The 72,089-nt window shown below is 38.1% G+C and overlaps 1 long non-coding RNA gene across 1 annotated transcript; it reads right to left on the bottom strand.

Moving 5' to 3' along the window:
- Positions 1–34,272: 34,272 nt before the first annotated feature.
- On the bottom strand, positions 34,273–71,869 carry LOC124159837. Its single transcript, XR_006865024.1, has 2 exons — positions 71,774–71,869; positions 34,273–34,646 (listed from the first exon to the last, which is right to left on the bottom strand). It is a non-coding gene; the product is annotated as an uncharacterized LOC124159837 (long non-coding RNA).
- Between the last annotated feature and the right edge of the window lie 220 nt (positions 71,870–72,089).

The raw sequence follows: 72,089 nt of genomic DNA, 5'->3' as shown, positions 1-72,089 counted from the left end.
TATGTTACTTGAAATTTCTTTCTATCACAATAAATTATGAGTGGCAAGTTTCAAGGAGGAGATGTATTAATACCACTAATCCCTATAATTCCGACAGATGTGCCAATTTAATTCAAACAGGTTCAATTTTCAACTAGATTGGCATTTGCAATGACAATAAATAAGTCACAACACCATACGATGTCTTTTTGTGGCTTGGATATGGACACACCGTGATTTTCACTTTGACAATTATACGTGGCATGTTCACGCGAGGTTAAACCATCCAGTTTGTTTTTGATGGCTAAAGATAGACTTACTAAAAATATCGTACACTCCATTGCACTAAGAGACAGGTAACTTTTCTTTTTTTTAACTGTCATAATTTGTGATAGAGATGTAATTAGAAATTTATCGATTACCAGCAGGCCACCCGGTGTTGCTCGGGAAGGATAGTACCCAGAGAAGTGGGAACTTGGAATTCATGGTCACATGGCAGGAGTTTTAGGTAAAAAACAAAGCAGGTGATGATGGTATACATATGTAACAGCAAACAATGGAAAAAATTATTTCCGTACATCGCGCACGGGATCAACTTATAGCCCGCTCCACAACATTGATCGTTATGTGTGTCCGTACGGGCGTAGACCAAAAACGTCGAGTGAACGTATACCCCAGCAAAAATGCTTGCACCAAGAGTATTAATAGGTAAGAGTAGAATCCTTTAAGTTATGTTTTACCTGTGCGTGTCAAGTGCTGTGTCTACCCAGCAGGATTACCAACCGCAGAAGTTGTATGACCTGACGTAACTAATGGTAATGAAATTAGGACGCAAAGGACGCCTCGGACACAACCATAAGTAGCACTATTGGCTTTGGGAGCATAACATGAACCTACGCACAAACCTTTGTTGACAAACAGACATTTCTTTTATATGTATAGAAGATTATTAAAGTACAATGAATCAAAAAATAAATGTTTAGAGTTTTATTATTTGTATAAGTCATCCTCGTTCACAGAGTGCCATTCTTCTTTCAGCCATATACCACATTCCCACTCACTTACAATAAGTTAGTTATTTTTTATTTTACTGCCAAAATATTCACAATAAATAATTTATATCGCTAAACAACGTTACCCAGGACAGATGGTAAAAATAGATAATTTAGGACGCCTAAAATAAATGGATATTTACATCGAGGGATTTCAGGACGACGCCAAATAATAAAAAAGTAACAATAAACATTGACGGGGAAAGTCAGGAGATATAAGTGGAGGAGTTAAAATGAAAAAGGGGCGAGAAGAGCAAAGAAGGACAAAAGTCGAGAAAGAAAGACGGCAGGAAGCGATGACTCGGCAGTATCAAGGTGACGAAAGAGGAATCAGTAATTTATGGAGAGGCCAAGAAGGAATCGGGCAGGAGACCCAAGAGACAAACCATACGGCCCAGAAAGCTGAAAATAAAGTAGGAGAGAGACCCAGGGATGTGATCCGACACGAAAAAACACTTTGAAGTGCGAAATTTCAATATTTTCGGACCGCTGTCAATTTAAGGCACTAAATCGAAAAGGCAAGAAACCGAAAAGGCATTAAACCGAATTGGTACGAAATGGGATGGAACAAAACCACCTCAAATCCGAAATGGCACTTTAAGAGAAAAAACTGCCGATACAGAACGCGAGTTCACACTTCCAGCCGTAGGAGTGAAGGCAGTGATCGAAAATTGTAGCCTTTATGAAAGGAATAAGTACAATAACCTCCACAGCTGAAATTTTTGCTGTTTGAAAAATAATGTAAATGCATTGAGACAGGAGAATAGAGTGGATAAATTCTTACAAGGGGAGACCACGACCCTTGCTCCGCCTATTTCAATGAAGTATTTTTTATCGCCTTCGGAATGGTGAACACATCCCTGAACTAGTAGTGGTTCCGTTGAATGGGCCTTAGTTTGGCTGTATTTAATTAATTTACATGCGGTACTTTTCACAAGCCTTAAACGCTACCACTACCCCACCTGACCCGTCTGCTGAGTGGTGAGATATTATGAAACTATACGCGGCTTGTGAAAAGTACCTCATGTAAATTAATTATTACAGCCAAACTAAGGCCCATTCAACGGAACCACTACTAGTTCAGGGATGTGTTCACAATTCCGAAGGCCATAAAAAATACGGCATCGAAAAAGGCGGAGCAAGTTTCGTGGTCTCCCCTTGTCAGTGTTAAACGTTTCAAGCCCTGAAGATGAGCTCCGAGTTGGAACTTGGAACGTTGGCCATTATGGAAAAATCAACCCGGTGGGAATCCCGAGAAGAATGTATTCACATCATTCGCCGGGAAACCATGAAATCATATTTCAAGAGAATAGAGAATAATATGGTAAATTGAACCCAACAAAGCTCTAAATATTGGTTTTGCTAATACAAAAGTTAATTTCTCATTAAAAGAAAGTTTCAAACTATTTCAATGATTGTACAAAGTATTCTCATTTATGTGTTGTATTAATACAACCATTAATCCCTTCATTGAAGAGGTAATCCTTTTAAGTTTTTGTGTTTTAGCGAAGGTTAAGTGAGTTTGTTTTAAATAAGAAAAAAGTAACCGGGAGTATTCTTGAGTACCGATACACTTTCTCATTAGTGTGAAACATGGATGAAAAAGGCATATTAGCTCCCTTACTAATTATCATTCGAATTTCAATTAAAACAGCGATTATTCTATGTAACTCCCTCCAAAGATTCTCCGTGTCATCAGCTTGTGTTTCAATTGAAGTTGCATCACAAATTTTAATAAGAAATTTTCCCATATCAGTTAATTTACAAAAATAAGCGTTACTGTCATATTACATAACCAGTACTCTTCCTCCAACTCTTTGTTTACAATGAGGAAGTTTGCGAGCTTTTGAAAAATGACGGCGATATACAATGGTAAACATAACAACGCTGATAACCCAAGATTAAGTTTTGAATTGGAGATAAAATCACTCAGATTCATTGCGTGAAATTCGAGCGGTTCGAAACACGGCCTTATGGCGTGATATCGTCCGTCGTAAAAATTGATATTGACGTGCAGAAAAGCTTCCCCTGACATTTTTCAAGGAATACTGGTGACGCCTATGTCCCAGAAAGAAATGGCTGAAAAACTGTTGCAAGGTCTGCGTGCCTGCTTTCCAGAAAGGAGAATTAACCAAATCGATGGAAATGTCTTCGTCTAAGAGGTAATACAAATGTACGTTTTTATGAAAATGCGTATGAGATAATAAACATACAATTAAATCTCATTTTTTGCCGGTATAATTGGAAGAGCTCACACAATTTCGAAAAAAATCCCACAATTCAACCATTCGTGGCTAGTATAACCAAAACGGGAGTGTTGGCAAAATAAAGTCATATAATCAAATTCGAAATTTCTCAAGATAAACAAAAGTTGCTACCAGTGGAAACTGGTAGCTGCTGCAAATTCCACCATTGCAATAACATCTGTGAGACACTATCATCGATAGTTTCCATAGATTATATTCTCACCATAATACAATGCGTGCGAAATTCGTTCATCGTATAAAGTCTATGGAATTTTGGGAAAGATATGTTAGGCATTAGCATTTATCATGTGTATATGATAAGCTCAACCTATCGATTAAATACGTAGTTAAAAAGTAAAATCGATACGGAAGGGCACCTGAATGGCACCGAGAATGAATGAATGCACGGGAATGAATGGCACCTGATGATCATTTCAAATGGAAAGAAAATGATTCCTCTCCTATATGATCCAAAGATTTACAAAAATATGACTAAAAATAGATACATTCTCTCTCCACCCATAAATCTGAAATAAATCTTCACATTACTAATTTCGATTAAAGAAACACTTCGAGGGCAGAATCAAAACCTGAGCTTGGGGTTAACTTGTACACCTACGATATTCGCTGCGTTACATACCTATGCTTGTATGCATACAAGCCACATTACTTTATCTTCCCACCCTCCTTTCGAAACATACACCTACCTTATGTACCTGATAAATACTAAGAGACAGAGATGGCATCACCGTATAGAAGGAAATAATATTATATTTCGCCACGTACTTCATTTAGGTATACGATAAAGGCAACCTATTAGTGGGAGATGGCTGGAGGATGGTTACGGTGAATTAATACGGTTATAAATAATATTAGACACATAAGCGGCAACTCACTTAATGAAATACAATTTTTTAAACACATGGTTGCTTATTTCGACAGCAAAAGACGGGAAAGCTTGAGGCTCTTGAGAGGAATTTTCTAAGCTATTAAGTGCATTATTGGTTTAAATGCTGTGATATCGTATGCTTAATGATTCTTATACATTAAAACGTTTCCGGTAGTTCAGATAAAAATAAGATATGAACATCGGCTCTTATCTTCTTGCAAGATTTAAGTCATATTTTGTCTTGATAAGTACTTATCACTATCAAATATTGCAAAAATAATCGCTTTACCATGGACTTCAATGGGCCGTGGTTCTGAAGATTATTACACAATCCTAGAATCGCAGGTGATACATCCAATATAAGCGACGCTGCATGAGAAACGCCCGAAGATCCGAGCGGACGAATGGAAGATCAGAGTAAATTTTTATTGAAACTTACCTGTACTCTTATTGCCACTGGAACCTTTCATGTAGCGAAATGAGTTTTGGAGCTATGGTAAATGGCAGGGATAATCGGCGTTTTTAAGAGATGTACACCCCAATGAAAAAGCTTGAGATATTTTTGCAGTATTTAAAATAAAAAATTCTTCATCTTAAAGAGCCCTCTTTCCACTATTACAGTTGACTTAAGATATTTTCAGGATATTATTTAACGATGGTATCAAAACTCAATTCACAGTTATTCAAATTTCATCACAGAAATTCCTTCAATTCGAACCATATTTTCAATTCTAAGCTTTCCATTCTCGGTGACCTTCTCCACCCCTTCCCAACTGCAGGTATTCATTACAAGCGTGGCTTTCAAGAGATATGGCGAGGTGGGCTCTATCAAATATACCTGTTTATTTTTGTACTTAGCGAGCGAAACCAACTTCCGCATATTGCTTTGCCTCCAGGGAATATCCATTCTCGATATATCCCGTTCTTTTCCTCTCAGCAATTCTACATTTCAACATTTCGGCTGGCTCACGACCGATCATCCTGAGTAGAATACTACCGCAGAACAAAATGCACCAAAAATACGTTCAGGTAAAATTTTTTCTTGCTCTCAGGGACATATCAAGAGAAGAGCTTTCTCTAATGGTAATAAATCCCTTAACCTCGCCAGGTCGTTCCTCCATATTCTTGTTTATTGCTTCCCCCTGTCAGGGAAAGATAATAGATTTTCCTGCAGCACTGTGATCTCCACTTAAGTGCCATGTTGGGAGGATTTTAAGAAAGAGACATTTGAACGAGTGAGATAAAATAACCTTTAGTGCTCCTAACGTACAACAGGCTCTGTTTGTTGGACAGGATTACGCCCCAAACTCCAAATTCCATTCCAATCGGACTTAACTTTGACTTAGGTCTTAACTTTGACAGTGTAATTGAGTCTCGTGATATGAGTTATGCGGAAATGGCCAAACTTTGTCTTTGTTATGTGCACAATGTTTTGAAATCAATATTTTTGGTGATGACTGCCGCCATCTTTCGGCATAATAAGATGGTGAAATAATTCAAAAGCCTCTGCCACCAAATGATGGCAATAATATTTAAACGTTTGGTTTGAATGGCACTATCTGTGCTTCATCTAATTATATTCGCGATAATATGAAACGAGCGTACTGCGCCCACTCCCAGCGGGCTTCCCCCGCTCTTGTCAATGCAGGTCCAAAGAGGGATAGGCGCGTTTCTAATTTTAAAATGTAGAAAAAAAGGTAGGGTCTTATGTACAAATATAATTGGAATGTTCATGTACAAATTGAGGTCAGAGGACCTCTTTAAACACAACATTGGAAGTAATTACACTATCCTCTGTTAAACGCACACGATGACTCATACTTACGTATCAACAGGAGACTTGAATGTGGAATCAGCCGCATTTTGATAAAAGTTATTTAAAGGATGCGAGATATTGTTGCAAATGAACAAATTTGTCAGTTTGTGCGCCGTTAACGTCAGGAATATTTACCGGTTTTTCGTTTTTTTTTATTATTTAAAAACCAATTTTAGGAAATAATAGCAATATTTAGGAAGTAACATATGCCGTCGCATGTTCTCTGATAAATTCTGTGCATTTTGGTACCTTATTTGTAGAGTTTGGTTGCGTATAAGTTGAGAAAAAGGTATCTATACAGTAGAAATAATATAGAAGGTGAAGTCAAAACAAAGCCACAATTTTATTTTTCTAATTAAGTCTCTAATAGAAAAATAGAAAATTTACCTAGTTTCTTAATGCTCTATTGGCCAAAATATTCTACACTCGTCAATGGTACAGACTGAATCATAAATTACTTTGCGGGAGCAGGAGTAATTCAGGGTTGTGAATAGCCGCAGCCTCTTAACCAGGAGCCCATCGCACAAAGTCGCTCAACCGTGAAGTATCCTTTGAAAGAAGTGATGTTAGCTTACAAAGAATCCTCGCACCTCGACTTACGCAGACGTTGAAGAAATACACACCAATGCCCGGTCAACCTTGGGAGAAACTTTCCGAATCAGAGTGAAGTCAAGGTATTAAATTAGAAGATGAGGTTGGGCGTGTGGACGAATTTTGACCTCCGAGTAATCCTGTACCACAGAAAACAGCAACATTGGCCTTTTAAATCGAGGTTTTTAAATTAACAATGAAACATACACGAACAACCATGCCCTGGATAGGAGAAACCTGTCCAGGCGGGACTGGATCCCGCGACCTCTTGTATGCCAGGCGAGTCCGGCGAGGGAAAGGGTTGGGCGGATAGCCACTCTCTACTCAATGACGATTGCGCAATTGTCAATTTTGAATACCACCTCCGTATTCAGAAAGAAAATAAAAAAATAAAGATGAATCCTTTAATTTAAGAAAAATATGAAATAAATCTAAATTTTATCTAGGTCATCAGGGATTTGGCATACTTATTCTGGTTTTAAAACATGTAAGTGGTAGCCACCACTTACCTCACTAAACCACCTCCACCACGGCAAAACGAAAAAAATGAAACCAACGAGCGATTACTGCAATATAGGACGGTCATTTCCAATACCTAGAGTTCAACTATTCATCTCGCTTCAACACACACCCGTGTTTTCCGGATTTTACACTTTCAACTCCTGATAGCTCATTCCTCTTCCCCGCCCTAACATGCCAGATCTACTTTTTATTCACGCAAAAAAAGCCCAGAGTGCCGCGGGCAGCAATTAGGAGTGCGTAACTCTATATCTGTCACCTCTCCCAAGGAGTAGTACCAGCTAGTTGGCAATCTTAATCAAACTCGTAAAAATCTTGAGCTCGTCTTTGCGACACCTGAAGATCGAATTATAAAATCTCATTTCTATTAAATCACTAAATGAATGATGAAAATGGTTAAATAGTTATTTCCTCATCAGATAAGCAACGCTTCACCTAAGTTGACACTTCAGAACACCTACTACCGATGCGAGAGTCATTACCGTTTAAGTTAGAATTTTTACAGTATCCGATGATTTCTAAATGGGTAAAACCTAATCAGTACCACGATATGAATATTCTTTTAAATCTTTACGAAGTATGTTTATTTTTAAGCCATAGATCGTAGGTAAATGCTGTATTTCAAGAAATGCTCGACTTAAGCTCAGATGTAAGTATTGACGTCATTATTTAAAAAAAAATCACCGACCTCGAGAAATATAATTTTTTTTAATCGAATGCCACTCTCGACAGCACGCATCGTTAAAATTAACGCCCATGGCGAACCAGCTTCATTTTTTAAGGATTTGCTCGTTTCAAAGCCGCGCTCAATTCATTCAGACAAGTAAAAGGTCTGGTTTCCCTTGAGCATTCATGTCCACCTGCACCGTCTGCTCACCACCGATTCCCCTCACGAATTTTTTAGTGGTTATCCTCGAACATTTCGGACGTACCTGCGGACAACATAAAATACTGCGGTTTCATTGGTGTGCTCTCCTATCACGAGTGCCTAACAATGCTCACCCGTCATGGGGCCTCACTTTCATTTTATTTTAAAAATAAATCCATTTCTGAGAAGTTAGTAGCCATTTTATGGATAAATCACCAGGTTTTTCAGCATGGCCCTACCTTCACCGACAGAGAGAGGATTAAATTGGTATTGAAGAATCGAAAAATGTCCATAAGGCACATGAGATTCAAATAAAATAGAGAATGCATACACACACGGTCTCATGGGTAACTGTGAAGCAGAAATAGGGTAGTTTCCTTCATCAAAGAAAACGAAAGGCATTGATTGCGATTCGTTACCTACCATTAGTGTATCCATAATATAAAAATTATTTGGTTTCAGATATCCCAGTTTAGACGAATGTTAATGGTCAATTCTAACCTCATTTGAAACAGGCCAGATTGGCGCCCCTGCGATGCCACTCCACGTGACGTCACAGGGACCTAGTTTCTATACGAGTAGATAGGAGTTTTACATCGTCTGAGATTACCAATGCATGCATGAGGCACAGAGCTCAGGGAAACATGTCTTAATAATCACCTATTAATTACCTAAAAATACCTAAAATAAAGGTATTAATAATCCTTATTTAAGCCATGCGCTACCAACTAGCAGGGTACTCTGCTACCTGCCAGCATCCTGCGTCGTATCAGCGCTCAAAGCCTCGCCCCAAGGTCACCTCACTTGCGGCAGCGGGGACCAGAACAACGTCACACGGGATTTACCCAGCATTCATACTTAGCCGTCGCGTTTTCGCGCGCTTGAAAATTTTCACTTTTCATTTAATCGCGAAAAATAGATATCTTCATTTAAAAACCAAAAAGTGTGAAATTAGTACTCCAGGATTAATAATCTTTCGATTTAGTCAATAAAAAAATAATAGGAAACCACCCTATTGGGGTGTATGAGAAGGATTTGGCCACGCCAATGAGGAAAAGGACATTGATTTACCCATTTGCTGACTGTACCTAGTTGCTTACAGGCTCTTCCTTCTTCCATTATCCATCCATCACTCACCTCAGTCAAGACTGCGTGTCGACCAAGGGGACACCATTAAAGGAGGCTTAAGAACATGGCAATTAAGCGATATATTTGTTGCCGTTTCGCGCGCATTTTATTCGGCGGCACCACAAGATATCTCGTTCAGTGTGACTTTCGCCATTAACCGTAGTGGAAGTGGTTGTTTTTTACTTGGCAATCGTCTCGCATGCGGTTCATATGATTTATTGGCTCAGTAACGCATTGATGCAGTGTATTTCCTCGTGAAAAGTGAAAATGGATGGCTGGTAGCGCCAAGAGTACCGACTATAAAATCTTATTTTAATACTCTCAGAGCGGCAACAATTCTAGCAGCGAACTTGAGAATCCTGCAATGTAATATTAGTGGTTCCTACCAAGGAGGGGGATTTTTGTTTCAATAATAGAGAAATGCGGCGACCCTAGTTTCTTTCAAACCTCCTTCTGTACACCACTCCAAGTCGATTTTCAGCAGTTCATCTCCTGATTGGCCAATCTTGCTTTCTCACTGCAATTCCAGAGAAAAATGTGGGCTTGGAAAGGAGTTAACATGGCTAACCATCAGTTATGACGTCTAGCAGGCTCCATGATACATAGAGCCTGCTACGTCGAGAGGGTGGAAAGTAGGCCTAATTATTCCTTGACCTAACAAATGGATGGGGTCTTCAATGAACTCTTCATAGCGTCACGAGCGGACACATTCAAAAGGAGGCGAACCCGGGTGGGAGAGTACACCATATCAAACATGCGATTCGGTATTGTTACGGGTGAACACTTATACAGAAACTAGAGATGGCAGGAGAATCATGATCGTTCAAAATAATTTTTTAATCCTGTTCATAAAGTCAGCCAATGAAGTGTGATAGAGCTTTTTAATAAGCCCAGAATTCCAGGAATTTAATCTTGCTTGACGACAAATTGTACGTAATTCATTACAATTTTTGGATTATTTCCATAACTCAACCAAATGAAGTGCAATTACGCCTTATAATAAAGTCCTCCGAGTAGCTAATTCAATTTTTGGCAAAAAAAATCGTGATTAACATGCACGAATTTTATTATTTTTAAATTTTTATTTTTGACAAAACAACTGGATAACGGAGCTTACATTTCTATGGTGCTTATTACTCCTCACTAACCCAATTGACTTACTCAAGGTTCCTTCTTTGCTGATGAAAGTCATTCTGGTTTTAGATGAAGGTACGAATTAACTTCAAGACCTATTTCTTTCGATCTTAACATCTAGGGCTGGAATATCCGTTTTCGAATGACAATAATTCACGGTAGTCCAAATAAATATTTTTCAATAAATTTAATACATGCAGCACTAGAGTACATAGCCAATGTAATTAGTCTCTTTTTATGGAGCAAATATATAAATTCATTCATAAAAGAAATGCATCCCAAGATTGAAAACAATTAATGGCAGATATAATTTTCGATTTGGTTTATTTAAAGCCTGCCGCGATGAATGTGAATACGTTTCGATCATTGACTCAATTTGTATAATGAGATTTGCTGTTGAGGTGGTTTTAACCAATGAAAACTATACTCAGACTTTGCAGATCACGATTTTTAAAAATAAGGCCATCAAGGCCTTTAATGCGCAGCTTTTCAAGTCGAAAACTTGGAAAAAAATTTAAACGCAAACAATGAAATATTCCCTAAAACTCGTGTGGTTTCATAGCATTAACACACAGACAAGCTGATGGTTATGCAGCATGCACTCATGCCAACATCAAGAAGTAACTTTTTAACCAGAATGACTTTCATCAGCAAAGAAGGAACCTTGAGTAAGTCAATTGGGTTAGTGAGGAGTAATGAGCACCATAGAAATGTAAGCTCCGTTATCCAGTTGTTTTGTCAAGACAAGCAGACGGTTATGGAGCATGAAATCATGTCACCATCAAGAAGTAACTTTTTTCAATATTTTAGCATCCTTCCCTGATCACGCTCGATTTCTTCACGGTTAAGACACAATTTATCGTAGGGAGTATTTGTTTTACATTTGATTTATTGCCATATTTTAAGCTATGCCCGCAAAGTAATTCGTTAATATATTAAGTAAATAGGTCTAAATTTCGGGAAAGAGAGGACGAAAGGAGGGATTTTAACTATGTGATTATAAAAACACGAACATATTTTCTGCCAATAACTCTGGACGGGTAGTTACTTCGAGTGACCATACATATTTTGTTTGTTATGCGCTTTATTAAAGGAGAATTGAAGCATATTTCAGGCTGAAACAGCTGGCATATATCAAAGTAAGTCACATAACTGCTATGACAAAATTCAGCTTTGATAATAAATATCTGGAACTTTCTTCGGCCACTGCGTGATATTACTAGTAGACCACGCTATTCACTATGAATGCGAACCCGGATCAACTCTAATTATTACTTTCACCATTTCCTTCATAATTACATTACAAAAAAGTTATTCCCAGATTAAATTTTTTTCTTTCTTTTATTAAGCTTTTAAGTATTAAGTATTTTCTTCTAAGAGAACTCTTAACAATCACGAAGAAACTCATAAGAAATGCCTACACCTGGAATCGTAACTACAACAGTAACAAATGGTAATTATGTCCGTACATCTTTTATCACTAATTAAAGACTGAATTATAATTTTCCAAAGAAAAGATCTAGGTGTGGATATTTCATAACAGTGTAGTAGGTGTTTCTAGGTGATAGCGTAAGTTTAAAAGATTTATTTCCTACTCGGTAATGCTTTCATGGTCAATTGTTATATTGCTTACGTTTAAATAACGTCCCTCTTTGGAAACAACTACGGCTACTGGCTTTAAAAAAAAATGCAAAGCAACGGCGGAAAGTGGTTGGTAATTCATTGCCGCAGAATTTCCTTTAATAAACATACATTCCATCAAGTTTACACAAAAATGGCATATGAATCAATGAAATCAATGAAATATGTTCGATTCTTGTGAACCGAGACGCAATTTGCGCACTCGCTAAAATTCAAATGTGGGTCGGCGAAAGAACATCAGCTGCTCCTACATATTTGCAGATGTTCTCAATAGTTCTAGAAAATTATCCTGCAGATAAAATACTAAGATTAGATATTTATCATCATTAATCAACAATCCTAAGATTAAACTCGATTGTTTCAGGATTAACTTTGTGAAAATCCATCGTAAACAATTATAAAGATATGGTAATTTTTCACAAATTGAGTGAAAAAGTACCATTCCTTTATTATTGTTTAATCCTAAGATTGGTTTGACGCGGCAATTCATTCCTCCTCAATGGGGCCAACTAAGTCATCCCGTATTCTACTTGAGGTATTTGGAAGACTTCTCTTTTCTCCCACTATTCTCAGCACTTCCCCATTACATACTCGGTGGATCCATTTTATCTTCATCGCTCTTCGGTAGCACCACATTTCGAATGCTGCCACTATTGACATATATGCTGCTGTTAACGTCCAATCCTTGTTACCATAGAAAAACAAGCCCCATATGTAGTATCTGATTATTTCCTTACTTCTATGCTTGCATTCTTAGCTGCAAGAAGATTCTTTTCTTGTAGAAAGCCCTCTTCGCCTATTCTACTGACTGCGTATTTCTTTCTCGCTTCGTCTGTCGTTGGCAATTCAGCTTCCTAGGTACCAATATGAGATATTATTTCTCCAAAAAGGTTATTCAATCGGCGGTGGAGGGAATCAATAGGAAGGGCCCACCTATTCTTTCCCGGAGTCCCAAGGGGAGTGAAAATGACTCCTTAAGGTTTATGTTTTTTTATTTTAGCATTTTGTGTAACCTAAGGATATAATTCTGAATGGCATTTCAAAGTACTTGCTTCTAAATACATATTATTCAATAACAGCTTAACTGTAAGACCAAATGGAATAAATCCAGAACACCTCACATCATTCCAGTAAAACAAAACTCAAACGGTACCCTCATATTCTAACGGATTAAAAAACCCAAAAGTGATAATTCCATCCGAGTATGAATTCTTCGCGGGATTCCCGCCAGGTGGGCTGCTCAGTCACAGCCAACGTTTAAACGGCTAACTCTGCAATCGTCCACATGGCTTTGAGTGCTGGGTCATCTGCTTACTCCCCAAACCCAGCGCCGGCAGAGAAACGTCGGTTATGACTGGGTAGCTCACCTGGTGGGGATCCCGTGAAGAATTCAACCACATCGTGCGCCATGAAAGCATTTAGTCTTACATTCCATCACAGGACTTTCTAGGATACACGGAATCCGAGGTCTTCCAATTTAAATTCAACCGATCAGGTTTAATATATCTCTTACCCTCTTCTGTTACTCTAAGAGGTTCTTCTCAGGCTGATCTCATCTTATTTGTAACTATTGCCCACAGCCATCTCATCAACTCCCGTAGATCTCTATTCATCATCGCGTTCCCTCTCAGAGCTGTCTACCGAGGATTCTTCACGCCGCATTCCTTTCCTCTCATTCTTAAGAGCTATTTCGCCCCACTGTAAATGTTAGACGCGAAATGACCTCACCCGTAAAAACTCGTTTAATTCAGCTAATGCCTCCGCCAATTCTTTATTTGTCTTCCTCTCAGCCTGGCTTAACTCAACTCTTCCCCACCATTCGTGCGTCTGACATATCTGCGTCTCTTAATTAAACATCATCCTTTTTCTTTGAAAACCCTTTAATCCAAAGAAAACTGTACTACTAGAAACACTATCACAGACCACACGTTAATCGTTTTACCAATGATTAGCGTAAGTGCCCGTAGAGAATCTGCGGGAATAAAAGAAAGACAGGGCATAAATAAACAAATCTATTAGCATTAGCTGCTGTCAGAGGTATCACAACTTAAATACCTCGTATTTATCGGTATAATTGGCTGGAATCACTCGTTAACATAATGAGGAAGACCATTCTGAAATGTTTCCAAGTAGCAAAATTGGCAGCGAGAGTGTGCTAGCCTGATATAAATGGCAAACGGTTACCTGGCCTAATTAGGGTATAACACAATTTTAACGGTTCTTAGCGCTACCCGAGAAACACCAGGGAGAGATGACCTTTATAGTTCCTCTTTATTATCTATTACTATTTTTATTAAAAATTTTAATATATTTAGCGTATATGATTGATTTAAACCAATCTTCAACATTAGAATAACGAAGTTTGTTTGTACTGATAAAATATATTGATACACCACATTTACAGACTTTCCCTTGTGAGAGAAAATACATAAAGTTGTGGCCGCAAGAAAAGTGAGGTGAGAGCAAGCCGCATAAAGTAACCCTAGAGAAAAACAATTACTTTTTCAACGCAAGCCAATCACTCAAAGTGTTAGCTATTGCGACTAATGATATTTGTTGTCATTTAAAACGCAACTTTAAGCAACTGAAACCGCATGAATGTAAACAGCAAGTCGGAAAATACAAGGTGGTTGATAAGTTCTCGGAATCACCACGAGATGTCAACGCTAGTCCAACGAGTATTTCATGTGATATCTATAGGACTATTCCCTGTAAACACATGCCACGTCAATGCTCGTGTAAAAAAACTGTGGCAGTGACGTGACTCTGTTTTTGCTCCCGCATAGTGATTTGCGAAGATAGAAAAAAATTGAGATTCGAGCATTGATTAAGTGCTTCGAAAAAATAGGCATGAAAGCAAAGGACATTCATACCGATTTCCAGAATGCACTGAGGGACTCTGCTCCTTCATATTCATCTGTTGCTAAGTGGACAGATGGATTCAACTTTGGTCCGTAGAACTTAGATGACGATCAACACAGTGATCGGCCAAGATGTGTCATTACTCCAGAAATCATTGCAAGAGTGCCCAAAATGGTCATGGAGGATCGCCGATTGAAAGTGCGTGACATTTCTCACACTTTCCAAATGTCATCTAATAGGGCATATCATATTTTAACTGAAGAATGAGAAATGAAAAAATTATCTGCAAGATTGGTGCCGCGACTCTTGACGCTGTATCAAAAACGCATGAGAATGGACATATCGGAACAATGTTTGGCCCATTATAGATGAAACGGACAAGATTGTTTCGCTTGTTTGTAACCACAGGTGAAACGTGGGTGCACTAATACAGCCCAAAGACAAAAAACAGTCAAAACTGTGGAAACATGATGATTCTCCGCCACCAAAGAAAGCAAAAACAATTCTTTTGACTGGAAAGGTCATGGCATCAGTGTTCGGGGATGTGTAGGGGATTCTGTCCGTTGATTGTCTCCCCACTAGGCAAAATATTGCTAGAGAATAATAAGTTAACCTCTTGGGTAAATTGCGACAAAAGATACGCGAAAAAAGGCCAGGTTTAGCAAGGAAGAAAGTCATGTTCCATCAAGACAATGCGCGCCCGCGCACATGTGCTGTCGCCATGGCAAAATAACACTAACCGTGGTATTAAATGTTGCCACTTCCGTCTTGTTCACCTGATATGGCTAGGTCAGACTTTCATCTCTTCCCAAAACTGAAAATTTTTCTTGGTGATTTGGTGAATAAAATGATTCACTTCAAACGAAGAACTCATAGCCGGAGTTGACAACTATTTTGCAGGCATAGAGAAATCTCATTTTCTAGATGGGATCTAGGCACTAGAACATAGTTTGATCAAATGCATTAAAATATAAGGAGACTACATTGAAAAATAAAAAAAGAGTCTGTGATATAAGAACATTTTTTCTATTCCATTTCGAGAACCTTTCAAACCACCATCGCATGATTGAAATTCTGGGAGTTAAAACTAGGTACCTCTCCTCAATTCCGTCCCAAACGCTTTTTATTTAACAGTCTAGTTCCTTAACAGAGTCTTGGAGCCTCAGGGTTTCTTAATATCACAACCGGAACACCCACCTTAAGGTGGAGTTTGCGTGGAGGTACTCGAGGCAGCTCCAAAGAGTTAAGATATCCAGCCGGATAGTTGGACCGCATGATCCTCCTAATAGCGGTGTCTATTGAAGTATGTGTTTCTTTTCCTTCCGAGATCGATTTGAAGAAATCTTGAGGGGATCATCTAATATCATACGGTAAAATTGTCATGCGAATTCAGGAATCTGGATAGCGTGGAGGTCTGCGTAGTGGCCTGAAAAGTGAAAGGTCTGCAGTTCCACTCCTGGTCCGGGGAAATTTTTTTCTCATGTGGATCGATGTATATTTTACTGACTTTCTCGCGAGAAAGGTAGGCTTCGAAATATTACGTATGAAACAATGAGAAATTTTACCCTCGTAAAATACTAATTCAACATTATTTTTCCCAAAAATATGTAAATACCTGGATATTTTTGCGTACTCTTTGAAGCACCTATTTGAATAAGGTAAGAAAAGTATGTGATATATCTTCTAAAAGCACCGTGCTATGTCACTAAAACATTACTTGCGACGGAATTGAGAATGCTTCACCTGAAGAGATAAAGACGGGGAGAAAAGCATCAAATTAATCTTCAGATTGTCTGTTGACCATCTACCAATCGGCAAAGGAAAAAAACATACGATTATAGTTCCCCCCTCTGATTACATCAGTGTCATAAATATTCGACTGTCAAATGGCCATAAATATGGCATCGGAGTAACTCTACACCATCGAAGGACATTTTTGGCCGCAAGGGCGACTCAGAGCGAATCCATGATTTGCATTTCAACGCCCAAATAGAGGACTCGCATACCTTATATAAGTTGAGTTCATCGTGGATTTGGCCGTTTCAGAAAGGAGGGAAAGCGTTACGTGATGCCTACCCCTTCCCCACATCTTGTCTCCACCTACGCGAATCGAGGACGCACACGCCCCGTCCACCATCAACAAATAACGCGATTAATTATCACGCGTTCGGACGAAAGCTGCACCTCATGTATGAGGTCGATTCACGGGGCAATAGCATACTTTTCTACAAGCATGTATTGAAAGTTCTTGCACTATTTGTATGTGTAGAAAGTTCTCGAACTTTGGTTCATTAACCTACGGAATACAAAAGAGCATATTCCAGTGGCGCAGCGGGGGGTGGGGGGGTTAAACCCCCCCTGAGCTCTGGAGGGGGGTTAAACCCCCCCTCCAGAGCTCAGAGAAATTTTAAGTGTAATCCATTATACTTAATTGGATTGATATTACTAATAGAATAGTGTAAGTATTAATAAAATATTTCTCAGAAAGCCGTAAAACTTTGAACTTTGAAATATTTTGAACCATTTATCTTAAAATTCCGAAATTTATAAATGTAGCACCTACCGCTTATCCTGTGGGTATTCCATACCCCCACACACCCCGCGGTATTAGTTGCACCTAAACCCCCCCCCCCCAGCCTTAATTCCTAGCTGCGCCCCTGGCATATTCTATACCATAAAAGGGAGCTATTCAATGTTCAATATTATCTACCTTCGGACAAAGGCATCAATAAATTTGATCGATGGAAAGATTGCGATAATGACTGGTTACGCCTGCAAGTATGGTATAGTATTTCGAGGAGGCGGCCGACAGCTGAGGTGATTTGCTCCATGAGGGAAGGGAATGGAAGCGAGGAGAGAGACCCAGCAGAAAACTGCTCTTAACGGAAGGCGCTAAGGTGACCACAGCTTGTGGTCCCATCCGACGGACGGAGTGCCGCGCTTGAAATGTTCTCCACACCATTCAAGCAGGGATCGGGCAGTTTCTGAAAATTCTTTGCTACCGCCGGGATTTGAACCATAACCCACGGGGTGGGAAGGCAACACTAGCCACCACAACAACCCGATACCCGAATCTACCTTCAGTCAAATGCATCAGTAAATTTGATTAATGGAAAGGTTGAGATAAGGACTGGTTAAGCCTGCAAATGAGTCAAATTGTAAATAACAGCTGAAAATTGAGCATGATTTTCTTGAGCCAATCTCATTTTCTTTGCTGGATTCAGTACATAAAAAAGATGCACTTTTAACAAAGATGAATTCTTTTATAATATTAAAGACTACATTGTCCGAGGAATTTTATGATTTGCTTTTTTTAATTTTACGCTAGAATTAAAGCGATTTTAAACATCAAAATATAGCAAGTACAAGAATTAACTCCGTTGATTTTGAAACTCAAGGTCTTAAAGTTTTACAGAGGCCGGCATTAAGCGCTTACATTACATTAAAACAAACTGATCACATTTACTCACATATACTTTGTGCAAGTAGTTCTTTAAATGCTTAAAGGAAAAGTGAAAGAACTTAATAAATATCACTTTCAGTTGGAGTGGCCTTCAATTAAAGCATGGGGCCTTCAGATAAAATGGAATCACCATTAATTTTTTTTAAGTTTCCCGTATTCTTAGTGCCATTAGCACGGTCCAACTCCAGTGAGTTTCAACTGGAAGGTTCTTACGTAATCAGCATGCTCACTAAGGGACTTTAACCGCTAGATAAGCATGACACGGAGAGAAAAATTACATGCGAAATAAAATATTGAGAAAATGGAAACATTTGCCCAATCCAAGGCGTATCAGAATTTTTCGTTAATTACCGCAAGATCCAAAATTATTAAATGGTCCTGAGTTATGAAAATGCCAACGATATAGTGAAGGAACTGAGAAAAATTGACTCCATGAATATATTCCTATATAAGGCCTGCTTCTGTTACTTATATTCCTATGGGTTGGAGTGCATTATTTACATAATCGTAACCACGTAAAAACGACAATAGGGTGGTTTCCTATTATTATTTTTTATTGCCTAAAACGAAAGATTATTACTCCTGGAGTACGCATTTAACGCTCTTAGATTTTCGAATGACGATATCTATTTTTCGCGATTAAACGAAAAGTGAAAATTTTCAAGCGCGCGAAAACGCGACGGCTAAGTAGGAATGATGGGAAAAAGTCCGTGTGACGTATTTCTGGTTCCCGCTGCCGCCCTGTGAGGTGACCTTGAGGCAAGGCTTGAGCGCTGATACGATGCAGGCTGCTAGCATGTAGCTGAGTACCCTGCTAGCAGGTAGCGCTTGGCTTAAATTTGGATTATTACTACCTTATCAAATGAAGGAAACTTACCGACCTTAGACAATTGTAATAAGATATTATTAAGAGATGTTTCTCTGAGCTCTGTGACTCATGCATGCATTGTTAATCTCAGACGATGTAAAACTCCTATCCTCTCGTGTAGAAACTAGGTCCCTGTGACGTCACGTGGAGTGGAATCGCATGGGCGCCAATCTGGCCTTTTTCAAATGAGGTTAAAATTGACCATTGCCATTCGTTTAAACTGGTATTTCTAAAACCAAATAATTTATATACTATGAAAACCCTAATGGTGGGTAACGAATCGCAATCAATGCATTTCGTTTTCTTTGATGAAGGAAACTACCCTATTCCCCATAATTTACACCGGCCTTCTTTTTTATTTCAGTTCCAAATTCCGCTAGTTTCTATATTTAAAAATAAAAATTAACTTCATTTCAATAAATTATTTATGAAATGGTCACAGAGGATTTGGAAGCCCTAGCGAACTCGATAGAGCGATTCGGGAACAGATGCGAAGTTACGGGTTTCAGCATTATACTCCGGACACCATTCTAAAGCTACCAGTTTACGGTAAGTAGGTGCACCTAAGTAACGATAGTCAGCTTTTTTCATAAAGCTAAAACTAACTGCCTTGCTTTCAAAGGGAATACAACACGGGAATTTTTATGTACCAGTATTACCACTTCTCTAGGTTACTTTCGTTTTATTGATAAAAAATACTTTATTGTGGATTAAATAGCGTTTTCTCAGGAAACAATAATTTTCTTTCGATTGTGAATTAATAACCTTTCATATCACGATTTTATGTCTTCTCTTGTTAGCTCTTCATTGAGTATCGAGATTTCGGCACCGTGTCACACTTCATATCAACAACGATCCTCAACGGTGCACACATTTTGAAGTAATGCACAGAAATTTTCAAATAATACCAGCTCCTTAATTGGATTCCTTATTACTAGATTTCATGATTCCGTATCAATACCGCATTCGTATCCACCAAAAATTATGCGCTACCCGCTACGACACGGACCCCATGGTAGCCTTCAATCACATCGCGCTAGCACCAACGCTTCGTTCGCACGCATACTCTTCAATAATACCTCGTCCTAATAAAAAATATATAGAGCCACTCATCATAAAAAACACATGCTTCCTTAGTTTTCAATTCTATAGGAAAAACATTATCCAACCACTTTTTAAAAATACTCAATAATGATGTCCTTCCAGTCTTCACGGCAACCGAAGTCAAAAATACACCTCCAACTCCACCTCACCATATTCATAACATTCGTTAGTGAGTCGAATTTTGGTGGGGCGTTTAACAGCATTACAGCCTTTATAAATACTTTGGGTATCAACTATCCTATCGTTAACAAATCTCTTAGACTCTCAATAAAATAAGTGGCGGATTTCATGCACGAAAGGAATACATCGTGGCGTTAAGAAAGTACAGGACGACCATTAATCATTTAAAAGCTACTTGTCTCGTTTTTATTCGGAATTGAATAGAACAAGTTTTTAATTTCAGTTACAAAACTGACAATGGTTATAAAATTTAAAGAGCGGGAATTTCACTGAATTTTTAAATCGAACCAGATTATTCGCTCTCATTACGCTAATGCCTCATCTTGCTCTAATTGCAATCGATACATCACCGTTTAATTCGTTTTCTTCCACTAAATTTGAATCTCGTTATGAAAAATAGCTCTAACATGGACCCTAACGATGTGAATTATCTTCGAATAGAGGGAGGAAATAAAATAGAAGATTTACCATTGTAGGGTGTTCAATGAAAATATATAAAACTGTAAATCCGAGTGAATACTGTTCACTCGGTTTTTAATTGAAAGGGACGAACATTATTATGCGACTAGCTTCATTATATGTTGTTGATCTTGTAATCATTCAGCTAGAGAATTTAAAATTCATCCCGCAATAACACAGGGCACTAAAATGTTACAACGGGCAAAATGCACTATGAAACAATCCCATTTCCTATACTTAATTCCTGGGGATTTCCGTCAGGTCAGAAAAGTTTTCTTTCGAGTGACCTTGACCAACATCATTGCCTTGGCCCAGCCCTCGCAGCCTGACAAATTAACCTCTGAGAAGGCGTTAGCTTCCTACCTATCCGCTTCGAACTGGTTCCGTGTTGGTATATTTCACTCAGTCAACAAGCCATATTCCTTATCCGTGTTTGCTTCCAACACATTCCTTATGTAAAACAAAATAAATCAAGAGGACATCGGCTTAGGTGATAAATTTCGAGATAAAGAATAACAGAGGTTTTTGGATTCCTGTTGCTAGGATGAAAATTCCTGTTGCTCGGAAAAAAGGAGAAGGACAGTGGAAGGGAGAAAGGACAAGGAACGGCCCTAAATGAGTTACATACGACAGGTTATAAAGGATGTCAAACAGAATAAATACGTCACTCTGAAAATGCTAGCCAATAGGAGAAAGGAATGGAGAACTGCATCACACCAATCTCAGGATTAATGACTAATTATGATGCCGACGAGGAAGATTATTGCCCAAAGATTAAATTATAATTAGGAAGTTGGATACTTTTCACGGAAATATTCGAGAAGTAGAGAATAAACGTAATTCAAGACACGTGGATGTTTTCATTACAAAGGTCTATTTAGGAGGAGCATTTACGCAAACGAAAAATGATAGTTAAATGATCTCATGGGTATTTAAAAAGCATAAAAAGAGAAAATTACGTACACGGTGTTTGGAAAACTCAGCCGTAACCACAGATTTAATCACTGGAGACGATTTCGTAAGTATCACGAAACGTACATGTTTATCTTCACTCATTGCCAATCTACAAAAGCAATATTTGAGTGACATGAATCAGGTAATCCATATTTGGAAGGAAAAAAATCTTATGAATTTACGTATTCTGATCTCAAGTAAAAAAAATGCACACTTAAGGCACATGCGAGCTGAGGGTTTAATGGGAGGCAAAAACTTTTCTTTTTTTGTAATAGTTTTACTTTAAGGCGATGTTGACGCGTTAACGACCAAATGGCGACTGATCTCGCAAGTATGGACACGTGTTGCTTTCCAAGTGCTGCTGAAATTTTGATCTCATATTTTTTATCGCGCCTCCGAAGGCACGTTACCGTTGTACCGGTAAACCATGTTTACCACAACAAGCGAGTCATCAATAAGATAATTATTGTGCGCATCTGTTTGTGTAGTATGGTTAGGGTCTTGTTTGTGTCAGCAGAAACTTAAATTCTTCAATGATAACAAAGGATTAAAACACATTAATGAGTAAGTGTTTGCAATTAATCCATTTTTTTAAATTTCAGTAATTTATTTCTAAGTATAATATTTCCATTTTTTTCTGTTTTCTTTTCTCATATTTTATATTTTGAATTTTTGTGGGCATTTCACAACATAAATAATATACCAATTCAAATTTGTTAAATTTAGAAGAAGGAGAGATACTGACAGAGACTCGTGGATGAGTGACTTGGTGAGGCAATATGTAAGTATGTAGCTGGAATCGTTGGATCATGATTCCAAATATCTTCGAAATTTTGAGAGCGCAGAGGACATTTTAGCGGCGTTTTAGAGAGGCAGAGGACATTTTAGTCACGCCGGGTGGTGAAATGTCTGGTGGGCGTAGGATCGAGGCCAAGGCGTAAGGAGTGTTGCCGGTAAATAGGCGGGATTGTTACGATCGAGCGAGGCTCAACGTAACCTTAATTGGGTCGTCATTAGAAAAAAGAAGACAAATTAAAAGCCTAAAGGTTTCTCTCGGCCCTAATTATATGAAATTGACCGAGCGGAGTATCATATCTCAACCCTATTGATAAAAATGAATCGGACTACACCACAGACAGCGCGTGTATCTCTATACGGAGTTCTCGGGTTACCACACTCACGGAGAGCGTGTATCATAAGAGTCGGCATCACGCGGCTCGCGCAATAAGCTTAATTCGACTCGTAAAACGTTTGGTGGGTAATAATCAACAAGTCTGACTTACATAAGCGCAATAAATATTAACGAAACAGGATCAAAAGCAATTCAATTACGTTTACGATGCATAAATTAAACTCGGAGATTGATTGTATATTTATTAAAACAGTACCATGGGAAGATGAAAGTGTCTGCGTCCCGAGTGGCCATGCCAATTTGAGCTTGCAGCCCGTAGGTAGGAGATTTTTGACCTCTCCCATTAATAACCGACCACTGAGAAATTAACTACTTGTCTCCGTGTTAGAAAATTGACAAATTGCTCCAAATTGGAAAAAAATTAACTAGGCATATTTTGAGATACTAATGTAAAATAAGGATATTTGCTGCCCCATACCATTAGCATTACGGTAGAATTTACTTTAAAGTACCAATATTTTAGTAGATTTTCCATTAAGCACAGTTGAGAAAAGTAGAGTCAGGCTAATTTCCCGAGCGAGGGCTTGTGTAAGGTATAGAGGAGAGCTGATTCAAATAAAATTGAAAATGTGAATAAATTTTCTTACAGGAGACCATTTCACGAGTAAAAATGTTAGCTTAAGACACCTGCGTGCTGAGGGTTTAATCAGGAGGCCAAGACTTTTCTCCTCTTGCATAAGCCTAATTTAAAGGCTGTGTTGACGCGGGGACTACAAAAATGAGGACTGATAACTCAATGATAGACATGTACTGCTTTTCAAGTGGCTGGCATGGTCGACTGCTCTCATGTAATTTTCAAAAACTGATGGTAAACGGCGAAAAATTGCAGAAGAGCCTGAAGTCATTTTTATAAAAAGTTAATGTCCTTTAAAGAAAAATTTTATATTTATAAAAGATTACGACAGCTACCTTGATGAGTTAAACAGTTCGCACAAAAATGCAGCTCATTAGGTACTGAGCAATCAAATTAAAAATTGTAGGCTAATAGGTAGTAGATAATGGTAAGTTCTATAAGGCAGTAATTAAATGAAATAAGACAAAACAACACATGGTCTTACATTCCTTTTATGCCATCTTCCGCCAAAATTTCGATCACAACGCCCAAACCTGAGTTTATATGATGGGAGACATTAAATCCATCTGTAGAAAACAATGGATGACTTAATGCCAGATATTTCACGTTTTCTTAAATAGATTGGCCAGAAGAGAAATTTGAGAAAATTGAGAGGGAAACCACGAAATATGACCGAAGGCATTAATCAAGCCTTTTATGCATTCATAAGAAACTTGCAACCGAATCCAACAATAGTGATTTTTGATGATATAGCGCTTTTATAAATAAAAAAAGAAATAAAATTATTCTTACCTCAAGATAACAATTAAAAGAGTAAATGGCTGTGAAGGTAGAATGTTGGGTACTTGAAAACCACTTTCAATCCTGTCAAATTTCAAATGGTGTCATTACCCGCAGATTGAGTCGACCTTAGGCTCTCATTCTGTTGGCATGAATTCCGATTCCAAGGCAGGATGGAGATTCGTCTATTTTAAACTCGAATGCAAAACGTAAATTAAATCCTATTGAAATAAAAGGTAATTGCACTTTTCCACAGTTATTTCATGCGTACGATGCGTTTCGGCTCACATCTGGTACAAGGCACCAGATGATGGCTCTATGAGCCGGAACGCGTCGTACCCATTAAATAACTGTGGAAAAGTTCAACTACCATTTTAGTTCAATACTTTAAACTCCCACTTTATCACGATTGAATCGGATAAACTTATTCGTAAATTAAGTCAAGTATATATTCGTCCCCCGGATGGGCAAAAGTCAAACCAATAACTCCAGGTATTGTTATTGGCGGACGCAAAAAACAAATAACGCACACATTAAAAGATTTATTCAACAAATAATAGAAACATTTTATGAATCATCCGCGCCAAAGGACCGCCGCCCTCTACGTAAGGATGCTCGTAAAATTCATTAATGAGCCTAATCTAAACCTATATCACTGTCTGAGGAAGGACCATGTGGCATTGCACGCCTAGGTTGCCTCAATATTTCGAGCCAACACAGTCCATACTTACTAACCCGGAACCACACCTATCACCGCCGATCGCTATCCCTTCTCAGTATCAATAAAACCTCATTTAGAAATTTAATCAGGCGGCGCAAACAAGAGGCATGCAGGGAATGTTCATTCACGCCAATTTCGGCTTCAGTTGCCAAAGCCGCCAGTTTATTTCCTGAAATGATTTATTTCCAGCAACATGTTACGTAACTTCCCCCATTCTGAATGGAAAATTTGACTCGGCAACTGGCCAAAGGGAATCCGAAAAATTGCACGCATAAAAGAATTTTAAAATAGGTAGTTCGCCTCGGTACGCAATATTCGGAAAATGTCCATATTTTTATAACCCTCAGAGAATTTCTGTAAGCTTGGCAACTCTCAGCGCTGGGCACAGGGTGGAGCAGTACAAAATTATAAAGAGACCAAAGGACTCACCTGTGGCTCTCGGACGAGTAAGAAGAACATTTATAGTTGTTCCTGTGCGGCGTTTATCACCGTACTTCCAAAATGCCGCAGATGGTCCTTCCACTTTATTCCCATCGAAAATCCTACGTTCAATTCCCACAGGCATCCGATCATAAGTTGGCCGAGTACGAAATAATCAATTAAACACACAGATTTCAGTCTGTGAAAAGTTTCAAAAGTAAATCATTCAGAAATATATATTTGAAAAACGAAAAGTCTTCTCAAGCATATTTCATAAGCACAGTGTATCCTAAATTTATTTCTTCTTTCATCCTGTGCTATTAATATGATGCATTAACTGTTATAAACAAATGTAAACATGGAATTCCTGAAAATGATCTTCATCTACATACTACCCCGCAAGGCACCTGAAAGGCGTGTGACAGGGGGTGTTAGGACACCAGCCGTTTACGCATAAAAAGGAAATCCGAATTAGGACTAGCATTTTTTTAAGTCCTTTATGATTCGGGGGAAAAATGAATTCCCATGTATATCCGTTCGGCTAAATATCTCTCAAATTTATCGCTTCTATCGGACCTGGAAATATAGTGGAATTCTCATATTATGGTAACGTCTGGGTAACGCTGTCTGTACGCCCATAGCAGTTCTTGACGAACCGCGAAGCCTTCCCTTGTATTTTATTCAGTTCACGAATTAAGTCCTTCTGCAACGGATCCCATATGCTCGCTGCATATTCAAGGCGCGGTCAGGCGAGTGCGAAATAGCACCTTTCTTTTACTTTCTCATCCGAAAATCTTCCCACAATACGTTTGACGAATCCAAATTTCTTCAGGGCTATGCCACAAATAATCGATATATATATATATATATATATTCCCCATGAGAGGTTCGAGGTCATCGTATCTCCCAGGTACTTCACTTCGTCTGTTGCCTTTATTTTAATATCATCCACAGCATAAACATGGTTATAGTTGGACGAACTCAGCAAAAATGTACCGCCGTGGATTTGCTCAGATTAAGTTCGAGCCCCCACTTTAATGTGTGAGGTCAACACTATTCTAGTTTAGTCATCTTGGGTGGTAACCAGCAGGAAGTATTACTTGGTGTTTAGTTCACCAGCACTCGAAAACTGAAGAGCACTGAGAGCAAGCCCCTAAGGCCATAAGTTTCAAGCTGAATAGGACACGGGAGGCCATGTCAGACACTCTGCTAAGGTTGAAACTTTGGCACTAATTTTTAAGACATGGTTCGTTGTGTGTTTCATTGACATGTCATGTTTAGGAAAAGAGAAAGGAAATCTAAACTTTAAAAACATCGAAGACTTCCATCTTCATCATAAACTAATTAGAGATCATCAGAAGAGAATGACTTCAGCGGCAATAGTCACTTCTCGAAAGAGCTGGCGTAATATCGGACCGACCGTGGGCACTAGGCCAGGGCGCTAAGGTGTGAGACGCCGCCATATTTTTTACGGCGAGAAATCAGCATGAGTGGCCATCATAGATGCGCTGCTCGCTGGCCATGAAGATGAAGCGCCATTGTGCGCCGTTTTTTAACAATCGGAATTCCTTTAAAAGATACTTCATCTCAACTAACTAAAAGCATGCCACTAATCTCAACTAATACGTCAATAGATGAAATGAATGGTGGAGGATGATACTTTGTGGAAATCCATTGTAAGAAATGAAGTAGAGATAATATGAAATTTTCCACATAAATATTCGTTTAAAAAGGAGTCAACATGTTTCACAATTGAGTCCTGATGATGGTGCAGTGAAGTGAAACATGTTGATTCATTTTGAAATAAATAGTAATGTGGAAAAGTGCAAGGTATATTTACTTCATATCCTACCATACGAAAATCGTTCAATAAGTGACAACCCACAATTTTTCAATCAGCGATTCGATTCGAAGGTTGAGCTGGATTGGTGAGGGTAATTCTCACCCCATACTAAGCAACAGGCGTGTAAACTTCACATATTCCAGGTAGGAGGGGGGCCATTTCCTTACCCTGAGAAAAATCGCACTTCGAAGATTTTTGCATGCGTTGTGCAAAGGCTTAATTTGGGATGAAAAATGCTTTGCCAAAACATTCCTCGTCTAATACTTCCTTTGTCTAATATTAAAAAAAAATATTATTGGATTAAGTTGCAAGAGCAGTAATGCATGCACACAAGGCTTAAAAAAATACCTATAGTCATATTTCGAGACTTCCCTCTCACATTACTTTCTGATCGATCTATTTGAGATAACTTGAAGTATCTGTCGTGAAGTCATTCATTATTTTCTACGGACGCTGCATTTCTTTCATAGATGAAATTCCACATATCCGCCCCAGATCTTCCCTACTTGAATACTAAATTTCCAATGCAATTTTAGTCATCATATTATTGAAATTGTCCGAGGCAGGCGAGATTTAGTGGAAAGAATACATATTGGTTGAATAAAACAAGACGATATTTCTTCCACAAGTTTTACTTTGGTGCAACGCATTTCAACCACTATGTCATCAATAGGTACATACATGGATTCCATGGACATGGTCACAAGTGAACTCCTTGGATTACATGAGGTATGTACCTGAGGAAAACCTAGTGGTTGAAACGCGTAGTACAAAAGTAAAAACTGTGGAAAAAGCTCTACTTTGTTTTATTCAACCAATCACATTGATCCATTAAATTTTTATCGGTAGGTTCAAGAGTTATTGTCCAATAATACGTTGTAATAATTAACTTGGGAAAGAGACCGAACAATATGATGCTCCGAAGTCATTCGGAGGTGCATGATTTCTTTTCATAAATTATTCAAGGTAAATAATTGTTGATTTTATTTTTTACACGGTATTTTTTACGCATGCTGCATTCAAATGCGAAGATTAAGGACACAGAAGCCAAAGGGAGTTAGGTTATTACCCCTCACAGAGTTTCTCATTCCAGAGACATGGTTACATAACTATGAAAAGCATTTTTGGAACCTTCTCAATGCATTAAACCCATTGACCCGTGAAAAATGACTACTGAGATGAGCCAGGAAAGATATCAAGAGAACAGATATTGGTTGAAGACCAAGGAATCAACTACATACATGAGCATACGTCTTCTCCTAACTGAAAACTTTATTCAGGTTTTGAGTAAATTGATCGAATGGATGAATGATAGAACCTTTAATCTAAAATAGATAGTATTTTGGCTTGAAAAATATTTTGGACCAAAATAAATTACTTACCGCAAGGTGAGCATCCAACATGATTTCATCAGCATGCAAGAGAAGGCCAATTCGATCACATACATGAAGCTATAAAATTTTAACTTCGTTTCTCTCAAAAGACAAAGAGAATACCAAATTAGGCGATTACATAACGGTGACTCGGCAAAAAAATCCCAAGAATCGAGATTTCCGACGGTCGTAAACAGAATAACATCGATACAAATGAATTCCACGAGGGGAAGGAATATTGGACATTTTATGGTTTATTAAAAGTTGAGTCACCATTCCATTGAAGAGAGTAGAATTAAAAAAGAAATTTGGAGATGCGTTGTTGGAAACACTGTCTCACTCAAAGAGCACTAATCTGGCAGAATAAGAATAGAAAATAATTATTGCTTTAAGACAGGATATATTCATATTTCTAGGTCGATGCTGGATAAAATGAAATAGACTTCTTATATACCGTATTTATATAGATTTTTTAATCATTCCACCGCAGATTTCAATTTTCCTAACTACTTATTGTGCAAGCTACGCGATGACTGCTTGAATTACTATTTAAAAAACTATATTCAAAAAAATTATGTGATTATCTCTATCCCGCTGATGACACTAATAAACTATTTTTTTACAATAGAGGACTGCAATAATGTCGCTTACGGTAGGTAGGCAAGTCCTATTCTTTTGTGTCGCATAGAGTCACGGAGGCGGTGGTGAACCTCGAGGCAGCACAAGTTAGTGATGTTTGTGCCTTAAGCAACCCATCGCAGATGAATCATCCGCCTTTAGTTAGAAAAAACGATCATCATGACTTCAATTTTGCTGCAGATATTCTATATTTGTTGCCCGTGGGAGCGATAGCTGTTCCCACCCAGAGAAGTGTTTCTATGTCCCTCGGTCATAAGCTAACGACTTGTAACCTTTCGCAACTGATTCCAGGAAGCTGGGGACAGTGCTCGAGTACCCACGTATGCCTGGCAACAGAGTTTAATTTCGGACGGAACGCGCCGGAACAGCGGGTAATATATACAGGAGAAGTGGGTGGAATAATTCGGCGCTGCGCCGGCAGTTTTAAAAATGTCCTTGTTTTATAATCGGAAGTTTTAAGGCAAGTGGGATGAGAGGAGCTTATATTTGAACATCGCGTATGGATAAAATGTGTGGGTATGCGTTCTGAATTTTATAAATTAAGCACTGCCTAGCGATATTTTTGAGTGAAATTGATTTATCTCCATCGTCAGCAGTTTCCGCGCCAATTCCAGTAATGAAAGCCCAAATTCAGGGCTACAGTAAAATTGATCGATTATTTACGATAATTTGGTCTCGCAATTTAAGTATTTAGTTGAATATGAAGCAGTGACCCAGTAAAAGTCCGTAGCGAGCGTCGGGGTTAATTTTTTTAAAACTTCCGCACCTCCGAAATATTTGGAAGATACAGTTTAAGATGCCCTACTACAAATTGACCCCTGAAAAAGTTTTTTTCTGGGTAACGCCTTGATTCTAAGCTACAGAAGTATTGAAAAATCCACTAAAATCACCATTTTGTATTCCTGGACCCACGTGAACGCGGACCGATGCGCGGCCATCTTTGGAGCGATTGTAGCGCAACATCTTGGAGACACCCTAAGAATACTTACGTACCATCAGAAAAATCTGTTTAATGATATCCTGATGTATATCACTCACGTTATCGATTCAAACTAGTAACGCCCGTTTGCTCGCCCCGTGAGTTTACAGCAATTGGAAATCCCAAGGATGCTCACCAACCTGCCTCAAACGAGGGCTGGTTGCCAACGACTTAGGAGCGGAAGAAATTCACGCATAGGTATTCCCGCATTTTAATTCACGTATTCACGAAAGTCCCTGATACATGTTCATTGAAGAACACCTACAAAGTTAATGTACGTTCGCCGTATAATGCAGGTGAAAACCTTTTCACAAGAAACCTTGTACTTTCAAAAGTCTCATCCGCGAACTCAACTTTCTCCTCTCAGATAAATCAACATTTTCACACTTAATCGGTGGTCAAGCCGCTTCACTTTGCTTGTTCTATCTCCTCATGTTTCCATCCAGTCAATTTCAACAACCTTTCTGTCCTATCTTAGCATTCTCCCCAGCGCTCCATTGAGCTGCGTCACTGTCCATGGCACCTTTTTTATGCTCCACCTCTCCCCATATCAAGGACCTCAAAATCTTTTCCGTTGTCCAAGAACTCTCGACATACTGCATTGTAAATTGGTGCGATAAGAATATTTTCAACCAAAGTCAAACATTTTACGAATGACCAAGTCGTAAGAATCTTCCATTCCTTGGTTAAAGTTTAAATCACGATTACACTTTTACTCACATTTCCATTTTTTAAATATGCAATACTTATAACAATTCTTGTATACGACATGAAGAAACAATGAGAGCAACGTGATTATGGACAAAAATTCTGGTTGACGACGCCAAACAATTAGTATTGCAATAAAATACGGGTGTACATATTGTAATAAAAATAGTGGTGTTCGGTGGTACGCATCGTTGCTCCTGATGTTTCGCCCAAATTACTTATTAATTATGAGGACAAGTGTGTCTATAATTTGATTTGTGGAGTAACAGTACGTGCCGTAGCTCCCGATTTTCTTCGCGAGTACTTTTCCTGAAAAAGTGTGTTCATTAGATACGATGAATTAAAAAGGGAACGTTAGAACTGTATTGCAACTGCACATATGCGAGTAAACATATGTCCTAACTTAAACTGTAATTACCTAAGCCTGGTATCAGTCATTACGCATCATTTAGTAAACATTTGTATTCGCATATGTGTTGTTGCTGCGTTCTTTAGCTAGTGCAACCCTACTGATATTAAAGGCGGATCCTCAGTTCAAGAACATCTCGTCGCTATAGTCACTTATCGATTTGACGAAATTTAAATTCCTGAGCACCAAGGAAAGCAGTTTAATTGAAAAAAAAATAGTTGTGAAAACAGATTTAATGTCTCGGGGTGAATCGATGAGAGAGCGCACATTTTTTTTACCGTGGTGCCATAAACGCAAAAACGGTTACATTGACCCCAAGGACGAACGGCCCGGCAGCCGATTTTCCTTGGGCCTTGGGCACAAAAATTTTTGTTATCTTGAGTAAACAGCCATTGGAGAAGTTACGTAACCAATTTCATGGGTTATCGGCCTTTTATATGCCTGACTCGCCATTTCCTAATTTGGAGAAGGGACGTGGGCGACAGTCGGTTGGCGTGGATGAGGCATTGTTTTTATGCGAATATCTTTTGGACTACACGATGTTTCGGGTGCCAAAATAAACGGCGGACATCAAGAAGAGAACTAAAAAAAAGTTGAAAATTTCAATTTTTGGGCAAACCATGGTAACGCAGCAAATACAAATGTTTACTAAATTATGCGTAATCACTGATACCAGACTTAGGTAATTACAGTTAAAGTTAGGACATATAAACAATAATTGGTTATGGTACTTTTTGTTATCTTGAACGAAATCGTGTGGAAAAGTACCATAACTAATTATTGTTTACAATGGATTTCCACAAAGTAATTCCTGAAACAATCGAGTTTAGGACATGTTTACTCACATCCGTTCTCATCTGGTGAAATCAGTAAAACACAATCATGATGCAAAGGCATCTAAGCGCGGAAACGAAAAATCTGTTTCTTTATCAAGCCATCGAATTTCAATTAATGAACTGATAACATATTGCAACACACGAGAGTCCTATTAACATATGAAAGGCTCTGGTTCGGAAAAAGTTTAATAGCTCGATTACTGCGAAAATGTTAAGCGCACGAGCACACCAAATCCTTTACGATCAAAGGTGAGACAAGGTTCGGAGCTAAAATAAATGTCATATTCAAGCCCTCAAACCAGATTTCTCCTCTCAAAGAATATTAAAATTGTTGAAATTGATTATCGGCAAAAAAAATGCTTCCTGAAAGAATCCCGAGTCGCTTCCTGTAACATGCTTATCTGAAAACAACAGATAATTGGCGCTCTATTACCGAAAAGACGCGATGCTCATTAGGAAATTATTTTCACGATACATTATTTTATTTATAAATTAAAATTTCGATACAGGTGGTGCCGAGCGTCAGGAATAAAAAGTACGAAAAATGTTTATTCGGACGTCTAATATCACATGATTACATAACGAAAACGAATGCTTTAAAAAGTCATTGCCGAAAAAAAATTCTCAATCGAAGTATGTGCACCAATAGATAAATTGCGCGTCAGTTATACAATAAAAATAAATACAATATGAAGACATACAGGTACACTGAGCCTTTCTGGATTGCATTTTCGGGGGTGGGATACATATAAAACGTCAAGTCACCTGCGACTGATTATGCTATCATCCTATAGGTCCACATTCTTATGGCCACATTATTATCAAATATATAGTAAAAGCTTTGATTTGAGTTTGTGTGTCAAAAATATAGCCATCCTCTCTGAGTGCGACCTGCAAAGATCCAAAAGTCTGCGTAGAAATCAACCGTGAAGCAGGTTTTTGTTAGGTAATTCCGAGGGGTGTCATAAAAAGCTGCGTAGATTGAAAATAAGGATATAAAGTGATATTAGGGCGAGAAAAATTACAGCCAAACACGACAAATATGGCTTCTGAATTGCACGTCACAGGCCAGAATCATCACTTATATAATATTTGGTTGCGTCATCTCGGTGAATTACGTAACGTTTTCAATGGGACCACGCTTCAATACAAGAAAAAAAATTTCCTCGAAGGTTGTCTTTTCTGGGTCTGCACTTGCAGGAGCCTATTTTAAACGGTTTTAAGATGCCCAGGATTCATTTTTTTTCTCGTCGAGGATGTGCTAAGTGCGCCAGCGACAAATTCAACCTTAAAAGCGGCAATTTGTATTTTGCATTGATGGCTACACGGGGAGTTTGAAATTTATGAAAGGATTCAAATTTTAAAAAACTGTCAAACCAGAAAGAATGACATGAAATTGGCAGGCAGTTAAAACGTAACAACATACTGCAGTCTTTGTAAATCAGTAAGGATAACTATATATTTGACGCATGCACATTGAAATCAAGGATTTTACGTTGGATAATCATATGTTTGATAATCTTGTTGCTATAGGAATATAAGCCTGTAATATGCCAGTGTAACCAGTCGCAAGTGACCTGACGTTATATATTTATCCAACCCCTGCTTAGTCGCGCATTAAAAGATGCAATTAGGCTGACGCAAGAGGCGTTAATATTTCTCGAGACGCTCAACAAACAATAAAGCTGATATTTACTGACCGCCGGCGCAGGAAACCACATGTGTTGCGCAATATCTACCACAGGTAGGTAGCTAGAAGAACTGCTGGCGCGAGCGATTTTACCGCAACGCGTCGGCGAAAAACTTAACCGACGTTCGATTCCCCTCCGTGGCTGGAAACTCCCATCGATTTCCACGCCATCACCACAATCCACGCTTATCGGACGTCCTCATGGAGACAAAGCAGTAATGGCCGCTGCAACGCACGCTCGACCACATGAGATCTTAGGGCGGCGTAAATGTCGATGTATTGCTTTACCCTGAGAAAAAATACAAGGGTCATCCTTTTTTCAAAGTCCGATCACTCATAAAATAAAAACCACAGAGAAATTTGATTTTTTCTTAATTTGGCCACACCATTCAGCTACTTTTCTACGTACACCCCGCTCTGACTTGGAAATTTACTGTAGCATGGCAACATTTTCCAATACTCCCGTCGGAAAACGTAGTCGCCTGTGTTCTCGGCCACTTCTACGTGATTTCTTCAGCTCTTCGGTGGTGCCAAAAGTCCCCTTAGCCAGCGTTTCATGTGAGCAAAGAGAATACAATGAGAAGGAGCCAGGTCCTCAATGCAGAAATTGTGAACCATGATCTTATCTATTCATCTGATTCGCTCATTGAGCAAGATCATCGGTTAACAATTACATCCTTCCTAGACCACCAGCATCGTGGACGTCTCGACGTTCCGCGTGAAAATTTCCTTGATAAACGTGTAATAAAGAAACAAAGTAATTATAAATAATTAACATCTTGAACCATACTATTTATAACAAGAGAGTTGAAGCGAGCAAATCAACCCACCGTAATCAACTCACAACTTAGCACAATCGAAAATAAATTCGAAGACAAGAAAAAATAACGCAAGTGCATCGCGCTTCAAAACAAAAGTAAAGAAACATTTTCAAAGTTCCCATCGAGGCCAGTGATTTTCTGACCTAATCGAATATACTTGATCCGCGATATTAATAATGTAGACGGTATTTACCACCTATTTAATGAACAAGTTTTACAATAAAAACATAGCAAATATGAAATAGAAAACTAAGGATTAAACATCTCGTTTTCGATTAATTAGATTCGAGAGCTAAATTATATTCTTCAGAAAAGTTATCTTCTTTTTAAAACCTGACACGGTGTATCTAACACTCTGCTTTGTCAGGAGGCGGAGATGAACACCTTATGTCCTGAATCCTGGAAAAACCCTGCGACGAAACTACTCATTGAATTACTGGACTTAAATCTACATTTTAAAAATACTAGGCAATTGGAGCTTCAGAAGCTCCAAAAAATTGGGTCCAATATTACACATTCAAGCCTTAGAGCCTCACGAAATATAATTTGAGAGAAAGGAAGGTATAAAAATGGAAATTCTCGATTAATAACGAAAAGATGCTGGAATACCGTGGAGTAGGTACCAAACGGAATTAAATGGATTGTGTTGGCCAATTTGTCTCGAAAAATATTAAACGTTAGCCAACGTGTATTACATTGATAAATTTTTTTTTGTTTAAAAAAATAAAAATCTCATAACAAGAGGTTAGTAGTATTGAATCCCGTCCAGGTTCGAATTATTCTTATGCCGGAGCAGGGCCGCGACAAGGAGCTTTGTCAGGGGGGGCAAATATCAGATTGTCACTCCCCTCTCCTGATTCCCACCTCCCTCCCCCTCCCGCACGACTAAAATATAATGCCTCCGTAAGCAATTTTTTGATAGGAAATAGTTGAAATTACACATCGTATGTTTGCTTTTAATACTTTTATTAATATTATTTTTAATAATTCATAAGTTGATTAACATAGTTAGGTAATTTAATTAGAAACATTACATAACTTTTCAAAATTTTCCGCACCCCATGGAATCTGCCGTCCAGGACACGTGCCCCCCTTGCCTCGCCCTAGATCCGGGCATGTCCCGGAATGAACGAAATTGAACTCTAGTTCAAGGATAGGGGTGCCATTCACCATGCACAGATCGGTGCATGCCGCACAGTGAAAGATGAATGCACGTGCGTGCAACGAGTTCGACGACCAGCACCACTTAGCCTATGACGATTCCAATAATGGGAGAGCAATATGCAAAGGTTGCGAAAAAACTAGATGATTCAAAAGCAACTTTGCTCCCACTGATAGCGCATGGACATAATCACACACGGACAAGTAATTAATGTATATTTTATGATGCTCCCTGCGAGTCACTGTAAGGCCGCAAGGCAGAGGGTACTAGGGCACCAGCAGAGAGAACTGCATTTATTAAGCAATTATCGACCTTACTTGTAGCCTCGGAGTTTCTCGAGTCTCAGAATAGCTAATTAATTCTTGATACGATATGTAAAAAGGCCATAATTAGTACCACTTTACCATCTATTCTACCGCAGCAATTAATGCAGAAATTCTGTAGCGATTGCGTAAAGTTTATTTCACAAAATATCGTTAACTAGTCCCAAATATCAGATGTGTTATCGACTACAAAAGTAATGATAGAGGAGTGGCATCTAACTTTCCCTTAGTACTATTTCAATAATTAGCATGATTAATCCCGATCAATGCAACAAAATTCACGACCATTACATGACTTTCATCCACGCTAGGTCTTAGTAATGGTATTCTGCATGTGAAAATCATCGCATGCGGTTTTATTTCTCAAAAAATGAATTACTGCTGGCTCTAGTTGATAAGTTACACTAGCGCTGCGAGGACTATCGCATGAGGATTAATAAAAAAAAGAAGGCGAAGGTTTTGTAAACCATCGCGAGCTAGGAATGTAAGACTAAAGACAAAAGTGGGGGGGGGGGGAATTTGAGCAGGTAGAGAAGTTTAACTCATTTGACAGCACATTAGAGGAAAACGGAAGAGAATTTCGTTGGGAAAAGAGACTTTCATGAACAGGAAGGAACTTATTAGAGGTTCTCTATGTAAGAATTTAAAGAAAATGTTAGTGAAGAGTCTGATCTGGAGTGTATCGCTTTACGGTGCAGAAGCGTGGACACTTAGACAGGAGGACGAGAGAAGACTCGAGGCATTGGAGATATGGATGTGGCGAAGAATGGAGAAGGTGAAGTGGACGGAGAGGAGGAGGAACAGCGAAGTCCTGGGCATGGTTAGTGAGGAGAGGCGGCTTATGGGTGAGATAAGCAGGAGTCAAAAGGCATAGATTGGGCGGGAACTTAGCGGGGAGGGGATGTTGGAAACAGTGTTAGAGGGTAGAATATTGAATAAAAGATACAGTGTCCGGCGTGATGCGGTGGAAATCTTTGATATTCAGCTTATTAAAACAACTTGTCTGTTTCCACACTATTTTATTTTTACCGACCATGGTTTCGGCAATGGTCCTTGACAATGGCACAAGCTGCCGAAACCATGGTCGGTAAAAATAAAATAGTGTGGAAACAGACAAGTTGTTTTAATAAGCTGGGTAGAATATTGGGTAAAAGAGGGAGAGGAAGGAAGAAAATATGATTTTTTGATAGAATGAAAGGGAGTAGGCCTTAGAGTGAATTGAAGAGGAAAGCCCATGAAAGGAGATGAGACTCAGAATACTTCTTTAATACCCCATGCAAACCTGCTTTAATCGGTGTAATACTGTAGTAATAATAACATCGATCAATTAAGAATGTAATTATCCACGTGATATAACAAGAAACCACCTCAGGTATCAACTTATTTTATACTTCCCCACATTTTTGCGTGCGGTAAAGGTGTAGTTATACTTTTATTCGGTTTCTGTATAAATGAGATTAAGAGGTACGTTCTCTCCCTCTTCACCGGTCGTATGTTGCCTTTTTGGTTATTTATTAGTAATTTGAAACGTACACTCTCCTTGAAATTTACTGAGTATGTATACTTACTGAGTAAACCTTTGTTAAAATTTGCCTGTTTTTTTCAAAAATGAAAACAATTGCCCATTAGAAAACATCTGAGGTAAAAATTTTAAATTTTTATAAAAAGGAAAATGTTGAGTGGTCTACTAAGCATACCCTGTCAATTTTAACGTGACAGCATAAGATCACGCGAGAAATCTGTCACCAAAATATCCGGTAGGGCATTCTCAAAGTCTCATACGTGGTATCTCCGATGGATGCTACCAACAAGAGCAGGTAAGTCAGTCTATCTACAAGTCCGACGGAGATAATACGAAAAAACTGAACCCATCAAATACTTCGAGGGTTTATTGATACTAATCATCATGATTTGAATTCTAAAATCAATCTAATGATTTTTCACATAGAAATCATTCTATTTAAATTTTAATTAGAACTTCCGGCAACGTTCGATAGTGATCCCACAGAGAAATGACTCATTCTTGAATAGAAATTTTAAAATTCATAGTAAAATTCAAATCTTTACTGGTATATTTAAAAATGCAAGTCTCATGTTTTACCAGGCCATAGAGTTATCGTTTGAGTTATTTTCTCTCACATTATTCGCGTTGGCTGAATTACCAATGATAAAAATTATAGCCTCAGAATAAACTCCTATCTGATACTTAACAGCTGTTATTGAAGCTAAATCCCATAAGCATGGAATCGCACAAATTAATGGCTGCCCAATATAATTCTTATTGGCCGCTTTCCCTAGAGGTAATCAGGCAGCAATTGAATTGATGCGGGTGTTAGACTAACTATTTATGATGAAATTATAAACATGGCCACAACATGGGTCTCCTTACTATTTTCATTAAAAAATTATCTTAAAATCTAATAAAAACAGAGATTAAAAACAAATTTAAGGGCAACTTGACTCAATCTTGAGTCCTCACTCTCAAATTCAAGATGAGTTTGTGTTGGGGTACGTCTTTTAGAAACTAACCTCAACTCGGCTCTCTTGAGCCAGAATAAATGCGGTTAAGTAAGTATACAAAATAATACATTTACCAAAATATTTTTTTTCCGGTTTTCTTTCTCATCAAAAACTAGCATGACTGGATTACAACATCAGACGTGGAAGGTTTTTTTTTACAAGAGATGCTTCATTTCAAAAACGAGATGTCATGGCGGCGGACATTGAGTCGGGTTTCGAGTGAGGTCTCGTAATAACAATGTGCCAACCGAGTCTAGTGTGAGTCACGATCAATACTTGACCACAGTAGGGTAGTTTCCTTCATCAAAGAAAACGAAAGGCATTGATTGCGATTCGTTACCCAACATTACTGTATTCATAATATACAAATTATTTGGTTTTAGAAATACCGGTTTAGACGAATGGCAATGGTCAATTTTATCCTCATTTGAAAAAGGCCAGATTGGTGCCCATGCGATGCCACTCCACGTGACGTCACAGGGACCTAGTTTCTATACGAGTAGATAGGAGTTTTACATCGTCTGAGATTACCAATGTATGCATGAGGCACAGAGCTCAGGGAAACATCTCTTAATAATCACCTATTAAAACTGCCCAAGGTTGGAAAGTTTTCTTCGATTGATAAGGTATTAATAATCCTTATTTAAGCCAAGCGCTACCAGCAAGCAGGGTACTCTGCTACCTGCTAGCATCAGCGCTCAAAGCCTCGCCCCAAGGTCACCTCATTTGCGGCAGCGGGAACCAGAACGACGTCACACGGAGTTTTCCTATCATTCATACTTAGCCGTCGCGTTTTCGCGCGCTTGAAATTTTTCACTTTTCATGCAATCGCGAAAGATAGATATGGTCATTTTCAAATCTAAAGGCGTGAAATATGTACTCCAGGAGTAATATTCGATTTAGGCAATAAAAAAATAATAGGAAACCAGCCTGTTATAGAATACGGCCATAAGAAAGATAACAAAGCTATTGCGACTATTTCACAGATATAACGGGCCCTCATAAAATGAAGCCTTTGGCATCATTATGCTAGCATCCATTTTTTTAACTGCCTCTACGTCTAAAGAGTGTTTGGTGCCCAGTGAGGTCTTGCTCTGTCTGGGTATCCAGCCAATCATAGCACAAAAATTCATGATAAATTCCAAGTTTTTCAAGGAAATTCTACAAAATTCCAGGCTAATCTTACGTGATTACTGCGATAGATAAGAGTTTTAAAACACCCAACAATTATATGTTTAAAATTATATATATATTAATATATTTTTTCATCAAGTTGAATTTGAAATGTAATGAATGCATTGTAAACATGCTTGTGCATAAATATTGTCTTTATTAAATTACGACAAACATATATTATGCCAGAAACGGGGCAAAATTTTACGTAAAATAAATTTGGATTTTGAAATTCCAGGTTGGAGCAAAAATTCATGAATAATTCATGCATAATTCCAGCGACTAAAAATTCACGCATAATTCTCGATTCTCCCGGTTTTCCCAGTCACTGGACACTCTGTTCTTTCCCTTCTCCAGATTAGTTAAAATATAAAAGCTTACGGAGAAAACAAGCATCAAGTAATTACGAGGGCACATGTATTAACCAAGTGAACAATGGGAAAATAAATGTTCGACAGAATAAGAGAAACAATAATTAATTATATCTCATTAGGCCATTCTTCAATGACAGCAAGCAGTTAAGCTTCAGAGCAGAAAAATATTTAATTCCAGGGCTTAAAAGAATGTGAAGGACAGCCATGTGTGCTGTAAAAACAAATTGCTCCAAAGGAGAAGAAAGTGTGGCAAAGCCATTAGAGCTGATTAGTTGGGAGTCGCTAAACAGGCAGAGGTGACACGCAACAGGATAAGATTATTAGAAAGAAATCTAGATCACGCTAGTTCCATTCTTAAGGCGGAGGACATATTAATATGCAAATAAACTTAGTAACAAACAGAATGACGCGTAGATAGTTGCGTACCACATAATTATATGGACAATAAGAGTAAAATTGCGGAAAGAGATTTATATAAAGAAGGAAGGCCTGAGAATGTGATACAAACCATTTATAAAGAAATATGAACCCGATTTACCAATACAAAAGCAAATTTAGTTGCGTAGGATGAACATTGCTTTCCTATGTTTTATTGCACAAATTAATCACGACTTAGCACGTTTCCATTTAAGAATTTCTTCAGCTTATTAGTTCAAAACATTTTGAGCACAAGAATATATAAAATTATCAACAAACTTTCCATTTTGTCCAACGCCACTCTAAATATTTTCCCAATTCATTTACTATAATAAAGATTTGTAATAATCCATTTAACCTTCGACATTTCCCACAATTCTTCCAGGAAATCCTTCCACACAGCAACAAATCGGGTATTCCTCTAAAATATGTTAATGACCCCAAGATATGAAAATGGGCACTTGGGATGATAAAAACAATACTCAATTCAGAATTCAAGCCCTATACACACTTTCAATTTCTATCTCTTAAGCTTGAATCGCAAAATTATTTTTCTATCACTTTAAGAGATATCATGAGCGATAGTCAAGGACTGAGAAAATGATAACCCAGCCTGACGTTTTCAGCTTGGCTTGGGTATTTGAAAAACAAATTACAAAAAATGCAAGTTTATTTTGTATTTTAAACACCTTTTCATGTATTTTTTCCCATGTGGAGTTGCTAGTCTCCCATCAGGCGCCTCCCCAGGTGGCGGATAGGGGAATGCTCACCAGATATGGTGGGTACCGAGGAAATAAAATACTCGGGGTGGAACAAAACTAGCACTACTGTCTTGTAGTGAGGTGTTGGATCACCAAAGGCTAAAGGACGGAAAACCTTGATAAAAAACCCAGGTCCTCCAGGTTGGGGGTTGGTCGTAGGGCTAACAACCCTACACCGGAAAAAGACCTTAGTTTATGACAACAAAAATCAGCCTCGGACGGATGGATATAATGGCCAAAGACCTACGCGAGAACGGAAACACGAGTTACGGATTGCAACATGGAATGTAAGAACAATGTTGAAGCCAGGAAAGATGAAAGAAATAGCAGATGAGATGCAGAAGTACAGAATCGATGTCATTGGGTTACAAGAGATAAGATGGCAAGGACAAGGCAGAATTAATAAGAAGGAATACACCTTACTCTACAGCGGTTCAGAGAATAGGACAGGAAGATATGGTACAGGATTCATTATCTCGAGTAAGATAAGGAAGAGCCTCTTATTATTTGAACCAATAAATGAGAGAATTTGCAAGATAAGAATAAAAGGAAAGTTTAGAAATATGACTTTCATTACAGCTCATGCACCTACGGAGGACAAGACGGAACTGGAGAAGGAAGAGTTCTATGAATGCCTGGACAATGTGTTAAATCTTTGTCAAAAATACGATATGGTTACAATTTTAGGCAACTTTAATGCAAAAATTGGGAGGGAAGACAAAATGAAAGGAGTAGTTGGAGGATACTCAATACATGAGAAAAGTAGTGAAAATGGTGATATACTCGTGCAATTTGCAGCCAGAAACAACTTCATCATAAAAAGTACATGTTTCCCTCACAAACGAATACACTTAGGGACTTGGAAAGTCCCAGGTACAAATATAGTTAATCAAATAGATCACGTGCTGACTAAGAAAAGGCATTCATCATCAGTTATTGATGTCAGAGCCTGCAGGGGTCCCAACTGCGACAGTGATCACTACTTAGTAAGGGCAATCATTAAGCAAAAATTGGCAAAAACCAAAGTAACATTAAAATCAACCAGAAAATATTGGAATGTTGGAAAACTGAACATCCAAGAGAACTTAGAGAAGTACCAAAGAGGTATGGAGAGAAAACTTTTTGAGTACCAGGCAGATAAGAATATCAATGAAAATGGAATGATTTAGAAACAATCATTAAGGAAATAGCAGAAGAAGAAATTGGTGAAAGAAAGAAGGAAAGGAATAGTTAATAAAAGTTAAGGAAGGTTTGATGCGGAATGTATGGATGCCGTTAGAAACAAAAACAAAGCTCGGGAAATAATGATTGCTAGGGATACGATAGGCTTGCCTAAGAAGTTAATCAGACTGGTAAGAATGACAATGCAGGAAACCATAGCTAAGGTCAAAGGCGGCAATAAAATGGGTAGTGCTTTTCCATTTAATATGGGAGTAAAGCAAGGAGGTGGTTTGTCTGCAACATTGTTCATATTGGCCTTGCACTGGGCAGTAAGGGGAGTTGACACTGGTGGAACAATATTCTATCGGAGCAGTCAAATACTGGCGTATGCAGATGATATAGTCATTGTAGCCAGATCTGCGAGGAAGTTGAAAGAAATATTTGGCTCACTAAAGGAAAGCGCAGGAAGAATTGGACTGAAAGTTAACTGTGGAAAAACAAAATACATGTGTATGTCCACATCTGAAGCTCGCAGACGACCTCAGACATTAGATATCGACGGAGATAAATTTGAGGGTGTCTCATCCTTTAAATATCTTGGGGCATTGGTGACATCGGATAACTCAATAAGTGCTTGCATAAATGACAGAATCACCGCTGGTAACAGAGCGTACTTCGCAAATCATAAACTGTTGAAAAGTAGACTGATAAGAAGAAATACTAAATATAAAATATATAAAACTTTAATAAGACCTGTTGTCACTTATGGATGTGAATGCTGGACGTTATCAACAGCAGAGGCGCACGCACTTAGATGTTTCGAGAGAAGGATCCTAAGGAAAATTTATGGGCCCATACAAGAAAATGGAGTTTTTCGAAGACGATGGAATGAAGAACTTGACGACCTCATAGATGGCCAAGACATTGTGAGATTTGCCAAGTCACAGAGACTCAGATGGATGGGACATTTGATAAGAATTTCAGAGGAGAGAGTGGCCAAAAGAGTTTGGGAGGGAAAATTATTCAGCGTAAAAAGAAGAGGACGTCCACGCCTAAAATGGCAAGATGGAGTGGAAGCAGACCTGGCTATTTGGGGATAAGAGGATGGATAAATAAGGCCATTAAGAGGGAGGAATGGAGGAAGATTGTATTGAATGCCAAAGCTGACAAAAAGCTGTAGCGCCAAGGAAGAAGAAGAAGAATATATTTTTTATGTTAAACCTTTTTAATGTAATTTAATTTTAATTTTATGTATTACCTTTAAGTGCATTTTGTATTTAAAATACCTTTAATAAAACACACTAAATAATTTTAATGTCCGCAGCGGTAGATCTCCGATTGCGTAAACGGGGTTTGTGGTGCCGTCGTTGGCGCTATCTAGCGAGGGCAGCGTGTATGCTGGGATGAGTACAGATAGTGCACTGATGGAAGTGTCTCAAGGCCGTTTTACACGGGAGACTTAATTGCAAAAGCTGACGTGTGTACGAAGGTCCATTCAAAATTGCATCGGGTAAAGCGGTGAATTGCTAGAACGCATGCGAGATGGCAAAACAGACCCTGCTCTAACTCCGAGCTCGCATTCTCGCAATTTTAAAAATGTTTTCAGTGCTAACCTGCGCAATGACATACCCCGTGTAAACCAGCCTTTATAAGCCCCCGAATTCATATAGTCGGGTGAGGGACCATTATTCCCTGGCCACAGGTTATGTTCTTCGGGATACTGTACATCATAGTTAAAAAAGTATCTTCCTACTAGCATCGCGATTATTTTTATCCTTAGATACCTCGTACCCCTTATTCGAGATTTGACTTAGCCACTCGAGTCGATTTTTCAGTTTCTCTTGTGTGCATCACACAGTCGGGACACGACAGAGGCTTTACATCGCTATTTGCGATCTTTGGCTTGAGGCGAGCTCAATTATGGAAAAGCAATAAGGATCCACGTCTCTGAAGCGAAATTAAAAGAGTGTACTTCAAACGCTCAATCTTCAGCTATCATTTGAACTGTCATTGGAGATGCCCCTCGAAAGGTACTGATATAATTAACACGTGAACCACACTTTATAAAAACGCATCACTCCCTCTGGTAGTCAATTTCTTCCTTTTTTTCCCTGCGAATTAATAATTTTGAACTTTAAAACTCATCTTGAATTTTTCAAGATAGATATATTATAGTCATGCGAATATTTTACAATAACTCAAGTAGGAAGGAAGGTATTTTGAGTGGGCGAACAGCAGCTTAAAGGTAAAATATCGTAAGCTTTCCCGGCGAATACTGAAGAAAAAATCTTCTCGGGATATTTAAGGCCAACGCTTCAATGAGAAAGATGACGATGAGGGAGTTTCACATCGAAACGTTGGCCTTAAACAGCCATAGTAGGTGCCAAACCCGGGGAGATTTTATCAATAGCTTAGGTAATTTACGCGATGGAGAAGCCTGGGGTAGGAAGGGTTGAGAGAAACACGGCGTCAGCACTAAACAGACCTAAACGAAAGCGCCATGGGGACCAAAACTTTACGTCCCATTTAACAGATGGAGAGTAGTACCTGAATTGCCTTCTGCGCAGGAGGATTTGGAGGATTTTTCTCTTTTATAGAATAATTTTCCAAAATCGCTGGCACAACAAATTACACAGGCCAACAAACAAATTATGTTTGAAAACTTTTTTATTTTAATAGCTGATCCTTATAGATTTTATGTGCCGAATCCAAACCTGGCCTTAGTTATTTTGTATCGCCCATAGTTTCCAAGCAATATGTATTTAATATTTAGTCTAATACCCCTATACGGTATCCAGGGAAATCAATGAAACACTGTGTTCCATCATAAAATTGTTTGTATTTACTGTTCACTACATCGCGATAAAATTTTTTGTATTTACTACAGCGTGATAATACAGGGTTCACTTGTCAACTGGAATTGGTCTACATTTCCTTTCCCTTTTTTCCTTGAAGCTTCTTGTGTAGCCTTTTCTGCGACGAATCGCTTGCTGAACTTCTCTGTGAAGTACCAACAGTAATTCCCCATTATCTTCGTTCACTAGACCTACTTTTTCAATTTTATTGAACTATAAAAAAGCTGTTAAATTCTGAAAATATTGCTTGATTTCATAAATTTAACTTTAAAATGTGAATAAATTGTGGGTAATACAACTTTAAAACCATTATATTTGGATTCGGCAACTTTAAAAACATAAGAATATGGTATTTTCAGTAAAAAAGTTTTTTCATTTTTGGCCTGTGTTATGGTTTCGCTAATACTGGGGCCTGGTAGCTTTCATAGCGGCGAGGGTATTCCATATCTCGTCCTTTCATTTCTGTTCCTACCCTCGAGGCGTCGACGGGCTCCTATCGCGGCGGAGCACAGTTGTCCCAAATCGAAAAAAGCTGGCCAAAAGTTATTTTTTCGACTTTTTAGAAGAAATTTTTTAATTATGCATTCGGATTCTACAGGGTATGGCATACAATATTTTGTACTTTATAGGTATGTGTGGTAATTATGTTGACCTGTGTAAACCGTCAAACATGGGCATGTTCAGCCCAAAACGCCCGACGCGTAGAAATAGTCGATTTTAGGAAATTCTAAATTAATAAATGACAATTTTATTTTCATGGGATTTATCTCTCAATTTTTATACGGTAATTTTGTATATTTTTGCACAATATCATGGTAAATTTTGTTCGTTTCAGTATTTATTATAGCAATATTTAATTACTTATAATGATAGCTATTTTTGGCCTATTTTTAATAAAATGTGTCGATATAGTTTTGTGCTCCTCCATGCTCCTCAAAGATTCTTATGCAGAATCCTTAGGAGGAGTATATACAACAAGATGGGGAGAAAAAATCTCGCCTATTCTTGCCTATCCGACATCTAGGGGGTTTTAAGCTGAGCGGTGGAGAGGGTGGCTGGCCGGCGGCCGGCGGAAGACGGAAAGGCATTATCGCTCAAATATTCCTGTATCGGTGGTCGAACATGCGTGGTGTACACTTGACATAATAATTCTACATCCTATGAGCTTTCATTCATCGAGTGTTTAACGCCTATCGTATGAATACTTCTCGAATTTACACTCACCTTCAAATACTCATTAAACCAACGAGGGCCGGTTTTCATGCTCTTAATGTGACAAATTATGCATGATCAAAAGCAACTACAGAAGTCACTAAGCGAGAAACTGCTAGATACTTTCCTCTGCAATACTTTCCTTATATTTTTATACAGGGGAGATCCCTTACATGCTGGACAACGTTGTCAGTTCATTATTCCGAAATAAGGCCTTGGCGATAGGATAAATAAATGTTCCCTAATCCCCTTGCCGCCCCAGTTCCGCCAAGAATTGTTCACAGGATCGTTTGAACAGTCCGTTGACGGAGATAGGATGGGATGAGGAGGGGGATCGTCTAAACCCACCAAGGGTGCGTGCATCTTGACATGAGGAAATTCCGAGAGCACCGTGCAAGGAAATCCTCAAGATTTTTAAATAATGAAGATATCTTTCGAAGACTTCTTTTGATTTATGAACCATGCATTTTAATTTCATCAAGAGTTCCAAAACACGAGGTCGGCCTATCAGGTGAGGTGAAAATCTACTAATTTTAAGTGATTCGCAGAGCGACAATGAGTCATATCGGGTGACATCTGACGACTTTTTGAAAATCCGTTTTTTGAGATACATAAAAGTGGTTTTATTGAAAGTTAAACATTTTTCTCCTCTATGTCCTTAATATCAGTTAATTTCTTTGATCTAATGTGGCTTATAAAATACATGGAAGCCAAAAATTAATAAGTGTGAGTAGTTTTTCTGATTTCGGTACATCGCCGAATATGCTGACGGTCGCGGGTTCGAATCTCATAAATTTCACGTCGTAAGTTCTATCATAGCTTTTGACGACAATTTATATATCTTTTGCCTTAAAATTATACTTTTTTAAGTCCTCCATCAGCAACAAGTTATCGCCAAACGCAATGATATATATATCGAGATTTTCTAAAATTTGTTTAAATAATAACAGCTCAAAAAATGCAAAAATGAAGAGATAGCGTAAAAATAAAGCCAAAATCAGATTTAGGCGATTCAAATCCGTGTGTAACTACCATTTTTGTTGCCAATTTAGGTTAAATTACGGCGTTATTAATTTTGGCCAGCTTTTTTCGAATTGGGACCACGGTGCGGCGCGGCGCCTCCATCCTTTTTCCTTCCCATTCCACTCCTCTCCCCGGAAACGCAGGCGTATCAGTTACGTTACTGGGTCCTGGCTCCGTATACTGTATTCTTCTGAGAACCCCCCTTGGGTTCTCATTCGTGCCTTCTGCACGGCAATCAACTAAGGATTGACAAATTTATGATGAATCTCCGCCACGCGGGAATTGGATTCCGGGTTCACGTGGTAGCAAGCCAACTCTATCCACCACATTAACTGGAACCCAAATATAATTTCACCCCGTAGATAAAGCTGCGGTAAAATTTTCAAAGTTGAGATAACGGCAAAGGTTGACACAGCAGAGGCAGATTTAGGGAGGGGGGCCATGACCCCCCGCAACTTTCATCAAAAAATTTTAATTTATATTAATTTAAAAGTTTTTCTATCATTTGAGATACAGTCAAAGATTGATACACGCCGAGGCGGATTTAGAGGGGCCACAGGGGTCATGACCCCCCAATTTTTTCAAACATGTTAAAATTATACTTGTAGAATATTTTCTATACACTAAAATGTCTAAAATTTTCAATTTCATCTGTTGTTAAGAATAAAAATGAAATTTCAGGCTCCAAAATGCGTAAAAAATGGGTAAAAAAACATTCAATGGGATAACGCCCCTCTCTCCAGGTGGGAATCCAATACTTCCCGGGCCCAGGTCATGACCCCTTCCCCAAGTTGAAGCTGAATACGCCCCTGACACAGGTATACCCAGCATTTGTACCTTGAAAATGCAAGATGATAGCGCTAAGTTTCATGCACGTAAAATGACAGTAAAAAGACCATTTAATTGGGAGTGTTGCTTCCTCTCTCGTGTATGTCGATATACTAGGCCATGTAACGTTCCTTTTTTATTCAACATTTCAAATGAACACACTTTTAGCAAACAGAATTTTCGAGGGTTGTTATTCACGTGCAAAATCGGGAGCGACGGTACGCACTGTTACTTCACAAATCTAATTAACAAAACTTGCAAATAGAATTGTCCATGAAAAGTACTCAAGAAGAAAAACGGGAGCGACCACACGCACCTAACTTCAAAAACCAAAATACACACACATTACGAACACGATTAATAAGTACTTCGGGCGATACAACGGTAGCGACGACGCGTACAACCAAACGCCACTATTTTTATTACAATACCCCCCTTTCTGTTTATTTCGCGTCTTTAAACAGAATCGTGGTCCATTATCACGTTAGGCGGTGTTCATTAATTACGTGATGTTATTTTGGCGATATTTTGCACCCTGCCTCCCCCCTTAGTGCGATATCGTGAGATTTGGTTCGGCCCCATCCCTCTAATCTCACGTAATATTGTTCAAAATGCCTATTTTCAGTGTAAATACGTTAATTTATGCTACATTGCGTTGTATTTATTTTAAATAAAAAATATTTATTTAATTATTTTTATTTAAGACTCTTCAAGACTAGTATTTAAGATTACTAATTCCGTGGCCTAGAATCACATTTTAAACTGTGTCTTGCGGAAAAAAAAATACGTGATATTTGCCTGGACCCCCCCCTCCCCCCCACGAGAGATTCGGTGAGAACCGCCTTGACCCCCTCCCACCCTAAACGCCTTACGTAATGAATGAATGCCCCCTCTCATTGTTTCTTCACGTCGCGTCGTCAACAAGAATTGTTTCAGCCATATAGCGTTCAGGCTGCCCTCTGGATATCATGCTGAGACGCAGATGTAGATGCGATAGGGATGGCAGCGATAGCGTCAGGTCAGCCACTTTATCGCAAGGGCGGGGCCTCGGGGAGCTGAAGCAAGCAACGCGCAGGTGTGGCAAAGGATTGAAGTGGAAGATACGGACGAGCGAAGAGGAGCGGACGAGGAAAACAGAGAGGCAATTTCCCACGAGCGAAAATGTGATCTGGGAGTGGCCCCCGGCGAGGATTTCAATCCCGATGAACGCGATCCAATTGATTTTCATGTCGCTTGACACCGCGTTGCTATTTTCGTGCCGCGTCGAGGAGATCAATACGAAGGAAACTAAAATACCGGTACGCGGAATAGAGAAACTTTTAGGGCGAACAGTTTCGTGCCATTGTGAGAGAAATGGCCTCTATAGTTCATTTCAATAGAACTCGCGGTTGAAAATTCGGCCTCTCCGCAGGTTCTCAAGGTCTGTTTGCAAGGTAAATTAGCTCGTACACGTTAATGTCTAAATGTATGAACGCGTGAATGAATACGAAAGTGCACCGTGTAACCACCCAACTTGTGTGAATAAATGTACAGAAAATAGAACCTGTTCTAATTTGGATCATGCATTCGTATATGTCCGTTCCGATCTACCAAAATCATTCATGTATTCACACAATAACTCGAACGTGTTAATGTACCGCGTAAACAGACTTTTATGGCGGACAGTTTCGTGCCATGGTGAGAAAAATGGCTCCTATTGTTCATTTCAAAAGGACTCACGGTTGAGAATTCGGCCTGGAGGTTCTTAAAGCCTGTATACTTGGTACATCAGCTCGTCCAAGTTAATGTCTATATGTATGAACGCGTGAAAATAGGTGGGATAATGAATAATAATTATAAAATAAGACCTGATGCTTTCCCAGCTAATTATATGGGTATGGGCCGGGTTTCTCTCCACCCTTCCCACCATATCCTCCCCACATGGCGCAGAAGACCTTAGCAATCGCTCGCCTCCTCCAAATACCATACCATACCATGGAGAATTTGAGTGGAACCCAGACATTATGTAATGCAGGTACAATGCTTCATCCCATGGGATGATAATCCGTAGGTATGAGGGTCTTTCGTTAATAGCGAGAGTTACCGAATATACCGAATTTAGCGTAAGTCTTCCTTCTCTTTTCTCCAATATCACACAAAACCAACGTGTAAAGGAGCCATTAGAATGATACGTGAGTTTCAGTCGCTCCAATTGTACGATTTAGTTTATCAATTGAGACCTGGAAAACATACGTTACGCCATTCTGATGAATTGACTAATTGAGTATATGGTGAGTTTAAATACGGGTAGGTACGTTATGTACAGAATATTTTCATATAATATCACCCATATGAAATTAAGAATGCTAATGTTTTAAAGGAGACAGTTGAGGCATCCTTGTCGAAAAATCTACCCATCAATTTTCAGAATACTGATGGACTGATTTCGCTGAACATAGAGTGAAAGAACAACTACCCCAGATACCGCTACGTAACACATTTGTACTCTTTTGGATTTGCAATTCCTTCAGTATCAGCCTCCTATAGCATCAAAAAATCTTCAATACCCTTAATTCGTCCAGTGGCGCCGACTCAATGGGGCCTGAGGGGGCCCGAGCCCCCCCAAAAATTCGTTACAGATGTGAGGAAAAAATGTGTCAGGCTTGTCGATTTTCTCCGGAGTGTCCAGATATAGAGATTCGAGTGATCAGGGTTCTAGTGTTGATCCTATGATCTTCTAAAAAGCTTAAAATTCACTACTTATATAAATTTACCGGGGCAAGGTCATTTTTTGTAAGACGGCACCCCTGAAAAGTCTCTTTTGAAATGGAAAATCTTTTGAAATGGAAAAATCCCAGTGAGAAAATTCATAGCGACGTAGAATGAAACAGACATCACAGAAAGAGGCAATTAGTATTTCAAAAATGAGCGAGTGAAAAAAGGGCGAATATGATGTACTACATCGAATGTTAATGACGGTTGCACAACGCCACGCGGCAATGATGGCGCCAATCAAAAAGGGTTAATTGCTTCCTCTCAGATTCATAGCACTGCTAAAGGAACGTGATTTTCCCAAAGACCCTCAGTTTTTCCATCAGATTTAATCGAGAAAGCAATTGGGATCATTAGCTGCCTATTAACGAACCGATGAAATAGCCGTTGTTTACGACGAATGGATATCTATCGGTAAAATAATGATTGAGCAAGATATTTACCACATAGATTGCTACAATAAATTAAAGAATAAGGCTGACTGTCCATTTTATTTTCTTCATCATTTGAACGTATTGTGGATTTAAAAAAATACAAATCGATTCATAAATCGAAATAATTGCTGCCGTAGATCTTATGTAACCGTACTGATAAACAGGCACGCGAGATCAAGGACGGCCGCGAGAAGAGAGATTTCACTGGTTTGGCAAATATTTGCCGAACCTTCAAGTTTCAAGCCAATTTTTTACCCTGAACTATCTCCTATGAGAGGAATTGGTGTCAATCAGCTGGAGAAATAAGAAACTTCCCAGAGAATTCCTGGTTTACCCGACAATATTTTTTTATTCCAGAGGAAATATTAATTTTTCCTCGGCAATTATATGTAAATTTTGTAACTGTTTTAGATGATTTAAGAGCATATTGTTTTTAAATTAGCATTTCTGTATTAAAATAGAAACAAAATGATACAAAACTTTAAGAAAGTTTAAGAGAAAATCGTATCATCATCCTTTCTTAAATTAGATTTTTTTAAATGCCAGATTTACCAGTATTTTCCATTTAAAATAAAATGCCCAGAAATTTCCCGATCTTCCCGTTTTTGCAAAACCGCTAGACTGCCTGCGACAATGGCCCCTTCACCTGTCCCATCAATTAGAATACATGCGGAAGGGTAACGCTAGAGCCACTTAGATTTCTGGGAAAAAATCTGAGTGGCTCTAGCGCTGCCCATTCTCGTCAACGACGTCAATGCCTGAAAGTTCAATGTTCTCATTGACTTTGTCCTATAGCTTCACCTTTTGAATTTTATATATTAAAATGATATTATAATCCAGACTGCCGAATATTTCGGACCATATTTTTATACATTGACTTGACACACTGAATCGCTCTTTGACCCGATAGTTATGAAAATTGAATAAGTTGAAAAAACTAAATTATTTCTAATAAAAAGGTGTAAATTACCTTATTTTCATTGAAAATTAGTAAAATTTGATCCCTCCGCGTCCACTTCAGAAATGAAAAGTCACCAAAGGCATGATTGATGTCCATAAGTCATCCTGGAATGTGTTTATTTATTCTTATTTTCCAGGTGTATTCACAGCTATAGCGATTCCATCAAAAATGTTAAAAGAAATATGCCTGGGCTACCTTTTAAAATTAAAATACTTCCAATTAATCAGTTTACTATACTCCTTCAATGGAAATAAATTCAGACAATGACTCTTTGAGTGGAATTGGAAACATGGAAAAAATGTGAGAATATGACCACCATAGATGAAAACAGGTTCGGTTGCCCTGACAAAAGTCATATTTGAATGCATAAATATGGTATTAATATTTACACATACATAAATATTTAGGTAACATAAATCAACCCTGCTTCGAATTTTAAGCCGATATCATCGTCGTGAGTACAGAAACTCCACGGTCGAACATAATGCAAATATATCCGTAACGAAATAAAATAGTTCAAGTATGCTTTGGACAAGTAAAAAGATTATCCAGCTGAAAGCAGCATCCAATAAACACAAGGTTTATTTGAAGGCACGAGAGGATTTGAAAAGGGATGTCTCAAACGAATCCCTCTATTGCTGGATTTATTCTATTATTTCTGAAGCGAGGAAGTTCAGAATTGCTTAAAAATACAGCATTTAAGTTCGAAAAAAATATCTATATATATAAAAGAAAGTCGAAAATCGTGTTAGTTAGAACACTTATAACTCGAGAACGGCTGCACCGATTTCAATGAGATTTGGTTCTTTGGATTCGTCTCAGGCGGGGTTAACATATAGGCCATTAAAAAAAGGATAATTTCACAAAAAAAATTCATCTCTTTCTAACAATATGTTTTTAGGAGTTAGCAACGCAACAGCAATTGATAAGTCGGTCAAAACTACCAATTAAATTATTTGTTTTGTTTTTACCCATTTAATAATTGAACTTCGTAACAATATAATATTTTAATTACTAAATATATTCAAAATATTGAAATTGCATTTAAAATATTTAATTCTAGCTAATTTTAAGCCCAGCTCGAGTTGACTCTTCACTACCGTGTTTGTAAACAAATCTCCAAGCAATTGTTGACAAAAGGTAATGTCCGTGTTCCTGTCGAGGAATCGAGCAGTTTGATTACACTTTCTCCGAATATTTGCAATTTTTTTTTGGAAGGTGAGCTCATCAACAAAGAGTTCCAGAATATGATTGATCACCACAAAAATCAAAAATGGTTGATTGAGTGAGCAATTTCGACGGCCTAGAACGAAGATGTGGATCACTCAAACTAGGTAAATCAGGATCAAATAATTGGTACTCTGCATGAATTCAAATCTTTTAACTGAGTAATAAACGAAGACGAAGTCACCAACCATCTAACTGAATATATAAAGTCCTTGGACGTACCTTGCTTACCACGGCACGATTAACAGCTAAAGGAAGGCTCTGTGTTCATGATATTTCGAAACCTAAACTCACCATAGCTATCCAACGGAACGCGTTTGGTTATTTAAAAAATTGATAATGAATGTGGCTCACGCGACTTTACTCAAAGGAAAACTCAAAGATGAGGAAGTTCTCATTCCTCATCTTTCCATGATCCCAACATATATGCCCTTTTGAGCTTTAATGTATTCAATTTCCAAGTAGTGTTGCATTCGCGATAACGATTAACAAATCGCATGGTCAGTCTTTCAGTTTTAGTGATGTTTGTGCTCATGTGCTAATGAAAACCCATGATTTTCTCATGGTAAATTAAACCTGCTATGTTTACGAGTCGGTAAACCATCCGCTGTATTTCTTCCTTCGCTTCAAGGGCGCAGCTAATACTACGGGTCTTTAGGGTATGGAAAACTCGCTAAGGTAAGCGAGAGGTGTGGGGGCCCTCCCCCAGACATTTTTTCAAGATAAATGGTTCAAAATAGCGGATTTTGCGGCTGTGTGAATAGTTAAATATGTTTTGTTTGTTACCTATCCGTCCCCCTAATATTAGTAACAAATTTTTTTATAAATAAGTTCTCTGAGCTCTTGGGGAGGTTTTAACCCCCCAAAACCCCCCTCGCCGCGTCACTGCTTCGCTTCGCCATATTTATTTAGCGTCATCTGTTTTATATTGCGCCTGATAAAAGAAAAACTGTTGTTTATCATAAGGTGCTTGACGCACTACATTAAACCCGAATGTGTAGGACACACCGAGGTGCGTTTACGCAGTGCATTTTTTCCAAACAGAGATACTGTAACTGGCGCGCCTAAAGTCATTTGATACGAATGCTGCTGCTTCATAGGGGCTTTTCTTACACGATTTTGAGCATCAGTCAAGCGTCGGTCTGGCGTTGTGTTAACCTGCCCCGTGAACGGGCTAAGTTTACGCAACAGACTTGGACTTAAAAACTTTTTTTTACGGTTGAAAGCCAGCATCAAATAGCCAGAAAGTGAATGCGTATAATTTTTATTTCATTAACTGCTTTATAAAACTACAATGCCCAAAATTTCTTAAGCTATTTTCATGCTCATTTACGTAGTTTTATTGAATTAGTATCTTATTTTATTATTATAAACATGATTATAAACGATACAGCCGCTCTTGATTTATAAATGTGTAACTAAACTGTTAGTTCATTGATTGTTAGGGGGTACGAAGTCCGCCGGGTCAGCTAGTAGTAAGATAAAAGAGTAAAAAGAGAGAAAAAAAGGAATCGGTGTTAATACGCTACCTACCACGGGGGACGCGTTGAGTTGGTCTCCCCCGTTGCAACGTTGAGAACCAGTGGCGATCATGATCGGAAAAAATAAGGGTGCTATAAAGATAAAGATGCTTATTTTACAATGACTTTTATTCAAATAAATGTCAGTTACCTCTAAAATCTTTTTCAACAGCCTGCATATGTGGTAGAGAGCGAGAGAGTAAAGGTAGAAGGAGGAGTGCGATAATTCTCTACGTTCCCAAGGTTTTTCTGAGATGAGACCGAGGAAATGAGGGCATTTGTTAGCCTTCAATATGGAGGGGAGGTAAGAAAAAATTAAACTGGGAAATTTTCCAAATCATCCCTCTTGGATGACTAAAATGGCTTTTTCAGTCATCAGCGGTTACTAATTAGGTAATTTCAATACTGCTACTTTATCAAAAATATGGCTTTTGTACATTTTAATCTAATAAATCTTAATAATGACAATTAAAATATCTTTAGTAAATGTTCCTTTCCCAAGTTACAATAAATAAAATTTCACTATCAATTTTACTTCACAATTACACTTTACTTTACAATTTACTAACCCTTCTATACTGAAAAAAATTCTGCATTCATCTGTGGTGCAACGAAGAAAAATATATTCTTTTAGAATTGGTGTTGATTATCATTCAATTTTAATTATTTGTAATTATTAACCACATATCTATTAAGAGTTTTCGGAAATGGGAAAAAATCAAAAGGCACAAAAGAAATAATTAATATTTGGATTAAGTTTATGGCTGTGTACTACATTGACGAGAATTAAATCTACGTCTAAGTAAAATTTTGGTAATGTTAGTCATCTACTCCTCACCATGAACTTTCCAGAATGGAGAGTATGCTATAGTGACTCTTCGGCCCACGATAAAGATAGGTGTAAAAAACAATCCTTCTCACCTCTCCTTGCAAATTACTGCCGTCACGAAAAATAGCGAATGGTAACACATAATACCGTCCTCTGATACATATACGAAGGGATATCAAATTTACTGAATTTAATTGATCTATTTAGATCCCATAGCTCTTATATAATTTCACACCGCATTTCATAATATTTACTATCATAAACATCTAGGAACTAACTAAAGTTATTTTCAAAAACGATTGCCTAAAATATGGCTCCATAACAAGTTATAGACTCCTGTATTTTTAAAGTGCTGATGCCGAAACCCTCTAAGCTTTAGACCCATATCTGAAATGTTCATCTGGAGAAAAACAATTGAACATATAACTTCAAGTTCGGCAAATAAGCATCTCGAACCCAAGGTCTACTAATATACGAGCTCGTTGCTCACTACCAATTCAGAGATAACAGGTTCTCCGAAAATATATTGCATTCAATGAACACCAATCAATTTTCGATTAAGAACCATGAGTCGAAAACGCAGATTTGCGCCAAACGCATGGTATAATATTTCGCTATTTTTTATTCCATAAAGAAAATAGTACTCAGCCATAGAAATATGCTGAGACGCAGATGTAGATGCGATAGGGATGCAATAGAAATACATTTCTAAAGTAGTTCATAAAGCAAAGTTATTGCGAGTGCATCGCATGACAGGAAACACTTATTACATACCAAGTATCACAGCATAGATTTGTAAAACACCTTTTAGATGCAAAGAAAAGTATTTTAGCCATTTTTTTCTCTACATCTAAAAGGTGCAGAGCAAAAAATCATCCTTCCAAAGTATTTACAAATTTCGTACATTTTGAAATGATACGAACATACGATAACTTTTTTCGCAAACGCAGACCCTAAATCGAGCCACAATGTAAACGGGGTACACCAAATCTAAATCTTATAATTGGCTTTAGTACTCCATCTTGACGCTCTTCCACAGCCTCATGCACAACTTTATGGTACGGAGCAATAACAACAATGACAATCACGTCGAACATATGAAATTGAGTCTCTCTCGAAAACGCGGAATTTAGCAGCTGAGATAATTCATAAGCCACAAGTTACTCTACAAAAGAAGTCAAGGTTGTTCTAAGCGTCACCTTCAACAACAATTCAGGGGGTTTAGGGTCTAACGAGAGAGTTGAGCTCAGCGTGATTTTATAATCAAGAGGTCATTATCCAGGACGCGCTCTGCAATAACCGAGGAAAATTTGAAGTTGAATTATGCGCACAACACAGCTGATCCCAAATGCCTCGGTCGACCACGATTCTAATTAAGATTATTTAAGCTGAATTTGCCTCGGCCGATCAAAGGCGAACGCCTCCATATAATCTCCACCAACATACTCTAAGCGCTATCTTTTTTCATCGAAAAGATGCAAAGCAAAAAACTTAAAATCATTCCAACAAGAGTCTTGCGTGATCTTAAGATTCTAATCCACGGAATAATTTTTAGAAGAATAATATATTTATAAAGGAGGAAAATAACTCCAGATAAGATTTCCAGAAGATTTCTTTTTGCAATTGCAATAATTATGAACATTTCCCGACTAAAGCTTCTTTTGTGATGTTTTAAGAGCTAACTGTCTTTCTCATACCTTATGCTTTTTATCTGATATTACCTCTAAATATTTCTTTACAAATTATGTAAATTTAGAAATAACAGCCGATTATTTTCCACCTGACTTTAACCAAAGGAACTCAAAATATTTTTGATTGTCATTTCAATAAAATGTACAAAACTATGCTGGAAAAAAAGCTGTCGAAATACAGTTTTAAAGTAAATCACGAAATTAGGAGCACTAATAGCAAAAACACTTAATGAATCAACAATTATTGTAATCAAATGAGAAGACTTCGCCAATTTCACGCATGAGCTCGGCAATCGATTAATATAAGTGCTAGAATATGATGGATAACCATGTGCAACGAAGACGTGATGCATTTTGGAGCATAAGCCATTTATTCGTAACGTGAAACGTGATTGAAACAGTATTTCACGTAACGTGAAATTTAATAAAGACGCCTCAGTTGACAAAAGGCCCAGCAAAATTCATGTTTCTTTCCCCTACATAATTTATCGCTGAAGCGAATTTACCGAAATTATGACGAGGCAAGCGGTAGAAAAATAGGAGTTAATTTCCAAGAAAAAATTATACAAAATCTAAACGCTCAAACACAGAAATTCCTGAGATTCACATTTATGTCAATTGGAAACATATGCAAGAATCTAACTACTAAAAATTTGCTTCATACTGTAGCATAATAATAATATTTATTATACGGACCAATGTCCTTTTCCAAATCATTACAATAAGTATAGTTTCATAAGAGAAAACATAGATTAGACATTTTGATGTACAAATGCATTTAACATATTTTTGATAAATAAAAAATACCTGTTTATTCATCAAGTCTGTTGAAAACTCTCATTATTCTAAAATCGGTAGGTGACACATGCAATTCGTTCCGACATGAAGAATGCGAAAAAGGTGGTGAGATCTAGACAGAACTCGAGGAAACCTTAGCTTAACTAAATATAATAGGTAGTAACACTTATTGTGATTATTTAGCAATAAGTTTAAGAAAATTATTCCAATTTCTTTCTTACGCGCAGATAGCATGTGAATATTGAGTAAATTCAAATTATTTTCGCATTCATCACTTTGATCATTAACATAATTTATAATTAAGATCCGTTTAACATAAACCATTTGACTTAACGCATTTCGGCTAATCTTTTAAAGTTGTGACCCTCTAAAGACTATTTCTTGCTATCGGCTAAGCCTCAGGTTTTTCGCAAAACACCAACGGAGACGTTCAAAATTGCGAACAAGATCCAACGTTTATAATGCGACAATTTATGCTCAAGGGAAGCTCCTCACGCGGGAGAAGTGATTGAATTATTCTGGCCTTTGCATAAAAGAGTAATATTCAATTTAAAATCTCAACGAACCACTAGGAAGGCCTTCAGATCTCTCCAATGGGATACGATTCAGCGACGGAAAACCACTCCCTTCGGCCATTTATAATCTACTGACGCGTTGATTTAAAGGAAAGCGGTCTGAACCAGAAGATTAGAAATGTCAGAGGAAAGAATATTTAAGAAGGAGGAGCAAGTTTTTTCAATTACTCCATCTCAAGGGGATTTTCCTCCCAGCATAATCTGAATTCGTAACCATTACTAACGGCTGAAATGTAGCTATGATATTTATTTTTGTGGTAAGGTGTAAGGATGGATACAGGATTTTTTCTAGGGGGGCAAATGAGCGTGAAAGTAAAACGGTCCTCTCATATTTGGGATTTAGAACAACATACGATAATTACTGTATGAACTATATTCTTCGCCTCCATTCTCCGTAATAAAAAGCAAAACAGCACTAAAGAGAACGGGACCATATTAAAAATCTTGTCGTTTTTTCAGCGTTAAGCATCTATTCTTAAACGTGCCCCCGTGCCCTCCCTAAATCTTTCTATGGTAAGGTGCCTATCAAGGGCTAGGTACTCCCTTTATAACAACTTCACTTCGCTACGAAAATATAATGTAGCCGTTATTCAAAAACAGCCTCAGAGATTTAAGTGCATTTGGTGATGATATTTAGGATATGATATTCTATGAGAGAGATTGAAAGAATAACGAGAAGCACCTTTCAAAACACCAACAACTATTAAATAAAAGCGAAGTTATCACTTTCTTATTAAACGGAGATGTATTTAATTAATGTAGTCTACCGATTAAGGTAGGTTTGAGATAATTTTTACATTTTATCATGTGCATATCGCATTTCCACCTCGTGATGTTTGAAACTATTTCATACGACGGCTCATATAATCATAAAATGAACACTATCCAGTGTAATTGAAAACCTATATGAAAAGGCTTCTACGAAAACAAAAAATAACCTAAAATTTACTATCGATACTGAAAACTCCAATGCCTACAAGACGGATGAATTTAAAAAATCACAATGTCTTTCCATTATGAACACATTGATACGACTAATCGACAAAAAAATGAAAATTTAGGGAATACGGAAGTGATAATCATTAAGAATAAAAACTGATTCGCTCCCAAAACTCGTAATTACCAAATGGATTTTCTGGTTTATATAATTTTTCTTCTATTACCAGCTAATTATACCTCCACTCGACTCAAAGGCTACATAGGGAATTTATCCCTTAGGTAATTATGGGAAACGCTGGCGTGGAATGTTAAAGAATGCTAAAACGGCTGAAATGTTCCTCGCGTGAGGAAGTGTAATAGCCCCAACACCGAAATGATTAAGAGCTCTCCGCTCATTATTCATCCATCAATAATAATATTTTTTGAAAGGCAGTCTGATGAACGGCATTGAAGATTTATATCGGGACGACAACCAAGCATTCTCTATCAAGTCTGAAAATACCGGCAGAACATGCCTTTTCATTAAGTTAGACAGCAGAATCACACCCCACCCTATCGCTCTTAAGAGCCATTACGAGAGAAGCAGCCGTTGGGATCACAAGAATAACGCTTCTAGGCATAGTTGGTCCGCGTCGGAATGGATGGCATTAAATTTTAATTGCGAACTAAAATTTTTATATTATCTACCCATTAAATACCCAATGCGGATGCATTGAATTCAAGGTATCCCTAGCAAGCCTAGGACGCGGATGCCTTTAATTAAACGCATCGGTCCCCTAGTGCATCTTAATCCGCCAGTTTTCTCCACGTCTTCTACTAGACCCTGCAATTGTGCCCCGTGTCTAGTGTGTCTTTCGCAGTGATTGGACACGCGTCGCTTGCTTATATCAGAATATTTGCCTCCACATTGCATATAATATTTTCACAAAATATTAGTTCCACGCGACGGTGTGTTTTGATAATTTTACAGCAGGGATGTACGAGTTTTACTCGAGTCAAGTAATTGGTACTCGACTCGAGTGGTTCGAGTAGTACTATGAATGTCGAGTCGAGTAGTTTCGGTTACAGAGCTGTAGAGGCTAGTAAGTTCAGAAATCTGCTGACAGGAAGCGCTATCATGAAACTCATGTAATAATATCGTTTTTAAAGTCGATAAGTCGTAGTAATCCCTTAAGCTAGGAGTTTCAGCTTTTTTATACGTAGCAGTCAACCACTATAGTAGTCCACGAGGGCGCCGAATGCCTTTACGTCAGCAGCGGCGGCCGACGGTCTTACGACCCGGCGCGGCAGAGTAATCGGAGTGGACCGCTGCATCGCTCATACTTTCTTATGCGATACTTTTTTACTACCATGCTTTCTTTACTCATTCCCCGAGAGAAAACGTAAAAATTGTTAGGATTTCTATGGACAAAATGCAATTTTTAGGTTTAAGTGGACAATGTCGGTTTTTCCCGGAATTCGACATCACAAGTGGTGCCTTTTTTTCTTTCTTTTAGTCTTTTAGAGTCCTTGGAAATCTTTTAGCCTTTTTGAGTACCACGCACGCCCGATTTCGTGTATTCCTTTGCTGAGTTTAGTTTCCTTCTTGAACTAATAAAAAATACTTCCTATGGTTGCCATTCTCGACTCGACTCGATACTCGTGAGTAGTTTTCAACACGACTCGATACTCGACTCGAAATCTAAAATTACTACTCGCACATCCCTATTTTTCAGCATTGAGTGTGAGTGTGTTAACATCAATACTCCTCGTGCTGCTGCCATCCATAACGCGGTAACAGCATTAACAATTTTGCGAATGATCTATCAAGTATTAGTTAAATAATTAACTACATATTTTTAAATAATCCATGATAGTAGTTTCCTAAATTAAGTGGTAAGATTTCGATTATAATTGATAACAGTTCATTATTCTTTTTCAGGTACCCAGCACAGAACATTAAAAACTATTTCAGTGGGAAATCCAAAATTTCACCGGAACCGTTGGCCGAGAAAGTTGGGTGATACATTGGCATTACAATACTTTCGTGACATTGAGATCGTATTGTTTGCGCCACATGAATAAAGCCTAAAATTACCTTAAGAGCGACTCTACTTCATAAATAAGAAATTCAGCAAGTTTTTAACCTGTTCGTCGAAAAATGTTTCAAATACTGTTTTTAATGTTGCACAATGTTTTCATTCAAATTTTTGAAATAGCCAGGTGCTACCCATTAAATTAAGCGCAATGATTGCTTTGATATTCTATATGAGAAGTTCCAGGTGAGATCCCGTAAAACACGCATTGTAACTAACAAAGAAGTCCTAACGTAAGATTCTTCACGCGAAGTGTTATTGCATCCGAAATCTCCAATTAGTTTGTGTGGTGCGACTTGCCCCCAGTTCAAGTAATGACCCTCCATGAAGATGAATGTGCAATAAGGAAGAGAATCATTGCCTGTCTTCTATCGTAATCACGTAACCACAGGACTAAACCCGAGGGAACCCGACGGGGGATACCAGTTAAATTATGATCGTCTAGGCGACGCAACTTCGGTATATATTTGAATTTTTCATACCTTCGTTCATTGCTCCCGAAGTATTCACCTCTAATATGCCATTCCAAACTCTCAATCATTACTTCAAAGTCTAGTTATCTCTTTCAATGATTGTGGATGATAAATATTTCAGTATCATATGTGGCTGTAATCGGATATATATCATAATTTATTTAGTGATGGATTTAACATTCCACCTTCTAGTATATAATACTTTTTACATTCGATAGCCCATTAATGCCAATCGGCAATCAATAACATATTTTGCTGTTACGCAGTAAATGAGAAAATATAAAGGGCCTATCAAGTATAATAGGAAGTAATTGTCTTAATAACAACATATGTGCCAAAGGGTGGATAATATCAAAATATGTGTAAAAGGTGCCAACTTAGGTTGACCCAGGTTTTATACTTACCTACAATCGCTTTAACTCAAAAATGCATAAGCAAAAAATTAATTAAAAAAAAATGGAAGGCACAAGGCATATGTTTAAGTCTTATTATCGAATATTATGAAATGATTATACTGTTTACTTTTGCACCAATTTTCATTTATGTGCGTTGTTAATTTTTTTTTCTGTCACTACTTCGACAAATTCTTTCTCCATTTGTGAGAGAGGCGTAGAAGTAAAAATTTTGTGAGCGTATACGTCTGCCTAACTTGTACTTGGATGGATGGTCAACCCCAAAACAAAATATCCATGAGAGGACCTATTTCCTCACACATTACTGAGTAAGAAGATGTATTGTGTTAGACAGAAGAATAAAGCTTACATACATTTTTATTTTTTATATAATATGATGCTCGACTAAATCCTTGTAAGCCAGTGTCTCAGTAATATGCAACTTTACTATGGTTGGTTTTATCAATAGAAAATTATTTCCTCGCCTTTATATTGACCGTATTGTAGGCTTTATGTAGGTAGGTATTATGATGTATTGACCGATTTGTAGGTAGAGAATACTCATCATTCATGATAATGTGAAAAATATGCTTTCTTTCAGTCGTTTAAGAAAATTTTATAACAATCAGATTACAAAATTTTCTTTGTTAATCCATTTATATCGAAAGGAAAATACAAATATCGAGTACAAATAAGTTTATTCGATTTTTCCTAATTATTTTCTTCACATTCGTTCGTGGATCACCCAACTAAGACAAAAAAGACGAACACCAATAATGTAAAATAGGAATCCTGAAATAAAACACGTCTTATAAATCCTAGCTGCTTTGGGGCTGTTTCTCATATTTATTTCCTAAAAATAAGTTTGAATTTATAGAAGAGACCAAATATCTGTTTCATCTGACGCCTTGATTAAACTCCATGCAAAATATATGCCTGGACGATTGACACCCTACGCAAGAAATATACTGTCGCGTATTCACTGACATTTAGTTGCGGTCTAACTCTTGGCTCCACGCATGAACGATGTGTAGGTGCAATGAAATGATTTTACAGTCAGCCTTCACAAATTTTGCGACAGATGACGTCAGCAAATAAAGGTATTTTTATATTACATGTTACAACCATCCATTGATGAAGCTGCAGCACGACGAAGCGCTTCTGCATCCATGTACAGAAAAATACCAGGTGTTTCAGAATCTCAAAATGGATGATAACGCGCAATCATATTGCTGATACTCGCTCAAAGCTCTCGTTTAATTAAGCTCAGAGATTAATTGTTACATACAATTATAATCGCACATTTTCGTTCAAACTTAACTATTAAAGGTCCTTAAAAATCTAAAGTATTAAATAAAATGTCGAAAAGGCCATAACCAAGAAAAACTGTTTTCATGGAAACTTCAAAGTGCATACATGTTAATATATTTGCGCTGCCAAAGCTCAGTAGCTAAGGAGTTGCGACCCCATGTTTATGAACAAAAAATGCTTAAAATTGTCTCCCCTACATTTCTCTCCATTGCTTTTCGGGTTAGATGCGTCGAAGTTGAGTTCTGATAACATTTCGTGGCCTAAGCTGGTCACGTCTTCAGATCAGATCTGAGCCAAGGTGGCTAGAAGAGAAGGTCATTCCGAAAGAGTATACAACGTAATCTGATGGCTAATAACGATATTTATGTTGTAACTCATAAGACTTTGATGCGGAAAGGCGATATCACAACCAGGTTCCTGCTTGTTATTCCCTGGCATACGTCTACGTTTGGAACTCCGTGACGTCACGCCCGCACGGCCGGTTCAGCTGAGATCACCTCTTAATATACGCACCTTGGGTCTGAACATGGCCACGAAACGTCATCAAAACTCAAATTCGACGCAGCTAACCCGAAAAGCAATGGAGAAAAATGCAATCCAGCGCTGCGAAAGCATCAAACAAAAATGTCTCCCCTACCTCCTCCTCAAGTATTGCAGATTCCTCCTGAACCATCTCTGTAGACTCAGTACGCTTGAATTTATTTTTTCACTCAACATTTCTTTCACGAATAGTCGACTGTCCGTTTATGAAACTAGACTCACGCGGGAGGTGCCGGGTACCGTTTCGTGACTAGACTCGATCGGCAAGCTTTGTATCTCATGAGGAAGGGACGGGGAACGGAGTTCGCTTGGCATTGAAAGCGTGCCTCTCCCCCTCACAACGAGAGGAGAGTCGGGATCGCCTCGGGGCGGCAGGTTCACCGCTCGCCCGTGGTGGGGTTTACGTAACGCCCGCCCGCCCCCCAACGCAAAGGGCGCCCACGCGCTTCGAATTTTCCAGAGCGTCAACCCGAGGACTCCCACTACACCCACACCGGAATTAGAAGAGAGTGAGGGGAATCTAGATGAAACAATTTGCAAGAGGATTATTAGGGATATGCAGAGCTGAGTACTGACTCGACCCGAGGGTTGATTCGGATGCGTGAGAGCAGAGCTCACCCCTGAGTAAACCGTAGGGGTGTTTCCCACCATAATTAAAAGAGATATGGTGAGAAGGATCTAGATGAACCAATTTGTAAGTGAAATTTTTCAATTTTCAATATTTATCCGGGATGCAGGGCAGACTAAAAAGTCCCATCTTCCATCTAATCCCTAAGAATTGAAAGAGAGAGGGTGAGAGAGATGTAGATGAACCAATTTGCAAGCGGATTATCACGGATGCAGAGCAGAGTTTGCGGAATGAGTGATGCAAGCATGGTTTGAGGTGACTCCTACCGCGTATCACTCACTCACTGTACGATTTCACACTTTCCTGGCTAATGGAATGAATGAACTTCTCCCGAGTTTGCACGCGGGTCAGAAATATTAAGGTAGGCAGACTGTAATTGGCTGCCTTAACATTTCTCACCCGCGCGCAAACCCGGGAGAAGTTTATTCACTCACTCACTGATTCAGCCCGAGGGGTGATTAGGATATGTGACGGCAGAGCTCACCCCGTAGTAATCCACAGGGGTTTGATACAAAATTTTCAGAATAGCGGCGTCAGCTCCTTTCCCTGAGGTACCCCACGTTGCGAGGATTGTTGTTAGGAACGTCCGTTGGCTTTATTCATCTAGGGCCCTCTAATTTTCCCACTGCCTCTTATGCGCGTAAGTTCTTATGGCAGTACCACACTATATTTTGGTGCATCCCGGGTAAAAATTTTCAACCTCCGTCAATCACAGGAGGTGGTTAGCTGGGTATCATTAAGACGGTTTCTAGGCGGTTTCCACGGGCAGATCAAAGCGGGGGCGCCCACTCAATTATTATGCCCCATTCTGAAACAAGTAATCCTCCATCTGCATTAATCTGCAGGTAGCTAAGTACTCAGGGTTAAATTTTTATAGTAGATTCATTTACTAGACTACAATTGACGTTTAATTTTCATAATACGACAAAAACTTCCGGTCCATACCACATAAATGACTGTAAATGGCTAAAAATGTTACGAATAAATGAGTACATATATTTATTTAGGAAGTTTTCATGCGTTTTCTCAATTCACCCAAATTTATGCTAAATGTCGGCGAATAGCGCTTGCGAATTTCTTCTTTCTAATCGAGATACTCAATCTTATAGAGAGCGTCTTAAGATTGTTTTGAAGAGCTCGAATTTAAAAAAATTACATCACCCCTCCGTGGTCTGCAACCATTCATACCCCAGGAAAATGTATTTTATTTATTTATTCCCATGCCACCGAAAACAGCATATTTGGCCTTTTACATTAGGATTTTCGACTAATTTTAACGATTACACGTGCAGAAATAACCAGGCCCCGGATGGGGGCAACCTACCCAGGTAGTCTCGCACTTTACCCCACCACCACCGAGGGTGGCAAACGTGGATACATTTTTTTGAAATTTTAACCATATATGACGGCATAATTGGATAAAAATTAACTAATGGCTCATTTAATCACAACTAATTCCAGTAAACCAAATATCTCTCGCCTCAATAAAGCGGTCACCTCCCTAAGCGCCCAATTTACTTCAACGCGCTCGGTGGGCGCTCAAGACATGATTCACTGTGTTGGGTCCTTAGGAACCAGCTATCGCCTAGCAACAATGGCCCTAGCATTGACAAGAAATTTGAAACCTATGCTCACTAATAGGTTGACTCAATGGAAAAATAAGCAAAAAAATCAGCAGCACATTTCATTCATTAGGTGCGAATTCATAGTTATGTAATATAAAGGTTTCCTGAGGAAGAAAAAAGACTGGAGAAATTCCGCTAAAAACTCACACATTTTATTTCTCATAATAAAAGCTTCGGTTGTAAGTTGTAATAAAATGAGCCACTAATTAACTGCATAAACAATAATGAGGTGTTAAGAACATGGTTAGAATTTCAAAAATTTTAATCAGTCATTAAGTCCCCACTGTTATTTTGTAGACATATTTTAGACCACTAATGATAATGACAAAGCGAAAAATATTTTTATGGGGTGTCGGCTAGGATAATGGCTCAATTCTATGGCATTCCAGGCCTGACTATTCTCAGTAGCAGATAGATGTAAGAGTAATACATGTCCATTCCAGAGTTTTTTTCGAGGAGCATACTAACTGCGTCCGTAAGATGTATCTACTACATCTTTCATTCCCCGTCGCCATCTGCTCGAGGTGAATTCCCCAAGGCGCCAAAAAGTCGCCAAGCCTTTCTACGACATCCACATTGGAATTACACAAAAAACACCTCATGCGCTTGTGATCACGTGTTTTTTACACGGTTACTATCACATTAAAAGGTGAACAAAGGTGCGAAAAATGTTCCCACTTTAACGTATCGTAATTAAAACAGGTGAAAAAGATTTATTAAACCTGTAAAATTGCTTTCCATTCCAACTGCATATTACGAAATGTGGAAAAGGGAGGCAACTGCTTACACTAAGAAAATTAATTCCGGCAGCTAGGTAAGATTTAAACGCTGAAATATTGCGCGGACGAAACGGATAAATGTAAAGGTATTTTCACGAATGATAAAAATAAGAATTTGTAAAAATTATATGTCCCATGCTTTCATAACTTTACAACTCCTTTGTAGTTAACTAGAAATAGAATTTTTAATGATTTCGTTTTTAAACACCTACAGGCATTACACAATAAATAACTCTAAAAAATTGGATATGAACACTTTCCTTTGATGTCCCACCAAATGCCCATGGTTGAGTGCCCTTTGCTCAATAAAACATTCACAGAAAGACCCAGCTTGTTGATGACACTAACGCATAACAAATGGTTTTAAAATACCAATATTTTCTAAAAATAATTGTTTAAATAGAATATTAACACTTGTCAAAAAGAACTGAACTTTTTCAAGCCAAATTTTTTGCATATTAAAAATATGATTTAGTTAAAAATCAAAATCCTTTTAAATATGGTTACTTTAATTTTAAATTTTAATTATTTATATCAAATAAACATAATACATATGGGTAACAGAACAAATAGATTTGATTTTTACGCAGCATCCTGAGAGCATCCATACTTGAGAACTCTTGAAAATTTTGGAAGATAAAAAGAAGCTTAATTTTATAATTGATCATTAATATATTTTTATTGCTCCTCAAGCATTTTAAAATATCATAGATGCAAAGTTTGGAGTTTCAGGTGACCCCAGAGGCGTTGGCGACCTGTTGATTGGATCACTTTCGGAAAACAATCTTAATATTTTGTATCTTTGAACAACAACAAATATTCATTAAAAAAACTTTTAATACATACGTAAAGGTAGAATCACGAAAAACTTTAACACTGGTGCTTTAAAAAGCTCCTTTGAGGACCTCCTTAATTCGTTTAATTTTTTATTTAGACTTCCACCTCAACGGGTATTGCACTGTATTCTACTAGATTTATACTCGCGAAAAGGTCAGAGAGTGGCACAGGCAGCTCCCACGAGGACGCGAAGAAGGGCATTGACGTGGCCGAACGAAGGCCAGACACCTTGACCGTCTCCGGCGACTTGCGACTCTTGACCGAGGTGCGCTACGTGGCAGGAAGACGAGAGCCCTCCACGTGTAGAGCAGGCTGCTCAGAGATAAAACTACGCTTGACACACGAATACCAAATCCACGCATCAAAGGTGCCACCCAAGCCTCGATCGGATCCAAGAGGGAGTTGGTCCTCAAGGCATTAGTTCCCAATGACCCCTGCAGCGTTCCATACTTATAAGTAGGCTGTATTCAAAATAAGTTAGGAAATTTTCTGGAAAGCAACCTGTGATTACGGAGAGCTCCACTCAACCGATCGTTTTCAGTAATTTCTGTATCTTTATTTTATAAATCAATCCATCGGGATTTCCTCTAAACAAATTAAACCTCCTATGATAACAAATATCATTGAGAGACATAAATATTAGCAGCTTTAAATTGTGGGAGAATGTAATTACATATTTTAAAAGGTTCAAAAAATCTTTAAATTTCCTCCTTTGATTTCTGTAGCAAGGACACAATATATGCATAAATACTAATTACAATATTTATCCCTTTATTAAGAAAACCCGTCTCAACTATTCCCACATGGCATTTTATACGTTTATCTAATATATATAAAATTCTCGTGTCACGCATTGTTGTTTCCAAACTCCTCCGAAACGGCGGTATTCCTATAAAATTTTTGTGTCTGTTCAGTGGGACTGAGAATATGTTGTAAACTATTTTTCATTCTTTTCCAGGGCCCATGAGGCCCTGGAATGGGCCCTGAGTCATTACCATAAGAAATACATGTAAAGTTCGCTTTTAATGGCTGCAGACCTTTTTTCTTTTGCATATTCAAATTAGTGATAATGGTTACATTAAGGTGAGATATATACCATTGGAAAGAAAAAGAAATTCAAATTATTATTCTTGCAATCGAATTTCGTTTTCACGTGATTTACGGTGAATTTAGAAAAATAAATCCAAAAAAAGCTGAATTTTTAGCGTTTTTGGCTCACTGTTCCCTTGACGACCGTCAGTATTGTTTATGTATTTTGACATTCTATTCCATCGATACAGTTTGCGATACCAGCGACACTTTAAATTTGCCACCTGAGTTTTTGAATTTATTTGTTTTGCCAGTCACCGTTCGCATCCATCGCACCGTTTAGAACAAGGTTGGATCTCCATTTAAATATGCTTCGTGATTTGAACCCACCACGGCTGTGCAATGGCACGCGATTAGTCATTAAAAATTGATGAAAAAAGTTGTCGTACTTATTCAATGGGAAGTTCTAAGGAGAACTTGTATCACTCCCACGAATGCCTATTGTTCCGGTAGATGTGCCGATAGAATTCAAACGGCTTCATTTTCAAATCAAATTGACATTCGCAAAGACATTCAATGAATGTCAACGCCAAACGATGTCTGTTGGCGGCTTAGATTTTGCTACATCGTGTTTTTCACACGGATAATTAATTATACGTGGCATACTCTCGCGTGGGTAAACCATTCAGTAGTTTCAGTTGGTCAAAGATGAACTCACTAAAAATATCCTTCACTCCATTGTACTAAGGGACCGATAATGTTTATTTTTTTAATTGTCATAATTTTTTAAAGTGATGTCATTTGAAAAGTTTGCCAGGTCAGCTAGTTGCAATATATAATTGGTATTGAGCATCATAATTTATCAAAATAAATTTCTTTTTTTATTTCAAAACATAAATGCAATAACGTTTAAGAGGAATCGTGAATCAATTACATTTCCCAGGAAATGAAATTTCCTCCTAGGCATGCCTGTTTAAATTTGACAGTGATCTACTTACATAACATGTCATTTATCAGGAAGGTTGAGGAGGCACAGGACCCTTCTATGGTGGAATGAGCATAGCAGTTTCTTTTTCTTGGGTGAGCAATTGATACCGAGACCTTGGATACACCAATTGTCTCGATGATTTGATGTTTTTTATATTTCCCGAATTCGTAACATAATGCAACTAGGTCATTCGACATCTGACCACAATAATGAAGAAATGACAACTGCGCCTATTACTCCGCACTTCGATACGAATTGACCGAGATTTCCTGAGCACACTCAACAAACAGATAATGATGTCCAAATGGCCACCAACGGCAATAGAGTAATGTTAGCGAATCATGGGAAAAACAAGCATCAAACACGAAGGAATAGTTGGTTCGAATACCCTTTGATATTTTCTCAGACGAGCAAACGACTTCATTTCACCATAACATAAAAATACAATAATTACAAGGCCACACACATTCTGCCATTATAGATATTTGTGAGTGCTCCTTCACTTGTTTGAAATACGAGTTTCGTCAAAAATCGACCAAAGCATTAGAGAAACTAGCATAAAAACGGATAGGAGCAATCGAATTATAACCGCATCACGCAAGTGAAGATGAAAAGTTATGATTCTGAGTATTAAGGCAATAACATATATAAAATAATATCTAAATATGCGGTATAAATCGATGAACAAATACTTTAAAAGCAAGATTACCAAATAGTACTGGCGTTCTAAAGGAGCCAGTTTCCATTAAGAAAAAGGCCATAATTCCAAACTCAATTATCCAAATAAGAAACGTGGATTTGTAAAAAAAAAATATTATACATACCTTCAAATGTATTAATCATTCCTGCGTGCATGAGTGTTGGATTCCTGGTGTGAGTGATACAGATCTGATGAATGCGAGAAAAGACGCGGATGATGAAGATGCGCTGAAAAGAGTTAAAATGAGAAACAACATACCACACCAAATACTTGAGAAAATCATTGTTTTAACAGACGACAATAAGAAAAATATGGTTGACATTAAATTTGATAAATGAATATTTCTTAACCTTTTTATTGAATACATATATATGCCTCGATGTTAATGAAGATGTTAAGGCTCCCATCTATACCTAATTATATACATTAAATTTGAAGAA

This window comes from Ischnura elegans, chromosome 5, assembly GCF_921293095.1.
Source record: "Ischnura elegans chromosome 5, ioIscEleg1.1, whole genome shotgun sequence".
NCBI lineage: Eukaryota > Metazoa > Arthropoda > Insecta > Odonata > Coenagrionidae > Ischnura > Ischnura elegans.
This window is presented reverse-complemented; position numbering and strand designations above follow the sequence as displayed.